General features: G+C 42.3%; 1 protein-coding gene across 1 annotated transcript; it reads right to left on the bottom strand.

Moving 5' to 3' along the window:
* Positions 1-17,898: 17,898 nt before the first annotated feature.
* Positions 17,899-52,796, bottom strand: plppr4b (phospholipid phosphatase related 4b; the record flags this gene model as incomplete). The annotated part of the gene is given in 10 exon segments (XM_084151752.1): positions 17,899-19,002; positions 19,173-19,346; positions 19,540-19,836; positions 20,045-20,218; positions 28,752-28,809; positions 36,415-36,610; positions 36,792-36,921; positions 42,104-42,289; positions 52,615-52,728; positions 52,731-52,796. Coding segments are annotated over 10 exon segments (2,499 nt in total).
* Between the last annotated feature and the right edge of the window lie 2,816 nt (positions 52,797-55,612).

Genomic DNA, 55,612 nt, shown 5'->3' with positions numbered 1-55,612 from the left:
CTCTGTCTCTGTCTCTGTCTCTGTCTCTGTCTCTGTCTCTGTCTGTCTCTGTCTCTCTCTCTCTCTCTCTCTACATTTACATTTACATTTTAGTCATTTAGCAGACCCTCTTATCCTTATCTCTCTCTCTCTCTCTCTCTCAAATTCAAATTCAAGCTGCTTTATTGGCATGAAAAATATTGCGTCAATATTGCCAAAGCAACAATGTATACAATATACATTGTAATAAAATAAGAAATAATTAAAAAATATATATAAAATAGTAGTAAATATGAATACAAAATAACAATAATAATAATAATAATAATAAATAAATAATAACAACAATAAAATGGTAACAGTCAATAGTAGAAATATAATAAATATAAAGGCTAAACATGGAAAATGAAACTATAACTAACTTATAACTAACTAACTGTCTTTCCTCTCCATTACATCAGTACTGCAACTGTCACGCCCTGACCTATAGACTCTAGTTAGTTTGGTCAGGGTGTGAATATATGTGTGTGTTTTCTATGTGGGGATTCTATGTTTCTATTTCTATGTTTGGCCGGGTGTGATTCCCAATCAGAGGCAGCTGTCGCTCGTTGTCTCTGATTGGGGATCATACTTAGGCAGCCAGTTTTCCTGCCTGTGTTGTGGGATCTTGTTTGTGTTCGGTTAGTGTGGCTTGTGTGTGTATAGCCTTCCGACGTCACGTTTCGTTGCCTTTTGTTGTTTTTGTATGTTTATTCGGTTTAATAAACATGGATGCATTTCATGCTGCGCCTTGGTCTGACCCGTCCTTCAACGTTCGTGACAGCAACTACCATCATCATTACTACTACTACCACCACCACCATCATAAAAATGCTATCATTATCATCACCCCTACTCTCCCGAGTGGCGCAGTGGTCTAAGGCACTGCATCGCAGTGCTAGCTGTGCCACTAGAGATCCTGGTTCGAATCCATGCTCTGTTGTAGCCGGCCGCGACCGGGAGACCCATGGGGCGGTGCACAATTGGCCCAGCGTCGTCCAGGGGGGGGAGGGAATGGCCGGCAGGGATGTAGCTCAGTTGGTAGAGCATGGCATTTGCAACGCCAGGGTTGTGGGTTCGATTCCAGTATAAAAAATAAATAAAACATGTATGCACTCACTAACTGTAAGTCGCTCTGGATAAGAGCGTCTGCTAAATGACGTAAATGTAAATGTACCCGTACCACTACTATTTAGAATAATAATAATCACAACAATAATAATACTAACAATAAGTAAGTTACTGTTACTATGCAGATGTTATTATTCAGTGTCCGTCAGGCTATGGCAGGCAAATACATATTTAGCTGCAAAAGGAGCCATTGCTCCTTCGCCCATTAGTATTTTTTTATTTTTCCTCTTGGTTTAATAAGTTAACATTTGGAATAATTGTAGTAATTTCTTTGAATAATGAATCTCTTGGTGAGGAATATTTATCACAGTAAAGGAGAAAGTGCATCTATGTTTCTACCTCCTCTGTGCAGTGACCACATACACACTCCTCTTTGGGTAGCCATGTCTTTTTATGTCTGCCGGTTTCTATTGCCAATTGGTGGTCACTCAGCCTGTACTTGGTAAGGATCTGTCTCTGCTTCGTATCTCTGACAGAGTAGAGATAATCAGACAATTCATGTTCTCTGTTTAGAGCCAGATAGCAATTTAGTCGGCTTTGGGATTTTGTTTCGTTTTTCCAATGTTTTAAATATGAGTCCTTTGATTGGTTCAGGATTTTGTTAATTTGAATGCTTTCTTTTGAAGCAGTGCTGGTGTCAGCTTGGTTGGTTAGGTCCAACACCAGCTGACTGAGAGGGCTCGTTTCTGGGCTCAGCTCTTGGGTTTGAAGTGCTTTAAATTGGAGACTTTAATTTAGGTGTAGCCAAAATTTTAATGATATTTTATGTATTTCTGTCTCTCTCTCTCTCTCTCTCGCTCCTTCTTTTCTCAGAAAACAAACCGAGTCCAGTTGATTTAATGTGAGTTCACTGTAGGCCGCTGCACTGGGTTGATTTAAATGTCACTCCATGCTAATATATCGACAGGAAGGACATAAACGCATCTATTGACTGTTATAAATGTCATTGTGACTGTGTCCCAAATGGCACCCTATTCCCAGATAGTGCACTACTTTTGACTAGAGCCCACTTTAGAGGGAATAGTGTGCCATTTGGGACACAGCCAGTCCCTCACTGCATGACTGGAGTGACCATCACAGCAGTGGTGAGACGTTTTGTGTCTGGGCTGATCTTCCTTGGTTATGGCCAAAGAAAAACATGAAGTGAGACCAGGCAGAAAAGGTCACCATGGATCGCCTGTAATAGAGGATAGAACAACATACCTCTTCCACCACATAGTGTGTGTGTGAGTATAGTTTGTATGTTTGTCTGTATGTACAGTGTGTGTGCGTGTGTGCGTGCTCCTGCGTTTGTGCTCACAGTGTGAGAAAGGTAACTAGCGATTGTTTGTGAGAACTCGTCTCTGAGATTGTGTGTGCATGTGACCCGCAGTACTCAAGTGAGACAGCGTGTGTGTTGTGTGTGTGTGTGTGTGTGTGTGTCTGTGTCTGTGCATGCATATCTATTCTGTTGCCTGCCTGTGTGCTTTCATTGGAATTGACTGTGATTTCCATGGTCCCTAATGTGGAAACATCTAGAGCCATGATGTAATCTGACAGGTCTGGAAGTTCACTCAACTGTGACTTCAACGACGATGAATCTCTCTGGTCTATTCAGCCAATTAAATTTCTCTGTAGATGCAGTTCAATCCACTCCTCTTCCCTATCCAATAAAACATTTATTTGATACAACCGATCTCAAATCTTGTAATATGTCAACTTAGATAACATATAGCACAATTGTGGGGAGGGGTCAACCCACCATTACCGTAGATATGCATATATCCTCCTCTTGGCCCCTCTCTCCATAAAAACCTCTTCCATCGCTCTCCTTCCACCTATTAACATTGCTTCTGGGGTGTGATTCTCCAAAATGCTTACACATCATTTCTGCGAGGCTGTCCCTAGGGGAAAGAAGTTAGCTGAGGCATCTGTTTCTGAAGGCCTGATTTGTGTTCCAAATGGTACCCTACTTCCTATATAGTGTACTGCTTTTAACCAGAGCCCTATGGGCACTGGTCAAAAGTAGTGCACCAAATACTGAATAGGGTGTCATTTGGAAAGTAGCCCTTGTTCCGAGGCACCTGTTTCTGAGGGACTGGTTCTGTTTTTTAGGCCAACAGCAGGTATGCTAACATTCCATATCTTAGCTATGGTGACAGAGGATCCACAATAATATTATGTTTTTGAGTAGAATTTACGATTTAGGATCAGTTTAGCCTTTTAGATCATAAATAATAACATTACATGGACAGATGGCCATGATCCTAGGTCAATAATCCTACTCTAAGATGCTTTAAGAATATGGACCCTGATGTTTTAAGCTATCAGGATTTAGAATAATGTGGAAACTTGACAACAACTCCACATTCCAGGTCCTGTGGCATCAACAACTGTGGCCTATTATGACCTGGAGGTCATTCCCATGATAAAACCACATCTTCATCTCTATAAAGCCTGTGGTTACAGGCTATTTTAGGTGGCTGTGATGTGTGTGGGATCTAATCTAACATAACGTCACACATACCCTAACCTTTAACAAACCCACTTATTCATGACATATTCATGCATGTCTAGAAATCTGAATAGTCATTAGAGTACATGAGTTAAGCAATGGGCAACCATACTGTACAGGTGAATACAGAAGTCAGGTACTGAATATATAAAATAGACTATGACGTTTGTACACTAATGTCTATGTTGAGAAACTGGTTATTTTGGTTGCAGTGCTGGTTGCCAGTGAAAATGGGATTGAGATGCAACCTGAGGCACTAGTGGTCCCTGGGGTGACGTGTATCTTCCACTCATTCATAATAAACTCATCCTCATACTGCTCTCCCATTGGCTGACCTAGTTTTTAGGGAACTGAATGACTTACGGAGCCCCAGTGGATTTGGATTTCTCTCAGACACATGAACATGGCACAGTTTTCATTAACAGTCCATGACCTTTATGACTTTCTGAAGCTTAACAGGGCACACAAGAATCATTCTTGAAAAATCCAGCTCAAGTTGGACTGTCAGAGATGTACCATGGGCATTCTGGACACTGTTTCTTTGTGTTAAAGCACACATGTTAGTTTTTACCCTAAGTCAAGGAGAGTGTGGCATGAGGGTTGTTCTACCAATTCAGTGCCTTTTGAGAAGTGTAACTTTGTAAAAAAAAGGTGAGATTTCACCTGATTTTAACATTCTGTCATAAAGTGCACATGTTTAACGTCATATAAAAACTAGTTTTCCTATCTCAAGAGGTTTTAAATAAAATAAAAAATACTATAGTAAGTGTCTATTAAGTGCTAAATAAACTAACAGGGTTGACCGTAACAGGGTTGACGATTTCATCTTAAATCAGCCATAAATCTGGAAGCTTGTTGTGTGCAACAGGGAGTGGCAAGGTTCACAAAAAAAGTGTAATTGTTAAAACATTTCTAGCCTGTCTATCTATGGCTAACAGGGTTGACGTGTTACGCTCAACTCAGTTTTCCAACACAAAACACCAGAATTGGACAAATGTTTTGAAAGGAATAGTTTCAACATATTAAATCGAGAGTTCAGTACACGTAACAGGGTTGACTTTGATTTTTCTATTAATTGCTCATGATTACCATAGCTTTCAGGCTTATCGCAGAGTTTGCTCTGACACACAGAAATAATTTCAATAGGCAATTGCATGATTCTTCTATAGTTTTAATGAAGTTTTGATTATTTTATTGTATTGTCCCGTTGTTCCCCAGAAGAGCATGGGAGAATGTGTTTGTATGGCGGCTTGTCAGCATGTACCCATGCAGTACAGCCTTCAGTACAGTAGCACAATCTCTCTCTCTCTCTCTCTCTCTCTCTCTCTCTCTCTCTCTCTCTCTCTCTCTCTCTACCTCCCTCTGTTCTTCTCCTCTAAGTGGGCATGCTTATCCTCTAGCAGCATTTATTTGCCTTTGAAGGTGTTGGTCACAAAAGTAAGACACATTTAGCTACTGTATCGCCCAGAGGAGTGAGGAAGAAAGAGATTCCGCAGTTGCTTTGGTTCATTAAACTAAATCACATTTTTGTGTTCATGTCTATTATAAGGACAACTCTAAATAGGCCTATCCTCAAGGTTAGATGCCTATTCAGCATAAGCTACAGTGCATTCGGAAAGTATTCAGACCCCTTGACTTTTTCCACATTTTGTTACTTTACAGCCTTATTCTAGAATGGAGTAAATAATTTTTTCCCCTAATCAATCTACACACAATACCCCATAATGACAAAGCAAAAACAGGTTTTTAGAAATGTCTGCACATTTATTAAAAATACAAAACTGAAATATCACATTTACATAAGAATTCAGACCCTTTAGTCAGTACTTTGTTGAAGCACCTTTGACAGCAATTACAGCCTTGAGTCTTCTTGGGTATGACGCTACGATCTTGGCACACCTGTATTTGGGGAGTTTCTCCCATTCTTCTCTGCAGATCCTCTAAAGCTCTGTCAGGTCTCTTCAGAGATGTTCGATCGGCTTCAAGTCCGGGCTCTGGCTGGCCCACTCAAGGACATTCAGAGACTTGTCCCGAAGCCACTCCTGCGTTGTCTTGGCTGTGTGCTTAGGGTCGTTGTCCTGTTGGAAGGTGAACATTCGGCCCAGTCTGAGGTCCTGAGCGCTGTGGAGCAGGATTTCATCAAGGACCTCTCTGTACTTTGCTCCGTTCATCTTTCCCTTGATCCTGACTAGTCTCCCAGTCCCTGCCGCTGAAAAACATTCCCACATCATGATGCTGCCACCACCATGCTTCACCGTAGGGATGGTGCCAGGTTTCAATCTTGGTTTCATCAGACCAGAGAATCTTGTGTCTCGTGGTCTGAGAGTCCTTTAGATACTTTTGGCAAACTCCAAGCGAGCTGTCATGTGTTTTTTGCTGAGGAGTGGCTTCCGTCTGGCCACTCTACCATAAAAGGGCTGATTGTTGGTGTGCTGCAGAGATGATTGTCCTTCTGGAAGGTTCTCCCATCTCCACAGAGGAACTCTGGAACGCTGTCAGAGTGACCATTGGGTTCTTGGTCACCTCCCTGACCAAGGCCCTTCTCCCCCGTTTGCTCAGTTTGGCCGGGCAGCCAGCTCTAGGAAGAGTCTTGGTGGTTCCAAACTTCTTCCATTTAAGAATGATGGAGGCCACTGTGGAACCCTTCTCCAGATCTGTGCCTTGACACAATCGTGTCTCAGAGCTCTACAGACAATTCCTTCGACCTCATGGCTTGGTTTCTGCTCTGACATGCACTGTCAACTGTGGGACCTTATATAGACAGGTGTGTGCCTTTCCAAATCATGTCCAATCCATTGAATTGACCTCAGGTGAACTCAAATCAAGTTGTAGAAACATCTCAAGGATGATCAATGGAAACAGGACGCACCTGAGCTCAATTTCAAGTCTCACAGCAAAGGTTCTGAATACTTATGTAAATAAGGTTTTTCTGGGATGTTTTTTTGTTGTATACATTTGCAAAATGTTCTAAAAACCTGCTTTCGCTTTGTCAATATGGGTTATTGTGTGTAGATTCATGAGGAAATTTTTTATTTAATCAATTTTAGAATAAGGCTGTAATGTAACAACATTTGGAAAAAGGGAACGGGTCTGAATACTTTCCAAATGCACTGTACATGAATTGGGATACAATAAAAGCTTTAACTTATTATTATTATTATTATTATTATATTATATTATTTAACTAAAAATAGTTTCTGTGCTGTAGTAACTGTAATATTGAAGTCAGCTTCATATTAAAACTCTGAAGCTAATTTCTTCAAATGTTCCGTGTCAGGGTTACATTTCCCAAGGTCAGGGAGCTGAATATAATCTGCGATCCAGTCTAGCGATCCTCAAGGTTGTTCAGGGAGCTGAATATAACCTGATCCAGCCCAGAGATCCTCAAGGTTGGTCAGGGAGCTGAATATAATCTGTGATCCAGCCCAGCTATCCTCAAGGTTGGTAAGGGAGCTAAATATAATCTGTGATCCAGCCCAGCTATCCTCAAGGTTGGTCAGGGAGCTGAATATATAATCTGTGATCCAGCCCAGCTATCCTCAAAGCTTCTGTAGACAGTTTCTTCACAAAGTTGTGACAGCTCCCCTGTTGCTATAGTTACAGTACATCACTGGGCTTTTAAAATGTTTTTGTGAGAAGATAATGGTGATGATTAAAAAAGAACACAAGGATCTTAATTGTGTTCTAGACTAGAACATTTGTGTTTTCACTATCCTATTGGAATCAAAAAGAGGCTCTGGCCTGAAAGCTTTTTCAGTGTCAGTTAAAAACAACATTGACAATTTGCCCGAACACTTGAATCTGAAGAACAAACATCCATATATGTTGACCAGAAAACACAAAGTGAAAGCTACTATAATAAAACAGTAGGTAATCCACGTGGGCCCCGGTGCTCTGCTCTCTGTCCATTCTAATCAGGCTGATCCTCCCCAGTGGGCCTGCAGGAACCCTCCATGATTATCTATGTCTATTATATAATCACTGTCCCTCAAGGCCAAACATTGTGGCATTTCTGTGCTTTTTCTTCTCTTCTATGTCATCCTTTGCATCTGTTTAGCCTAGGAGAAATCTGTTTTAGATTCAGAGCATGTAAGCAGACAATTCTAACGATGGGTGAAATTGTTAAATAGGCTACATCCACAGAGAATTATTGCAACAAACATACAGTTCACTGGACACACTCAAAGACTCTTCAAATGCCTCAGTATTGCCGCTTCTGTGCCACAAAGCCTCTCTATACAATGGCCAGAAGTGTGATGATATAAATTACGTGTAGAGCATATCCTCTCTGAAAACATTTGCGCTTTTGTGAAATTAGCCTGCACTGACGTGCACGTAAAGCAGGCTAGGCTACAGTCAGTGCCTAGGACTCCAGAGAGAGACCTTTAGTCCAACACAGTGTGAAGAAGCCATCTGTGACTGCAGCACTGTGGGACTGACCGGGTACCCTCGGAGCATGATAAACTGGGTTCACTGGTGGAGCATAGGACAACCAATTACATTCCACCGTCATTGGCACGCCGTTTTTCCTTGACTCCTCCACTGTTTACCGGTCCATTTAGCTCAGAGACTCTAGATGTACTTTGGAAGCAAATTGTGCTTTAACCTTTAACCGCAGACAGCAGCCATAGGCAGTTTTGTGGTAAAATATGAGTCCAAAATAAGATGAGTTGTGAGTAGTATTTGACATTATACAGAGATGGTGACACAGTGCAATCAGATGCATCCATTTAATGGCTCAATAAGGCCATTTGATAAGGTTGATGTAAATCCTTTCAGCAAATGTTGCACTTGTGTTGCGTTGTTATGGCAGTAAACTAGCAGGTCTATTAAATAATTCAGAACCAAAGAGATTCTATCATTCCTAGTACCTTCAGAAGAGGTTGCGTAAAGCATATTCTTTATGTCTGCATAAGTCTGTAAGATGGTTTAGCAGACCCAAAACATGCCTTCCAAGTTTAGTATGATAAAAGCAATGTCCTAATACTTAATTCTATCAAAGTAGTTTAATTATATTTTATTGAATAGTTCCTCAGAAATATACATATTTGAATAAGACATCAAACAGCTTTCCAAACTAGACTTATCTTGATGGCAAGTGAACAGTAAATTATTCAAAGAGCTGCGATTCATAATTTAAAAGTACACATTCTAAATACCAACTATCTCATTCATAAAGACGCAAGGTTTGCCAAATTATTTAAGAGTGCATTACTTACTGGCCTATGTTGCGTCCAGAGAGTGGGTGGGTGAACTTGGCTCTGGCTGACATACTGGGCACTATCACACCATTAACCAGAGCATGGAAGGAACTTCAAATACACATCTAAAAGTTATACAGCCAGGAAAAAGAATAGCTTATCTCGAAGGCTTTGTGTCTTTGTGAAACGGCACAAATACAGTACATTGGATTACTGACCAAAGAACTACCACAAACACATCTACGCAGCACTAGCATGGTCAAGGGTTAGGGTTGTCTTTCAGAAGAAACACTGCTCCTGTTTCATTCTAACCCAACACACAGGGATCCTCTTTCCACTTACCATGAATGACCATGACAGCATGCCCAAGGTAGAGAGGTCATTGCATGGCAGGCTGTTTTACATTATCAACTAGTGACTCAATCCTCAGCATTGGATAATACATTTACGACCGTGTGTGTGTGTGTGTGTGTGTGTGGACGTGTTTAACTATACTTGTGGGGACCAGAAATCCCCACAAGAACAGTAAACAAACAAAAAAAAGTAAACAAACAAAACCTTTTTGTTAGTTGCCACAAAGTCAAATGCTATTTCTAGGCGGTTTAGGGTTAAGGTAGAATTAGTGTTAGGGTTAAAATTAGGTTTAAGGTTAGGGTTAGTTTTAGGGTTAATGTTAGGTTTGGGGGTTAGGGTTAGGGTAAGGGTTAGGGTTAGGTTTGGGGGTTAGGGAAAATAGGATTTTGAATGGTTATAAATTGTGTGTCCCCACAAGGTTAAATAAGCAAGACGGTGTGTGTGTATGTGTGTGTGTGTGTGTGTGTGTGTGTGTGTGTGTGTGTCCCTTACAGAAAAAAATCATGTGTTTTTGGAACATTTCAAATGATAATATTTCACATGAAGATTTTCAAATGTGATCACATAACCTTTCACGTGAAATTATGTGAAAAAATATGGTTTTGGAATTTTCAAATGATGCCCTGCAAACAGAAATCAGTCATCAGGATGTCCCCGGAACAGCCGCAGTGTTTTCAACTTACATATTTGATTACATTGTGTATGTTTATACAGTAAATATTATTCAACATGTCCTCACCTGGGATTTGAACTAACAACCTCTTGGTTTACGGCATTCTAATCTTTGTGCTATGCCACCATGTCTGCGGCAACGACTGATTTCACCCGTAGTCCTAGATTTTGGACTTAAGTAAAGTAAGTATATGCTTTGTTAAAAATACACTCACAAAAAACTATTATATTTATCATAGTGTTTGAGGAGTAACATTAAAACAAAACAATATGTCCCACCTACATTAGACAACTATACTGAAAACCCTAAAATTGCTGAACCAGGGAAATTAAATTAAATCAAATTGCACAGACTAACAGTGAAATGATTACTTACGGGCCCTTCCCAACAATGTAGAGAGAGAAATAGAAAAATAATAGCAAAAATAATAACAAATACACAATGAGTAATGATAACTTGGCTATATACACAGGGTACCAGTACCGTAATTGAGGTAGATACTGTATGTACATATACACTACCGGTCAAATGTACTCCATCACTCTCCTTCTTGGTCAAATAGCCCTTACACAGCCTGGAGGTGTGTTGGGTCATTGTCCTGTTGAAAAACAAATGATAGTCTCACTAAGTGCAAACCAGATGGGATGGCGTATCGCTGCAGAATGCTGTGGTAGCCATGCTGGTTAAGTGTGCCTTGAATTCTAAATAAATCACAGACAGTGTCACCAGCGAAGCACCCCTACACCATAACACCTCCTCCTCCATGCTTTACGGTGGGAAATACACATGCAGAGATCATCCGTTCACCCACACCGTGTCTCACAAAGACACAGCGGTTTGAACCATAAATCTCAAATTTGGACTCCAGACCAAAGGACAAATTTCCACCGGTCTAATGTCCATTGCTCGTGTTTCTTGGCCCAAGCAAGTCTCTTCTTCTTATTGGTGTCCTTTAGTAGTGGTATCTTTGCAGCAATTCGACCATGAAGGCCTGATTCACATAGTCTCCTCTGAACAGTTGATGTTGAGATGTGTCTGTTACTTGAACTCTGTGAAGCATTTATTTGGGCTGCAATTTCTGAGGCTGGTAACTCTAATGAACTTATCCTCTGCAGCAGAGGTAACTCTGGTTCTTCCATTCCTGTGGCGGTCCTCATGAGAGCCAGTATCATCATAGTGTTTGATGGTTTTTGCGACTGGACATTTTCCGGATTGACTGAAATTCATGTCTTAAATTAATGATGGACTGTCGTTTCTCTTTGCTTATTTGAGCTGTTCTTGCCAAAATATGGACGTGGTCGTTTACCAAATAGGGCTATCTTCTGTATACCCCCCCACCCCCACCTTGTCACAACACAACTGATTGGCTCAAACGCATTAAGAAGGAAAGAAATTCCACAAATTTAGTTTGAAGAAGGCACACCTGTTAATTGAAATGCATTCCAGGTGACTACCTCATGAAGCTGGTTGAGAGAATGCCAAGAGTGTGCAAAGCTGTCATCAAGGCAAAGGGTGGCTATTTGAAGAATCTCAAATATAACATATATTTTGATTTGTTTAACACCTTTTTGGTTACTACATGTTTCCATATGTGTTATTTCATAGTTTTGATGTCTTCACTATTATACTACAATGTAGAAAATAGTAAAGATAATGAAAAACCCTTGAATGAGTAGGTGTTCTAAAACGTTTGACCCGTGGTGTAGGTAAGAAAGAATAGTCAGATTAACTGATAACTAAAATAGCAGTGCAGATGGCACTCTTTTGTTAAATGCAGAGATGTATTATAGGTCATGAATGTGTAGGGGACTTCTGAAAATGTACAAACTTCATGGGGCAGCAAAAAGATCAGGGCACCCCCAGAGGTTGTGAGGTCAAATCCCAGTTGGGGTCATATGGAAAAGTCAGTACTAAGTGATCATGTCAAATGTAATCCTATTGTCATTGATGAAAGATTTTTACACTATTTTAGCTGAACAGCATACCAATTACCTTAAAACCCATATAGTATGTTCACATGTATTCAATATAGAGTTCACATGTTAACACCACCTTTTCACATGTGAGGAGAATTACATGTTTTCACCTCACATGTGAATTGCAAATTCACGTGGAATTTGCAGTTTCACATGTGAAAAACGTTCACATGTGAAAATGAAATGTACATTTTCACATGAAAAACTTGCACATGTGAAAACCTAACTCTCACATGTGGAAAACTTTCACATGTGAAAATTGAATTTGCACTTTCACATGTGAAAAACTTTCAAATATTGTCACATCTGTAGTTTCATGGTATCACATGTTGAAATTTAGCATCCCCATGTTGTCACATTTATTTAACATAAGATCATGTTTTCGCATGTGCTCAAATGTTTTCACATGTGTAGTTTCATGCTATCACATGTTGCTTTACATGTTGTCACGTTACAGTGGGGAAAAAAAGTATTTAGTCAGCCACCAATTGTGCAAGTTCTCCCACTTAAAAAGATGAGAGAGGCCTGTAATTTTCATCGTAGGTACACGTCAAATATGACAGACAAATTGAAGAAAAAAAATCCAGAAAATCACATTGTAGGATTTTTAATGAATTTATTTGCAAATTATGGTGGAAAATAAGTATTTGGTCAATAACAAAAGTTTCTCAATACTTTGTTATATACCCTTTGTTGGCAATGACACAGGTCAAACGTTTTCTGTAAGTCTTCACAAGGTTTTCACAAACTGTTGCTGGTATTTTGGCCCATTCCTCCATGCATATCTCCTCTAGAGCAGTGATGTTTTGGGGCTGTCACTGGGCAACACGGACTTTCAACTCCCTCCAAAGATTTTCTATGGGGTTGAGATCTGGAGACTGGCTAGGCCACTCCAGGACCTTGAAATGCTTCTTACGAAGCCACTCCTTCGTTGCCTGGGCGGTGTGTTTGGGATCATTGTCATGCTGAAAGACCCAGCCACGTTTTATCTTCAATGCCCTTGCTGATGGAAGGAAGTTTTCACTCAAAATCTCACGATACATGGCCCCATTCATTCTTTCCTTTACACGGATCAGTCGTCCTGGTCCCTTTGCAGAAAAACAGCCCCAAAGCATGATGTTTCCACCCCCATGCTTCACAGTAGGTATGGTGTTCTTTGGATGCAATCAGCATTCTTTGTCCTCCAAACACGACGAGTTGAGTTTTTACCAAAAAGTTCTATTTTGGTTTCATCTGACCATATGACATTCTCCCAATCCTCTTCTGGATCATCCAAATGCACTCTAGCAAACTTCAGACGGGCCTGGACATGTACTGGCTTAAGCAGGGGGACACGTCTGGCACTGCAGGATTTGAGTCCCTGGCGGCGTAGTGTGTTACTGATGGTAGGCTTTGTTACTTTGGTCCCAGCTCTCTGCAGGTCATTCACTAGGTCCCCCCGTGTGGTTCTGGGATTTTTGCTCACCGTTCTTGTGATCATTTTGACCCCACGGGGTGAGATCTTGCGTGGATCCCCAGATCGAGGGAGATTATCAGTGGTCTTGTATGTCTTCCATTTCCTAATAATTGCTCCCACAGTTGATTTCTTCAAACCAAGCTGCTTACCTATTGCAGATTCAGTCTTCCCAGCCTGATGCAGGTCTACAATTTTGTTTCTGGTGTCCTTTGACAGCTCTTTGGTCTTGGCCATAGTGGAGTTTGGAGTGTGACTGTTTGAGGTTGTGGACAGGTGTCTTTTATACTGATAACAAGTTCAAACAGGTGCCACTAATACAGGTAACGAGTGGAGGACAGAGGAGCCTCTTAAAGAAGAAGTTACAGGTCTGTGAGAGCCAGAAATCTTGCTTGTTTGTAGGTGACCAAATACTTATTTTCCACCATAATTTGCAAATAAATTCATTAAAAATCCTACAATGTGATTTTCTGGATTTTTTTTCTCAATTTGTCTGTCATAGTTGACGTGTACCTATGATGAAAATTACAGACCTCTCTCATCTTTTTAAGTGGGAGAACTTGCACAATTGGTGGCTGACTAAATACTTTTTATCCCCACTGTATAACATTAACTTCACATAAGCTCACGTGATCACAAAAGATCACGTGATCACGTGCAATTCATGTGGTTTTTCCGTAAGGGGTGTGTGTGTGCGTGTGCCTGTGTGTGTGTGTCCAAACCCAGTTCACATATACAGTACGTGGTTGTGTTGTAGCCATACTGGTTTTTCCATGCAGCCTCTCTTCTTCTTGAGATCATTCCATTTCCTTCTCCAAGATAAGATTTCCCTGAGAGCGTTCTCCTTTAATGTAGGTCAATTCAATGACCTACATTGGACTCAATGATGATAATTACACTTGGCAATGCTAACCAGGTCCGCTTCTCCTATACACTCAGTGAGATTTGTGTGTGTATGAGAGAGAAAGAGAGCGATAGGGATAGAGAGAGAGAAAGAGAAAGAGAGAAAGAGATGGATAGATAGAAATAGAGTGCATGCGCGAGTGAGCGCGAGTGAGAGTAGCTGAGAAAATATTTTACTTTTTTGTCGATCTGCCTTTAAATAACTGTGAAATGAATGCTCCTTTATTGAAGTTTAATAAAAGGTTTTGTATGTATGAATAGCTTTGGTGTTTATCTCCCCTGCTATCAAGTACAGAAGCAGAAAGGAGAGGAGATCTATGTCTCAAATGACACTCTATTCCTTACACAACTTTTGACTGGATCCATACGGCTCTGGTCAAAAGTGGTACACTATATAGGGAATAGAGTGGCATTTGTGACACGGCCAAGATCTGTCTGTTATCTGACCTAGGTAATCCTGAGACAGGGAAGACTTCAGTACTTCAGGAGGATGCTCAAAGCAGGTCTTTGATAACACTGAATGCTCTGATCAAACGTCACCACCACTAACTCCTCCAGGCAGTGAAGAAGCCAGAGTTTTGTCATCAAGAGCTGCCACCTAAAAAATCTGCCATGTTTAGCAGTAGAAGCTTCTTATTCTACATTGAGACAACATAACTGCAGTAAAGCACTAGATCAGTGATATGCAACTCACAAGATGTACTTTGGGAAGTAACTGGCATCAATATTGCACTTCAAATCAGAGGAGCAAGAATGCTGGGTTCTCTATAGCAAACATTTATTCCAATATTGAGACAACACACAATTGCCATCTACCCTGATACATGTGCACCGAATGTTCAGAAGGATTTGTGGAGATAAACCAACCAAGGACATCCTAGAAAGCATGCAGAAATCATTCATTCTCAATTTGCACCAGTTTTATCTAAATATCTTCTCTTTGACCACAGTGTAATAATAACAACACACTTTATATATACCAAACATTACCTACAATTTCATATATTGATTGAGAACCAGTTCTCATTTTCAGTTACAATCTATCAAATTAAAAAAACAACCTGAAAAATAGGGACCTGATATGATAATATACTGTATATCTTGTTAAAAAGATTGTCAATCAACTTGTTTCTTTTTTTATACGAACAATTGGATAAAGGCATCATTTACAATAATACTCTATGTTCTACAGCATCTCAGAATGACCATGCAGAGGGCTACATTGCTTAAATTAGTAATATAGAATAGGCTTGATATATAAATATGTTTCGTTAAAGATAGCCTTTGGCACAAATAGTTCATTATTCAAAAGTAATAAAAGGAAAGAAAAGCAGTCTAAAAATACCTCATAGATCACAGTCTCATAACATTGGGTCAAATCCTTCTTATAGTAGCTAGAATAAAACCTCAATTAGATATGATTGATATGCACAGTTTAATAATTAATACAGTATTAAGGTCCTTGCAATGGAAAATTATCTGAAATATAAAATGGAATCGTAACCCAAGATAAAATAGAAGTCAAAAGCAGAAGAAAAAGCCTGGAGTAAAAGTACACTCTTGTCATCAATAGATAACATGTACAAGAATCACCACTTTACCTTTACTGTGTCTACTCAACTGTAAAATATACAAGGAGTGAACAGAATACCTCTGTCCTCTGCTACAGTGTAACTTATATCACAGAGAAGCACAGTGTTTTACAGAGACAGTTTCAGTCATGATACCCAGAGCCTATGACTCAAATGCTACTAAGAAAGATTTGTAAAGAAAGTAGAATGAGCATTTTAAACCGGCCTATATATCAGTGTAGTCTGCATGACAGTTTACACACACACACACACACACACACACAGCTTTTTGAGTCCCAAATAGCACCCTATTCCCTACATATATCAGGAATAGTGTGCCATTTCAGCCTAGCCTCAAAGACAAGACGTAACATACTGTAGTAAACATAAACCTGTGACAGTCAAATTAGTACGATATGTTACGTTTGGTATGGTTACATAAGACATAAGGATAACAAATGGAGGGAGGTTGGTCGGGGTGGACGGCTCATCGTATAAGGTGAACGCCTGCAACTGAAAGGTTGCATTGTTTGAATCACTTCATGACCATTTTTGCATTTTCGCTAATTAGCAACTTTGCAAATACTTACTATTTTTTTGCTACTTTGCAACTACTTAAGATGTTAGCTAACCCTTCCACTAACACCTAACACTAACTCCTAACCTTAACCTTAACCCTAACCTTAACCCCTAACCCCTAGCCTAGCTAACGTTAACCACCTAGCCACCTAGCTAGCTAACGTTAGCCACAACAAATTGGAATTCGTAACATATCATACATATTGCAAATTTGTAACATATGGTACGAATTGCAATTCGTAACGTATCATACGAAATGGATGATGGACATACACAAATTAATACATACCATACGATTCGTAACATATCATCACAAATGGAGGGAGACAGATTTACTTTTACTATGTTACGTCTACCCCTGAGTCCAAGTTGGCCATTTGGGATGCAGCCACTATGTAAATCATGTACAGTATGTTGGTAGAATAAATCCAAACAGTGTTATTGTGATAGAACAAACACAACCTGGTCATTGAATATAAAGGTGTAGGAACCACAGTTTTTTTAGTGCAGTTCACAGCATATTGAATTTAGCTACAGTAGGAATGCTAAGCACTTATGGTCATCAACACAGTTGTCTCTAGGGTATGTGGCATCTATACAGCAAATAATACAAAAGGTAGTTCCTAACTATATCAAGTTCCTAATTTTCTGTCTATTTATTTGTACTCTATGCACAGTATTTCATCTAAATCCGGGGTGTCAAACATACGGGGGTCCATTCCGGCCTGTGGGTGGTTTGAGTAAGAACTCAATATACTTAAAAAATACTAAAACTAAATCAAACTGGGTAGAAATGATAATGGTCCTACATTCATACAGTTTCTTGACTGTGTCCAGCTCGCTAATTATCACCAAAATGAAAGCCAGACAGTCAGGGAGCATTGAACATTTCAGAATTGATGGATAGAGGACTATTTCTTGCACACTGATCTAAATAGTGTGGGTGGTTTAGCACCAAGTTCAAAACGATTTACGATGCAGGCAATTAAAGGATTTTCGTTTATATAGTTATGGTGCACAACTTTGGAATATCCCACTAAAACATTACATAGGGGTAGTATGGAACTTTGCGGAAAAAAAGGAAAACAAAAACTTTGATAACCCACTTTTGAAAATATTTCAAATTGGACACAATTCCAGTGTTATTATGCTTCTATTAGAGTACATAAGAACATAGTAAACCACTCTACAACACCAACAAGGTTGTGCTTTTGTGGGAACAATTACAAATATCATGCTGAATAAAGCCTGCTTTGTGACTAATAAAATGTATCTGGATACGTTTGGAGATGGATTGGCTCTTATCACAGATGCAGTGGGAGAGGTCAACATCCCCAACAGTGCAACAATCCCTCCCACTGACACTGTTATTTTCTTGAAAATTCAGTCAACATCCAAGTGAACAAGGGCAGTATGCCAAATGGCACCCTCTTTCCTATATAGTGCACTACTTTTGACCAGATCCCTATGGGTCCTGGTCAAAAGCAGGTACTATATAGGGAATACAGTGCCATTTGGGAGACAGCCAAGTGACCACACTCTTCTCTACAGACCGGGTGTTGATGAAGTCCCCTTGTAGAAAACGTTCCTGGTGTTATCCGGGCTGTTCCCTCGCTCTGGGATCAGGATGATATTCCCTTTCCCTTTCCTCCGGAGCGTGGAGTCCCGGCTGGAGGTCACAGAGTGGGGCTCTGAGGGGACCTCACCCCCCTCTACTGGGGTCACTCTGATGGTGGTGATGCCCTGCTGCAGGTGGAGGGAGTGCTCCCCGCCCCCTGCGTTCTGTGCATTGGTGGCAGCAGTGGGATTCGCCTGTCTCCTCCTGTCTATGGAGCCAATGGAGCCGTCCCTCATGGGCAGGGACTCGCAGCTCTCTGAATCTCTGTTCAGGTCATTCAGCTCGAAGGACTGGCCCTGGCTGCACCCACTGATACCACCACCCCCACACTGGTCCTGGGACCTCCAGGTCTTCCAGGAACCCCCACTGCTAATATCCGTCGAAGGGGCGTGAACCATGGGGTTGTTGTTGTTCTCAGGATGGGCGTCCACCCTCACGATGGCTCCAGTGCTGCCTGAGATGCTGCCCACGGAGCTGCCCAACGTGCTGCATGTCGTGCCCATGGGATTTGGTTCTTTCAGGGCTCTATAGCGGAGGGACCCTCCGGTGTAGCCGTCCATGCAGCCCTCGTCCATGCTCTTGGAATGAGTCTGAAGCAGACCCTGCTGTTTGGACATGGCAATCACCTGCATGATCCGCGGCTGCTGGCTGCCATTGATAGTCATGCATGGGGCATTTGCCTTCTCAGCCGCCTTCACCCAGTTAACATGAGCCCCACTATTGTATATATCACCGCCGCCTACATCTCCCCCACCCATCTTGGGCAAGGGGTTGTTGAGGTTCTCATGGGTCTCCTCTGGGATATGGACCAGCTGTGAAGAACCAGGTCGGGACTGCATAGAGACTCTGGCCCCTCCTGTGATGCCGCTGCAGTCTCTGGGTAGTGTGGTGCTGGCCCCGGTGGCTAGCTTCACATACTGCGTTGGCAGATCGACACCGTTTATCCCCACGGCCGAAGGCTCGGAGCTGTACCTCATGGAGTCCATGCTCCCCCGGTGGTGGGGTGACTGGGCCACCTCGCCCTCCATCACCTAATAAGAAGAAGAAAAAGAAGAAGACGAAAATATATTTATTCAACTTCTATAGCTCTTTTCATTTCAGAAAGAAAGATGCATTTCAATGCGTTTAAAGATGAGAAGAAACAAGCATTATATAAACATATCATTAGTTATAAAATTATAAATTGTATTAATTGTTTAACCTGCAGGGAGTGCTTTCGGCTCTCTTGGTTCTTGCTCTTCCACTGAGAGAGGAGCTGTTTGGAGCGGGAGGAGTCCATGGAGACATGGTGACTATGGTGGATGGTGGTGTTGCGGCGCGTGCCGGTGTCCATCGCTGGGGTGTGGACACGGGGAAGGGTGTGGCTGAACGTCACCTGAGGGTAGCAATTTGTAACCTTATTTATTCAAAATAATTTTTTAAGTTATGTTACAGCAAAATGTTTTTAATAACTATTTTTAGTAACCTGTAAAAATACTGAAAGACCAATAGAGTAAAATAAAGTATGTTGAATATCTGCTGTGGTCTTGCTGAAGCAAGCACACTAATTACATTCAATAAACAGTCACCATGCTCTCCTTTCCCATGGGGCTGCGGGGTGAGGTTATGACCTCCACGTCAGCGCTGGACCTCTTCAGGTTGGTGAGGGAACCAGAGGAGGGGTCTCGGTGGTGGGGGTTATGGTGGAGGATGCCCTCAGAGTGGGAGGTAGAGAGGCCGTCCATATTGCCGCTGCAGCTCTTCACCTGTAAATGGCGCACTGCTTCCTGGCTGATGTGAGGTAAAGGACAGGGAACACAGGGCTGGGGAGGAGGGCAGTTGCAGCTATCCTCATTGGGCTGAAAGTTCCCCACTGCATAAAGACTCTGGAGACAGAGGAGAGACAGAGCTTTAAAATAGGATCTCTCATACACACAATCTCTTCAGTCCAAATCCTTTCAAACAAACAAGTACTGTAGCAACTGTACATCAAATTAGGATTTTTCATCAGTAAAATAGCTATCTGTAACAGTCTATATACCATAAAACACAAACAATAAGAAGTATCTCTAAGAAAGTATCAGCAGAACGTACTAAGTAGACAGCTATTCCCCCGCCCAGCAGAAAGCCCAGGTAGACATCAATAGCATGGTTCTTGTATTGGATGATCCGGGTCAGCCCACAAATGATAGCACAGATGATGAAGGAGAAGACCAGCAGAGGTTTCAGTAGTTTAGAAGACTCAGTCAGTGTGCTGTTGAAGTACATCTACAGATGACCAAGGACACAAAGGCATTGTCATCATCAATATCATCATTATCATTATCGTCATTCATGTCATCATCATCATAATTGTCGTTGTTGAGATCATCATCATCATTATCATCATCATCATCATCATCATTATCATCATCAACAACTGCAATTGACTCAGCTACCTTAGCTTGTGGCTGAAATCCTTATGCAACAATCCACATTGTCTGCGAGATTTTAAACCACAACTAGGCCTACATGAATGAATAACATTGCCATGCCTTTCCATTAAAAAATGTCAACTAAGCACATTAAACCACACAGCTCCATGCAAATCCATTAATTTAGCTCTAGATGCTGCTGCATGTCTCCCCCTATGAGAAAGAACCGAGTGCATCCCAAATGGGATCCTATTACCTATAATTGTGCACTACGTCTGACCAGGGCCCATAGAGCTCTGGTCAAAAGCAGTGCACTATGTAGGGAATATGGTGCCATTTGGGACACATTTTCTGGATTTGTATAGTATGATTGTCTGGTCGTGTTCCAGCAGCTGTGAGTCAGCATCCAGCATCCTCCCCCTCAAAGCGACTTTATTACAGCAGATTTATTACTACCAGCCCCTACTGTGGACACAGCCAGTGCTCGCTACTGTTCAGACCTGGGTTCAAATAGTATTTGTTTTCAAATATTTTCAGCGTTTGATATAGCCTTCCTGGAGTGTCAGATATATATATTTTTTTTTTGTGGCACTTTTGGGACTATTCCTTTGGTTTCCAATGCACAAGGTAAGCTTGATCAAGTGTAGCTAAAGTAGTCAAAATACAACAAATACTATTTGAACCCAGGTCTGCTACTGTCTCTCCTGTGAGTAGTGGCTAATGCGGCCTAGCGGCATGCATCATCTACCCTCAGGCACCTGAGGCTTTGGGTTCTTTAGTGCCTGTCAGCATTTACAGACTCATCTGCTATAGTGGTGCAGGAAAACACTTCTGTTGTTAGTCTAACCTTGAGGATTATGGGAGACGTTTATAGTTATTCGGTCTGACAGTGTGATGTATTGGATGTGCTGTATGTAAAAGCTAAAATACTATATAGACTACATAGTGGACCTAGAGTGCCCAGAAAGTACTGACTTTTTCCACATTTTGTTGTGTTACAGCCTGAATTTAAAATTGATTAAATTGAGATTTTGTTTCATTGATTTACACACAATACTCCATAATGTCAAAGTGGAATTATGTTTTTAGAAATGTTTACAAATTAATTAAAAATCAAAAGCTGAAATGTCTTGAGTCAAGAAGTATTCAACCCTTTTGTTATGGCAAGCCTAAATAAGTTCATGAGTAAGAATGTGCTTAACAAGTCACATAATAAGTTGCATAGACTCACTCTGTGTGCAATAATAGTGTTTAACATGATTTCTTAACAATGACTACCCCATCTCTGTACCCAACAGATACAATTATATGTAAGGTCCCTCAGTCAAGCAGTGAATTTCAGGCACAGATTCAACCGCAAAGACCAGGGAGGTTTCCAATGGTGCGCAAAGGGCACCTATTTCTAGATGGACAAAAATATATATCCATTTGAGCATTGTGCAGTTATTAATTACACTTTGGATGGTGTATCAATACAACCTGTCACTAAAAAGATGCAGGTGCTCAGGGATTTCACCATGAGGCCAATGGTGATTTTAAAACAGTTATAGAGTTTAATGGCTGTGACAGGAGATAACTGAGGATGGATTAACAACATTGTAGTAACTCCACTATACTAACATAAATGACAGAGTGAAAAGAAGGAAGCTTGTACAGAATAAAATAATACTGCAAAAAATGTGCCAAAACATTTTACTTTTTATTTTTATCTGTTTGGGACAGATCAAACACAACACATCACTGAGTACCACTCTTCATATTTTCAAGCATGGGGGTGGCTGCATCATGTTATGGGTATGCTTGTCATCTGCAAGGACTAGGGAGTTTTTTAGGATAAAAATAAACGGAATAGAGCTAAGCACAGGCAAACTCCTAGAGGAAATCTTGGTTCGGTCTGCTTTCCAGCAGGCACTGGGAGACAAATTCACCTTTCAGCAGGACAATTACCAAATATACACTGGAGTTGCTTACCAAGATGACATTACATTTTTCTGTGTGGCCTAGATACAGTATTGAGTTAAATTGGCTTGAAAATCTATGGCAAGACTTTAAAATGTCTGTCTAGCAATGATCAACTGTCACGCCCTGACTCAGAGGACGCTTAAATGTTGAGTCAGGGTGTGTATATTCTTTGTTGTGTGTGTTCTATGTTTCAATCTATTATGTGTAGATCTATGTTGGCCGGTGTGGTTCCCAATCAGAGGCAGCTGTAGCTCGTTGTCTCTGATTTGGGATCATACTTAGGCAGCCTATTGGCACTAGTGGGTTGTGGGATCTTGTTCCGGTTAAGGTATGTTGTGTGTGCTACCTTGGACTTCACGTTTCGTTTCCTTTGTTGTTTTGTCGTGTGTTTATTAAGTTCAATAAACATGTACGCATATCACGCTGCGCCTTGGTCTGACCCGTCATTCAACGAACGTGACAGAAGATCCCACCAAACGAGGACCAAGCAGCGTGCCCAGGCGGAGCGGATGGCCATGTCACAGGTGGCCAAATTGTGGTCATGGGAGAAGATATTTGCGGGGAAAGGACCATGGGCTAAGTTAGATGCCCAGGCAGGAGAGGAGCAACGGCAACACGGAGGAGGCCGGTCGAGGAGGAAGCCCGAGAAGCAGCCCCAATAAAAAACAATTTTTTGGGGGGGCACACAGGGTGGTTGGCGGAGCCTAGGGTTAGAGCAGAGCCAACTCCCCGTACTCACGCAAAGAGGCGTATGACTGGGCAAGCTCCGTGTTATGCGGAGCTACGTACTGTGTCGCCAGTGCGCCGGCACAGTCCTGTACGTTCTGTACTTGCACCACGCACGTGCCATGCGAAGATGGGCATCCAGCCAGGACGGGGTGTGCCGGCTCAACGCTCCTGGTCTCCAGAACGCCTCCTCGGTCCCGCATATCCTGCGCCAGTTCTACGAACTGTATTGCCAGTGCGCGTGCACAGCCCAGTGCGTCCTGTGCCAGCACCCCGTACGTGTAGTTCGAAAGTGGGCAGCCAGCCAGGACGGGTTGTGCCAGCTCTCCACTCTAGACCTCCAGTCCGCCTCCACAGTCCGGCCCGGCCTGTTCCTGCTCCTCGCACCAAGCCAGTGGTGCGCGTCGCCAGCCCGGCCCGGCCTGTTCTTGCTCCTCGCACCAAGCCAGTGGTGCGCGTCGCCAGCCCGGCCCGGCCTGTTCCTGCTCCTCGCACCAAGCCAGTGGTGCGCGTCGCCAGCCCGGCCAGGCCTGTTCCTGCTCCTCGCACCAAGACAGTGGTGCGCGTCTCCAGTCCGGCCCGGCCTGTTCCTGCTCCTCGCATTAGCCAGTGGTGCGCGTCGCCGGCCCGGCCTGTTCCTGCTCCTCGCACCAAGCCAGTGGTGCGCGTCACCAGCCCGGCCCGGCCTGTTCCTGCTCCTCGCACCAAGCCAGTGGTGCGCGTCGCCAGTCCAGTCCGGCCCGGCCTGTTCCTGCTCCTCGCACCAAGCCAGTGGTGCGCGTCGCCAGTCCGGCCCGGCCTGTTCCTGCCCCTCGCACCAAGCCAGTGGTGCGTGTTCCTAGTGCGGTCCGGCCCGTGCCTGCTCCTCGCACCAGACCAGTGGTGCGTTTGTCCAGTCCGGCACGGCCCGTGCCCGTTCCACCGGTGCCTGGTCCGGCACCGGTCAGCTGCTCCACTCCGGAGTCAAAGCAGTCCGCTCCACCGGTGCCTGATCCAGTTCCGGTCAGCTGTTCCACTCCGGAGCCAGAGTAGTCTGCTCCACCGGTGCCTGATCCAGCTCCGGTCAGCTGCTCCACTCCGGAGCCAGAGCAGTCTGCTCCACCGGTGCCTGATCCAGCTCCGGTCAGCTGCGCCACTCCGGAGCCAGAGCAGTCCGCTCCACCGGGGTCTAGTCCAGCTCCGGTCAGCGGCTCCACTCCGGAGCCAGAGCAGTCCGCTCCACCGGTGCCTGATCCAGCTCCGGTCAGCGACTCCACTCCGGTGCCAGAGCAGTCCGCTCCACCGGTGCCCAGTCCAGCTCCGGTCAGTGGCTCCAGTCCAGACCATGACGTCAGCCCCTCTCCAGGCTCGGGGTCTCCCACACCAGGGTCCAGACAGGGCCTGGCGTATCGTGGGAGGAAGGAGAGGGGAAGCAGTGCGCCGAGGTCCAGACCAGACCAGGGGCGCAACAGGGAGGCGGAGAGTGAGAGGTCGTCACGCCCCGAGCCGGATCCGCCTCCGAGGCGGAATGCCCACCCGGCCCCTACCCTGTTATGTTTATGTTGTGCGGTCAGGGGGGGGGGGGGGTACTGTCACGACCTGACTCAGGGGACGCTTAAATGTTGAGTCAGGGTGTGTATATTCTTTGTTGTGTGTGTTCTATGTTTCGATCTATTATGTGTAGATCTATGTTGGCCAGTGTGGTTCCCAATCAGAGGCAGCTGTAGCTCGTTGTCTCTGATTTGGGATCATACTTAGGCAGCCTATTGGCACTAGTGGGTTGTGGGATCTTGTTCCGGTTAAGGTATGTTGTGTGTGTTACCTTGGACTTCACGTTTCGTTTCCTTTGTTGTTTTGTCGTGTGTTTATTAAGTTCAATAAACATGTACGCATATCACGCTGCGCCTTGGTCTGACCCGTCATTCAACGAACGTGACATCAACAACCAACTTGACAGTGCTTGAATAATTTTTTTAAGGATAATGGGCAAATAATGAACAATCCAGGTGCGCAAAGCTTTTAGAGACTTACCCAGAAAGACATAGCTGTAATTGCTACCAAAGGTGATTCTAACATGTATTGACTCAGGGGGTTGAATCCTTATCCAATCAAGATACACTGAACAAAAATATAAACGCAACATGCAACAATTTCAAAGATTTTACTGAGTTAACAGTTCATATAAGGAAATCAGTTAACTGAAATAAATAAATTAGGCCCCAATCTATGAATTTCACATGACTGGAAATACAGATATGCATCTGTTGGTCACAGATACCTTTTTAAAAAAGGTAGGCGCGTGGATCAGAAAACCAGTCAGTATCTGGTGTGACCACCATTTGCCTCATGCAGCGCGACACATCTCCTTCGAATAGAGTTGATCAGGCTGTTGATTGTGGCGTGTAGAATGTTGTCCCACTCCTCTTCAATGGCTACGTGAAGTTGCTGGATATTGGCGGGAATTGGAACACGCTGTCGTATACGTCGATCCAGAGCATCCCACACATACTCAATGGGTGACATGTCTGGTGAGTATGCAGCCATGGAAGAACTGGGACATTTTCAGCTTCCAAGAATTGCATTATCATGCTGAAACGTGAGGTGATGGTGGCAGATGAATGGCACGACAATGGGCCTCAGGATCTCGTCAGGGTATCTCTGTGAATTCAAATTGCCATCAGTAAAATGAAATTCTGTTCGTTGTCCATAACTTATGCCTGCCCATACCATAACCCCACCGCCACCATGGGGCACTCTGTTCACAACGTTGACATCAGCAAACCGCTCGCCCACACGACACCATACATGCTGTTTGCCATCTGCCCGGTACAGTTGAAACCGGGATTCATCCGTGAAGAGCACACTTCTCCATCATGCCAGTGGCCATCGAAGGTGAGCATTTGCCCACTGAAGTCGGTTACGACGCCGAACTGCAGTCAGGTCAAGATTCTGGTGAGGACAACGAGCACGCAGATGAGCTTCCCTGAGATGGTTTCTGACAGTTTGTGGAGAAATTATTTGGTTGTGCAAACCCACAGTTTCATCAGCTATCCGGGTGTCTGGACTCAGACGATCCTGCAGGTGAAGAAGCCGAATGTGGAGGTCCTGGGATGGCGTGGTTACAAGTGGTCTACCGTTGTGAGGCAGATTGGATGCACTGCAAAATTCTCAAAAAACTATATTGGAAGCTGCTTATGGTAGAAAAATTAACATTCAATTCTCTGGCAACAGTTTTGGTGGAAATTCCTGCAGTCAGCATGCCAATTGCATGCTCCCTCAAAACTTGAGACATCTGTGGCATTGTGTTGTGTGACAAAACTGCACATTTTAGAGTGGCTTTTTATTGTCCCCAGCACAAGGTGCATCTGTGTAATCATCATGCTGTTTAATCAGCTTCTTGATATGCCATACCTGTAAAATGGATGGATTATCTTGGCAAAGGAGAAATGCTCACTAACAGGGATGTAAACAAATTTGAGAGAAATAAGCTTTGTGTGTGTACGGAAAATGTCTGGGATCTTTTATTTCAGCTCATGAAACCTTTAAGAGTGTGCTCCTAATCTCAGCTCGTTACCTGTATAAAAGACACCTGGGAGCCAGAAATCTTTCTGATTGAGAGGGGGTCAAATACTCATTTCCCTCATTAAAATGCAAATCAATTTATAACATTTTTGACATGCGTTTTCCTGGATTTTGTTGTTGTTATTCTGTCTCTCACTGTTCAAATAAACCTACCATTAAAATTATAGACTGATCATGTCTTTGTCAGTGGGCAAACGTACAAAATCAGCAGGGGATCAAATACTTTTTTCCCTCACTGTATATTTCAGTCTTCTGAAACTTCTATATAAAGTGTAATATTGTGATGCAAACTCAAAATTGAATAGATTTCAACTCTATAGCTGACATGGTACAGGTGTCTTCTTTTTTCAAGCCCAGAACCATGTGTGTGATGTGTATACTTTTGTTTCAAAGTAGATTTGTTTAAGACTACCAAGAAACACTGTGTGACCCTGATTTAGCCCACAGTAGTAAAAGGTAAAATTTTCTTCCACTTTGACATTACATAGTATTTTCTGTAGATCATTGACAAAAAATGACAATTCAATTCATTTTAATCCCACTTAGTAACACAACAAAATGGGGAAAGGGTTGTAAATACTTTCTGAAGGCACTGTATTCAACTACATAGCACACTCATACAACTACATAGTACACACAAACAACGACATAGTACACGCATACAGCTACATAGTACCCACATATACAACATGCAAATGGCATAATTGATCTGATAAAATATTGGTTTCTAGTCTACATCATTGGGGCCTAGACTACATAAAAAGGTTGGCCTGAATCAGATGTAGGTTCCTCACCCCGACCCCAACCCACCCCTATATATATAGATATAGATAGATAGATAGATAGATAGATAGATAGATAGATAGATAGATAGATAGATAGATAGATAGATAGATAGATAGATAGATAGATAGAGTATACAGTACCAGTCAAAAGTTACATACTCATTCAAGGGTTTTTCTTTATTTGTTTTACAATTTTCTACATTGTAGAATAATACTGAAGACATCAAAACTATGAAATAACACATATGGAATCATGTAGTAAACAAAAAAGTGTTAAACAAATCAAAATATATGTTATATTTTAGATTCTTCAAAGTAGCCACCCTTTGCCTTAATGGCAGCTTTGCACAATCTTGGCATTCTCTCAACCAGCTTCATGAGGTAGTCACCTGGAAAGCATTTCAATTAACAGGTGTGCCTTGTTAAAAGTTCATTTGTGGAATTTCTTTCCTTCTTAATGTGTTTGAGCCAATCAGTTGTGTTGTGACAAGGTAGAGGGGGTATACAGAAGATAGCCCTATTTGGTAAAAGACCAAGTCCGTATTATGGCAACAACAGCTCAAATAAGCAAAGAGAAATAACAGTCCATCATTACTTTAAGACATGAAGGTCTGTCAATCCGGAAAATTTCAAGAAGTTTAAAATTTTCTTCAAGTGCAGTCGCAAAAAACATCAAGCGCTATGATGCAACTGGCTCTCATGAGGATGCCACAGGAATGGAAGACCCAGAGTTACCTCTGCTGCAGAGGATAAGTTCATTAGAGTTACCAGCCTCAGAAATTGCAGTCCAAATAAATGCTTCACAGAGTTAAAGTAACACATCTCAACATCAACTGTTCAGAGGAGACTGCGTGAATCAGGCCTTCATGGTCGAATTGCTGCAAAGATACCACTACTAAAGGACACCAATAAGAAGAAGAGACTTGCTTGGGCCAAGAAACACAAGCAATGGACATTAGACCGGTGGAAATCTGTCCTTTGGTCTGATGAGTCCAAATTTGAGATTTTTGGTTCCAACCGCCGTGTCTTTGTGAGACGCGGTGTGGGTGACCAGATGGTCTCCGCATGTGTGGTTCCCACCGTGAAGCATGGAGGAGGAGGTGTGATTGTGTGGGGATGCTTTGCTGGTGACACTGTCAGTTATTTATTTAGAATTCAAGGCACACTTAACCAGCATGACTACCACAGCATTCTACAGCGATACACCATCCCATCTGGTTTGCGCTTAGTGGGACTATAATTTGTTTTTCAACAGGACATTGACCCAACCCACCTCCAGGCTGTGTAAGGGCTATTTGACCAAGAAGGAGAGCGATACTGTAGAGTGTTTGTGTGAGTGTGATGATTACTCACAGAGATGTAGACGGCGGCAAAGGATGCCAGTGTGGCATGCTGAGACGGAAAAGACTTTCTGGAAAGGAAGAAGGAAAGAGGGGAAGAGGAGAGGATGGAAAGAAATAGATAGATAGTTTAGCGTTTGAGCAAACATTGACTGTACAAATCAGTGGAGGACAGTTTTATGCCACGACCATCAAATTAACTCACAATCTGTGTTCTCTACAAATGTTGTTCATGATTGAAAATTGTTTTACCTACACACTGAAGAAGGCTGTTACGCTGAAACGTCTGTGTTTACTTTCCTGATGCAGTAAAAATAAAAATAAATATGGAAAATGAATTAAGCTTTATGTGACATCATTTTGAGTGCGGATCCATCAAACTTGATTATTTATCTGAATTCACAGCTGTTATGCACCAACCAAACTTCTGGGAGAGTGCAATGGTACTTTTTTTATTTACAATCTTGAAAATATCTTATGTATAGCATAAGGTGAGAGAATTCTGTCGAGCTTACAATAGCAGAAACATTACTAAATGCTGCAGTACATCATGTGAGCATAATAGAACCACATACAGGTATGTTACGTTCTGGTCTTTTTACTGTTCTATCTACCACTGGCTCCAATCCGTTAACCCTTTGGGAAAACACAATACAGTAACATCACTACAAAATGTATACTTTCATAGTTGCACATGAGCTTCTTTCAACATAAAAAAACCCTACTGCCCTCTTTTTGACTTGTGTAACTAATTGAAAAGCACAGGTTAAACCATTGTATACAGTGCCTTCAGAAAGTATTCACACCCCATGACTTTTTCCACATTCTGTTGTGTTACAGCCTAAATTTGAAATTGATTAAATTTAGATTATTTGTCACTGGCCTACACACAATACCCAATAATTAATGTCAAAGTGGAATCATGATTTTTTTTTTTTTTTTTTTAATTAATTACAAATGAAAATCTGAGATGTCTTGAGTCAATAAGTATTCAACACTTTTGTTATAGCAAGCCTAAAAAAGTTCAGGAGTAGAAATGTGCATAACAAGTCACAGAATAAGTTGCATGGACTCACTCTGTGTGCAATAACAGTGTTTAACGTGATTTTTGAATGACTACCTCATCTCTGTACCCCCACACGTACAATTATCTGTAAGGTCCCTCAGTCGAGCAGTGCATTTCAAACACAGATTCAACCACAAGGACCAGGGAGGTTTTCCAATGCCTCGCATACCTATTGGTAGATGGGTAAAAAAAGATAAAGCAGACATTGAATAGCCCTTTGAGCATGGTGAAGTTATTAATTACACTTTGGATGGTGTATCAAAATACATCCAGTCACTACAAAGATACAGGTGTCCTTCCTAACTCAGTTGCTGGAGAAGAAGGAAACCGCTCAGGGATTTCACCATGAGATCAATGGTGACTTTAAAACAGTTACAGAGTTTAATGGCTGTGATAGGAGAAAAGTGAGGATGGATCAGCAACATTGTAGTTACTCCACAATACTAACCTAATTGACAGAGTGAAAGAAGGAAGCCTGTACAGAATAAAATATTCCAAAACATGCATCCTGTTTGCAACAAGGCACTAAAGTAATACTGTCAAAAAATGCTTGTAATCGTTAAGGACTGGGGAGTTTTTCAGGATAAAAAAGAAACGGAATGGAGCTAAGCACAGGCAAAATCCAAGAGGAAAAACTGGTTCAGTCTGCTTTCCACCAGACACTGGGAGATGAATTCACCTTTCAGCAGGACAATAGCCTAAAACACAAGGCCAAATCTACACTGGAGTTGCTTACCGAGAAGACAGTGAATGTTCCTGAGTGGCCGAGTTACAGCTTTGACTTAAATCTACTTGAAAATCTATGGCAAGACCTGAAAATGGTTGTCTAGAAATGATCAACAACCAATTTGACAGAGCTCTCAAAGACTTACCCAGAAAAACTCACATGTAAAAAAGAATAAAAAATTCTAAACATGTTTTCACTTTGTCATTCTGGGGTATTGTGTGTAGATGGGTGAGAAAAAAATAATATTTAATCCATTTTGAATTCAGGCTGTAACACAAAAACATGTGGAATAAGTCAAGGGGCATCAAATCAAATCAAATCAAATGTTATTGGTCGCATACACATATTTAGCAGATGTTATTGCATGTGTAGTGAAATGCTGGTGTTCCTAGCTCCAACAGTGCAGTAATATCTAACAAATCACAACAATACACACAAAACTAAAAGTAAAAGAATGGAATTAAGAAATATATAAATATTAGGACAAGCAATGTCGGAGTCCGGAGTTGCTAGTGATGGCTATTTAACAGTCTGATGGCCTTGAGATATAAGCTGTTTTTCATTCTCTTGGTCCCAGCTTTGATGCACCTGTACTGACCTCACCTTCTGGATGATAGTGGGTGTACAGGCCGTGGCTTGGGTGGTTGATGTCCTTGATGATCTTTTTGGCCTTCCTGTGACATCGGGTGCTTTAGGTGTCCTGGAGGGCAGGCAGTGTGCCCCCGGTGATGCGTTGGGCAGACTGCACCACCCTCTGGAGAGCCAGGGCCCTCACCTCCTCCCTGTAGGCTGTCTCATCATTGTTGGTAATCAGGCCTACTACCGTTGTATCGTCTACAAACTTGATGATTGAGTTTGAGGCATGCGTGGCCACGCAGTCATGGGTGAACAGGGAGTACAGGAGTGGGCTGAGCACGCACCTTTGTGGAGCCCCTGTGTTGAAGATCAGCGCAGTGGAGGTGTTGTTTCCTACGTTCACCACCTGGGGGCGGCCCGTTAGGAAGTCAAAGACCTAGTTGCACAGGGCAGGGTTCAGATCCAGGGCCGCGAGCTTAATGATGAGCTTGGAGGATAGTATGGTGTTGAAGGCTGAGCTGTAGTCAATGAACAGTATTCTTACATAGGTATTCCTCTTGTCCAGATGGGATAGGGCAGTGTGCAGAGCGATCTGTTGGGGCGGTATGCAAATTGAAGTTGGTCTAGGGTGTCAGGTAATGTGGAGGTGATATGATCCTTAACTAGCCTCTCAAAGCACTTCATGATGATAGTCATTTAGTTCAGTTACCTTTACTTTCTTGGGTACAGGAACAATGGTGGACATCTTGAAGCAAGTGGGGACAGCAGACTGGGATAGGGAGAGATTGAATATGTCCGTAAACACTCCAGCCAGCTGGTCTGCGCATGCTCTGAGGACGCGGCTAGGAATGCTGTCTGGGTCGGCAGCCTTGCGAGGGTTAACACACTTAAATGTCTTACTCACATTGGCCACGGAGAACGAAAGCCCACAGTCCTCGGGAGAAGCCTGCGTCGGTGGCACTGTGCTATACTCAAAACGGGTGAAGAAGGTGTTTAGCTTGTCCGGGAGCAAGACGTTGTGTCCACGACGTGGCTGGTTTTCCCTTTGTAATCCGCGATTGTCTGGAGTCCCTGCCACATACATCTCATGTTTGAGCCGTTGAATTGCGACTCCACTTTGTCTCTGTACTGACATTTTGCCTCTTTGATTGCCTTACGGAGGGCATAACTGCACTGTTTGTATTTGACCATATTCCCAGTCACCTTTCCATGGGTAAATGTGGTGGTTCGCACTTTCAGTTTTGCGCAAATGCTGCCATCTATCCACAGTTTTTGGTTTGGGTAGGTTTTAATAGTCACAGTAGGGAACAACATCCCCTATACTCTTCCTGATGAACTCAGTCACCATGTCAGTGTATACGTCAATGTTATTCTCAGAGGCAACCCGGAACATATCCCAGTCCGCATGATCAAAATAATCTAGAAGCATGAATTCCAATTGGTCAGACCAGCGATGAATGGACCTTAGCACTTCCTGTTTGAGTTTCTGCCTATAGGAAGGGAGAAGTAGAATGGAGTCAGGATCTGATTTGCCAAAGGGAGGGCAGGGGATGGCCTTGTAGCCATCCCGGAAGGGAGAGTAACAGAGAGAGTTTTTGAAGCACGAGTACTACAGGCAATGTGTTGATAGAACTTTGGTAGTGTTATCCTTAGATTTGGTTTGTTAAAGTTCCCGGCTAAAATGAATGCGGCCTCAGGATATGTGGTTTCCAGTTTGCACAAAGTCCAGTGTAGTTCCTTGAGGGCCGTCGTGGTATCGGCTTGAGAGGGAATATACACGGCTTTGACTATAAACGAAGATAATTCTCTTTGGAGGTAATATGGTCGGCATTTGATTGTGAGGTATTCTAGGTTGGGTGAACAAAAGGACTTGAGTTCCTGTATGTTATCCCAATCACACCATTAGTAGTTAATCATGAAACATACACCTCCGCCTTTCTTCTTCCCAGAGAGTTCTTTATTCCTGTCTGCACGATGTACTGAGAACCCAGCTGGCTGTATGGACGGGGACAGTATATCCAGAGAGAGCCATGATTCTGTGAAACAGAGTACAGTACCCGTCAAAAAGTTTGGACACACCTACTCATTCAAGGGTTTTTCTTTATTTTTACTATTTTCTACATTGTAGAATAACAGTGAAGACATCAAAACTATGAAATAACACATATGGAACCATGTAGTAACCAAAAAAGTGTTAAACAAATCAAATATATTTTATATTTGAGATTCCTTAAATAGCCACCCTTTGCCTTTATGACAGCTTTGTACACTCTTGGCATTCTCTCAACAGCGGCGGCGTCTTGGAGCAGCCTCTGGAATAAGTTAAATTGCTTTGGGGGGTACGAACAAGGCATCCAATTTGGGAAAGTTGTATTTCTGGTCAGAATGCTGGTGAGTTACCGTCGCTCTGATATCCAAAAGTTATGTCCGGCTGTATATATTAACACAAAAAACGTTCTGGGCTAAAAATGTAAGAAATAACACAAAAAAGCTGCCATGTCTATCGGTGACATCTTCAGATCATCAGATGAATACTAAAGAGGAGAAAAACATTGAACTGTTGTACCAATCTCTTCTAAGGGTCTTTATATAGTTCATTAGATTTAGACTGTTAAACTGCGAGCTTGGCTCTCACAGAGAGGAACAGACACTGTTTATGCCCTGAGCCACTGTCAGTTTTGAGCTTTTAATGGTGCAGGCTGAATTTAATGGTCCGTTTCATCTGTCTGTTTACAGGATGAATAAGACCATAAAGGCTATACATTAGTCTTAGAATGACTAAGAGGGGCACGACAATATTAGACACAGATACACAGATTAATCTCCCATAGGTAATGGCACTGTCTGTCTTCAGCTCTACAGGAAAATGGGATGTCTTTTTAGATAAACCTCAATAATTCAATTCAGGAGAGACAGTATGATAGTATCTCAAATGTTATCATTTTATGTCTGCTGCTCTATACTGGATGGAAAGCTATATGTCCAGGAGAATGCAAAAAGTTTTCTTTAATGGTAGCTTTTCAGACTGTAACGATTTACACTGTGGTGTTCCTCAAGACAGCTGCTTAGGCCCACTCCTCTACACTGTCTTGACTAATGATTTGCCCTCAGTAATGAATAGCATCAGCATATAATGAGCTAACAGATGTACTGAGCAAAGAACTAAGAACTCTGTCTGAGTGGCATAACACATTTCTAAAACAAAATGTTTTGTGCTTGGTCCAATATAACATTGTAATTAAAATGGGTAAGGGCATTGCTATAACAAGAGTATGTAACATCCAACACTCTGAATCAGGTGATTCAGTCTTTGATTTTATCACACCTAGAGTACTGACCTGCCATATGGTTATCTGCAGCAAAAAACAATCTAAAAAATCTCTAACTTGCTCAGAACAGGGCTGCCATTTTTCTATCTGTATGAATGTCAACTGAATGCATAATAATCTCTCATGCCGTCCCATTGAAAGCAAATTACTATCCAGTCTTCTGATTTTCATTGGAAATGTACTATTTTTCAAGAAACAGCAATTAGTGTATACTAGCAACAAACATAACCACGAAATCACACAAGAAAATTCAGGTCATCTGATACCCCCGAGGATAAACAGTTATATACAGTTATATACAGAGCCATCAATGAATGGAATTATTTACCCATTTCTCAGGCAAAAAGTAAATCCACCTTCAAGAAAACAATAAAAGAATATCTAATGCGATCAACCATATGACTGGATGGATACTAATCCCAGAGAGCATCTTCTGAATGTTAAATGTATTACCGGTCAGGTATTTTAATTGTCTGTAATGTCCACTTGTTAAATGTTTGTAATGTCTTCATGTAAATTGTAATTGTTTGTAATGTCTTTTTAGTTCTGTGTTGGACCCCAGGAAGATTAGTTGACATTACGGCGTCAGCTAATGGGGATCCTAATAATAATAATAATAATTCAAATCTCACCCTGTGCTTTGCTTTCTCCACCCACTCCAGACGGAAAACTCCATACATCTATTTTTCCTGAATCCACACGAGCTATTTGCTGATGTGCAAAAGAGTCAATTTTCCAACCTCATTAGTGAGAACATCAAAAAGGTTCTCTTTCCTCTACAGCCATGATAACCATAATTAGAAACCAAAATAGCTTTGCTGCTACTTGTCTTGTCTGGGTCCTTGTGCTTATACATCCAAACAGAACTGAACAACTCAAACTCTGCGTAATCCCAGGAAAAATAACCAATTGAACTGTGCTAATGACTCAAGTCTTGATCTGCGGCTACTGAATAATTGGAGGTATTAGATTAATTTACACATCAATACAACTTCCAGACAAAATGTGCTTTGATTGACAGTGTAGATATTTGTGATATTTGAGGATGATAATATCGTCAGAAGAAAGCTGAGACTTCTGAATGAGCTTTAGCTCTGTTTTCCATAGACTACAATGGAGCCCTAACCCTAACCTTTACCCTAACCCTTGCTTCACATCCACATCCTGGTTCAATGCTAACCCTAGCCTCAACCCTAACTCTAACCCAAGCATAATGTTGTGAGATTGTGATTTGAAGGAGTCAGGCGCAGGAGGGTAAATCACAGAATACAGAGTTTATTCCATAGTACACGGTTACGCTAGATAGCGTCAACAGTCCAGTGCGCAACACAGGCGCACTGGAACAAATATAGGAACACTAGGAAAATATACCCCGGCAATACAAAGTACAGGTAGCTCCACCGAGCTACACTCATCTCACCCACAAGGACAAGGGGGCAGAGGGAACACTTAAACACATACTAATGAGGGGAATACGAACCAGGTGTGTGTAATTGAGAAGACAAGACAAATGGAATGATGAGATATGGAGCGGCAGTGGCTAGAAGGCCGGTGACGACGAACGCCGTAGCCTGCCCGAACAAGGAGGGGAGGCAGCTTCGGAGGAAGTCGTGACAAATGTCCACACACTGGGTCAACCTTAACCTTAGCCATAACACTAACCCTAACCCTAGCTTCATGTCCTCATGTCTAACCATAGTTGCAACCCTAACCTTAACCCTAACCCTAACTTCATGTCCACACCCCGGCTCAACCCTAACCCTCAACCCTAACTCAAGCTTCATGTCCACATCCCGGTTCAAAGCTAACCCTAGCCTCAACCACAACTCTATCCCTAACCGTAACCCTATCTTCATGTCCTCATCCTGGATCAACCCTAACCCTAGCCATAACCCTGACCCCTTAACGTCAGGTTGGTGGAGCAGAAATACATTGACAGCTCTTTAGAGGTCAAAGGTGAAAGGTGAATGTGACAAACCTGCCCTGGTTGATGGTTGCGGTTTCGGACCCGGAGCAGATATCCTGCAGGATGTAGGTGTTCTCGTCGCAAGTTGTGTTGAGCGTGGTGTAGTTGGGTTTACACACAGTCAGAAAGTAAGGTGCGTGGTAGCCCGTCGCTAGCTGGAGGATGTCCGTGATGAGAGCCGTGGCACACAGGCCAAACACATGGACCCCTGGGTGGCAGAGACACACACATGCACGTGCGGCACATGCACACACACACATGCACACACACCCAGTTAGCATAGATTTCTATTTATACTTGGGCCTTGTCATGTCATTTTTTCATTATTCATAAAAATACATACTTAAAGGGCTGAGACAGTCTCATCAAGTAAACCAAATTAAACTTACCAATAAACCTGACAGCTCTGCGGATGAAGGAGTTAAAGTTACAGCCTGCTGCATTAATGTCTGCCTCTGCCCCGACACCCTTCCTTTTTCTGGACAGACAGCAGAACAGGATCCCCTCTCCGATCATTATCTGTGGACAGAGACATGGCCATCGGTGTGTCAGAGACACTGTGGACACATACACTTACATCACAAACACACACACATGCACACGCACACACACACACACACACACACACACACACACACACACACACACACACACACACAGTAGGATTAAGAGATCACCTTTCCCTTGAACTCTGTCTACCTCTGTTTCAAATGACTGCCTCTCCTCTCAGCACTCTGTTTTTGGGTTAAAGTAAAGCTCCCTGTCTTTGGCATAGCCCCAGACGAAAGGTTAGGGGAAGGCCAAGGCACACTTTCCCTGCAGTGTGGAGTACTATGGCCTACCATTCCCATGTACAACTCTCAGCACTAACCAGCTGTGGTAATCAAGATTGTATAACCTGACTGACCTATATCACAATACCTTCCAATTAGGCTTGGGCGATATACCGTTTACCGAGGTATTTCGAAATACCAACGGTATGATTTTCAATACCGTAAAAATATATATAATAATAATAATTAGCCCTCACGGGGGTGAGTGCTACACCACTGTTTATAACTATAAGAAATCTAAGATGTGTCAAATAAATTATATCCAGCTCAGGGCTCCAGCTATGCATTTGGTTTGCTAACTTGCTAGCTTGATTACAGCAGAGACATTCATTTTTTTGTTGTTGAAATAGAGGCCCTTGTGTGCAGATTTGGTAATACCATATACAGAAACTGTATGACGGTTTGAAAATCTGGATACCGCCCAACCCTACTTCCAATATAGAACATTAATAACTTCAGCCAACCTAGGTGTACAGTAAGTCTCTCCCTTGTGTCTGGAACTTTGACAAACAGGACCACAGGACACCTGGCTGTCGTCTGTGTCTGAATAAACCCCTCCACCCTGACCTTCAAACACAATCCAATCCCCTCTGCTCTGTTCAGGGGAGCTGAAACAATCAACACACACACTCACACACACACACACACACACACACACACACACACACACACACACACACACACACACACACACACACACACACACACACCACCACGCCTGTCAATCAATCAGAATCCTACTCTGTTACCCGATCCATAATCTCAGAACTCCAGCCAGCTACCACAAGAGACTACCCACGCCTTGACAACTTGAATAAAGCATGAATCCCAATGGTACATCCTCTCCCACAGCTCTGATACAGTCATTACTAGTCTATAATAACCCCTCTTCAGTCTGTCAGTGTGAATGCATGAAGAGTTTATATCTCAGTGGGGCTGTGTGTTTGATGTCAGCGGTGATCCACACCCTGTCCTGGCCTGGCACAGGCAGGGTGTTGTGAGAAGTAAGGGCTAAACCCCAGGGTGCTGTGGGTACTGTAGTATAGTCTAACTAAGCCTTTGGCGTAGGGTCTGCTGTCACGCTGTGACATGAATGAGTGGCCAGGTATCATGCGGCTATCGCCATGGCAGCACACTCTGCCCATCTGACAGGTTGAGAGGTTCCAGAGATAGAGAAAGAGGTGGGAGTGTGTGTGTCTGTGTGTGTGTTTGTATGTGTGTGTATGTGTGTGTGTATGTGTGCGTGTGTGTGTGTGCGTGTATCTGTGTGCATGTGCGTGTGCGTGTGCGTGTGTGTGAGAGAGAGAGAGAGAGAGAAAGAGAGAGAAGGCAACAGAACACTGAGCTATGACAACTGGCCGAACCACAGGATCCTGCACTACCTGCAGGTACTTCCTTTCTAATGATAAATCTGCTCTATAATAAACCAATACTCAGCACTGATAGAGATGGTGGAAAAGGCTAGGTCATCTGAACTAATAGAATGTTGTAACATTATCGTACTTACTGTATGTAGGTTAATTGTTGTTTGATGAGGTATTGAACTGATCTTTCATTTTACATGTTGTTATTGTGATACGCTACACAGTGTTAGCTGATGTTTGGGAACTGCATCTGAATGGATTGCAGATGGAATATAGAAGGATTTAAAGTGCTAGCATTCTGAACCTTAGATATACAGTACACTCCCATATGTCCTGAGTTATATTTCTGTCTCAGTGCCGTGATGAAGTATTTATAATCAGCTAGTTCATCTCATTAAATGTAACTGTTTGAACAGTGCTGCTAATGGACTGGGAATGTGTTTGGTACAGTATGTACATATTCCAAAGCACCAGACCAGTAGTAAACAACTAGAGAAATTGAGTAATCTTTACCTTTCAGAGAAGGGTGAGGGGTACAGTAGTTAAGTATGTACTCTGATGTGCAGTCACAGTCAAAAACACATATTTTGACCAATGGGTAAAATAATGTTAATTGTGTAGATAATCTTCTAAGAAAACCAATGGTCCAAACCTCATGTCTCCGTCATAATCCGTTCAAAATGTATTGGAGTTTTTACTCTTGTAGGATGGTCAAAATTAGGGTGACTAAATTAATAGCGGCCAGAGAAAAAAAGTGGTAAAAAATCTGGCAAATAATTAAGGTTACCTGACAGGCTTCCCACTGAACTCGTCATCTTTGTTCTCAAATCCGGAGGACATAAAACAATATGGAGGTAAGATAGATATTGATTTTGAGACATTACATATTAATGTGAAGTTCCAGTTCTTTTTCAAAGACTTCTCACAAAAACAAGCGTATCTCTGTGAAATGTCAAGGGAGCACTGAGCATACCGCAGGCTTTTTATTTTCAAAGCCTTTTACATTAGATTCAGCTTGTGTCATGCTAATTTTGATATTTGCGACCCACAACTTGGAAGACAACAACCACAAAATGTAAAATCCTCAAAAGTTTTAGCGGGAAAGCTGCCCCGCTCTGTCAACAGAGCTTGGTGCTTATTATTGGATGTATTCGGTTACGAAATCTGACTTTTTGGATATAATATTAATGTGTTAATGATATGTTGGAGAAAGACCCCACTGAACGATTCAGAACATGAAGAATCATATTTGTCTTGGTAACATTTATTTTATAACATAAGGAAGTGAAATGTCATCACCCAAGTGCGTTTTCACTTACTCTAGACAGAGTGGGTGGACACCTTACAGTCAGCCTGAGAAGATGCTTAGAAAGGCACCTTAGTCAACACCATTGTGAGGGGACGTTTTAAAGAAGAAGAGAGAATGGTTCACACTTGAGAACAGTTTAGTCTTCCTGTCAAACACAGCAATATGCCTCCAGGACTCTCAGGAAGTCGAGTGTGAACTAATCAACGCGTTTCTGCATGAGCAGCCTGCTTGAAAACACCACAAAACACTGCAACACCCACTCATTCATAACCCTCACTTAAACCACAGAACAAAAAAAGAGGACCCCAAACCGTAGTTTCAAACTGTCAGTTCACCTGGGGACATATAGGTTGAGATAGCTTCATAGCCAGTGACAAAAACACATTGACTGAGTCAGGATAGGTCTTGGGGAGGTTGCTAGCTACAGCGACTACTCTGGGGTGGCTGGCAGTCAAATGCTGGCTGACAGTAGCAGCCACAGTATAAACACCTGAGAGAACAGTCAGCCACAGTGTATACACCTGAGAGAGAGTCTGACAGAGGACTGGAAACACAAGATCTGCTTGCTACAGTACTGAGTGTTGCTAGGAGATCTCTGTGAAAGTAATGCGTCATCACACTACTAAAGTCAGTAGAATTCCACTAATACACTACATGACCAAAAGTATGTGGACTCCTGCTTGTCGAACATCTCATTCCAAAATCATGGAGTTGGTCCCCACTTTGCTGCTATAACAGCCTCCACTCTTTTGGGAAGGCTTTCCACTAGATGATGGAACATTGCTGCGAGGAATTGCTTTCATTCAGCCACAAGAGGATTAGTGAGGTCAGGCACTGATGTTGGGCGATTAGGCCTGGTTCGCAGTCGGTGTTCCAATTCATCCCAAAGGTGTTCGATGGGGTTGAGGTCAGGGCTCTGTGCAGGCCAGTCAAGTTCTTCCACACCGATCTCGACAAACCATTTCTATATGGACCTTGCTTTGTGCACGGGGCATTGTCATGCTGAAACAGGAAAGGGCCTTCCCCAAACTGTTACAAGAAAGTTGGAAGCACAGAATCGTCTAGAATGTCATTGTATGCTGTAGCGTTAAGAATTCCGTTCACTGGAACTAAGGGGCCTAGCCCGAACCATGAAAAACAGCCCCTCCTCCACCAAACTTTACAGTTGGCACTATGCATTCGGGGAAGATGCGTTCTCCTGGCATCCGCCAAACCCAGATTCGTCCATTGGACTGCCAGATGGTGAAGCGTGATTGATCACTCCAGAGAATGCGTTTCTACTGCTCCAGAGTCCAATGGTGGCGAGCTTTACACCACTCCAGCCGACGTTTGCCATTGTGCATGGTGATCTTAGGCTTGTGTGCGGCTGCTCGGCCATGGAAACCCATTTCATGAAGCTCCCGACGAACAGTTCTTGTGCTGACGTTGCTTCCAAAGCAGTTTGGAACTCAGTAGTGAATGCCAATGTTTGTCTATGGAGATTGCATGGCTGTGTGATCGATTTTATACACCTGTCAGCAACGGGTGTGGCTGAAATAGCCAAATCCACTAATTTGAAGCTACTTTGTATATATAGTGTAGTTGAAGATGCTATTTGGGATAAGTTCCTTTTCTTTTTATAAGTGCCTCAGATCAATACAGGAGAGGATTCTGGTAGCAAACAGGGATTGCTGGCGGATAGAGACATTTTTTGACGTGAGTTAGAGTTTTGTTTCGAATAGTCAAACTTCTCAAACACATCATTAGTCATACTTAGGACAAGATCTTCAGAATCCTCAGCTGACGGTAGTCACAATATTTTAGCTAGTGGGGAAGAGGCATCAACAGAGACATCAGAGGAAATTGAATGTCAGATCACTGTACCCTTCATCTTACCCTGTAAAGATCTGCAGCTTTGGGTCAACTTAGTGTTACCATACTGACCAATGCTCTCTTCCTCCTAAGAGGCCTATCTTACACTAGGATCTTCTGACATTCTACCATATCTAAAAACATGGCCTGCCTATTTCTGTTGGAAGAACAACCAAGTAGGCCTACAGGCAGCACTCAACTAAAATGCCAAGTGTGACAAGTCAGGATGACATAGATAATGCCACTGACATGTGTGACTGTGTGTGCATATGAGTGAATGTGTGAATGTATGTGTGCGCGTGTGGGCGTGCGAGCATGCCTGTGTGTGTGTGTGTGTTACTGACCGTGATGGCAGGTCCAGCGAAGGCCAGGCTGAGCAGCATGAGCAGGGGGATAATCTCATGGGTGGGCTCTATGTAGGGCAGGCTGAGGCTGCGGTCGTGGCAGCTGTACCCCGAGCGGACTGGCTTGAACATGTCTGTCAGCTCCAGGAAGTACAGACTCACCACCGACGACACCAGGATGGGGAGCTGCCCACGGGTGAACAAACAAACAAACAAGCACATAAACAGAGAGGCAAAACAACAAACATGATATGTCAGAATCATTGTGTGGTTCGATTCACTCGTTACTCTGATTCCACTGGAGACGATGGATTCTGAGTCAATATCTCAGTTTCAGAGACCTGATGAAGGGGAAGTTGTCAAATCATAACTATGGGATGTCAACCAACTTTCAACACAATGAAAGTGTGAAAAACACTAAATTAATGTTAATGAATCCTAGTTAGAAAGCTAATTCATAATTTGGAAAACAACAACATTGATTGCTGTCACAAGTCAGACATTCAAATGTTGGGAATTACACAGGTTGCTCTAGTGAACTCTTAGTGGTTGGTTCCTAGTCTCTAGTATTAGACAGATGGGTTACCTCCCACAGTGTCCCAATGGTCTGGGATTTCAAAGACTAGTTGATTCTAGGAACTACTGGAGCAAAATTGGCACCAGTAGAACATGCATTAAAAGAGCTAGCTCTTCGATGTGGTGTAGTCTTGCAGGCTATGATAGGATGCATCACTGAACTGATTTCACATCGACTTGTCACAGTTTAGTTCTGTCCCTTATCTTCAGCCAAGTAATTATGTCTTAAGTGCTCAGGGAGCATGGGCTCCCAAAGACGAAAGTCCCCTTTTTACACAATATTACATTCCACACCAACTCCTACAGCAGAAAGGAAATAGGTTTGCGACCTACTAGGAGAAAATCTCATGAGGAAAAAGGTATCACCTGATAAAGCCAAATAAATGACGATGATAAATCCAATTGGGATCTAATAGTGTACCCACAGAGATGTTAGGTCTGAGATGGGTTGATATTAGCCTCGTACAAACCCAAGCTTACATTCTACTTTGCTAACGAGAACGCAGCTGTCAGGATGGATCAGGCTAGGTTGATATACAGTTGAAGTCGGAAGTTTACATACACCTTAGCCAAATACATTTAAACTCAGTTTTTCACAATTCCTGACATTTAATCTTAGCAAAAATTCCCTGTTTTAGGTCAGTTAGGATCACCACTTTATTTGAAGAATGTAAAATGTCAGAATAATACTAGAGAGAATGATTTATTTCAGCTTTTATTTATTTCATCTCATTCCCAGAGGGTCAGAAGTTTACATACACTCAATTAGTATTTGGTAGCATTGCCTTTAAATTGTTTAACTTGGGTCAAACGTTTCGGGTAGCCTTCCACAAGCTTCCCACAATAAGTTGGGTGAATTTTGGCCCATTCCTCCTGACAGAGCTGGTGTAACTGAGTCAGGTTTGTAGGCCTCCTTGCTCGCACACACTTTTTCAGATCTGCCCACACATTTTCTATAGGATTGAGGTCAGGGCTTTGTGATCGCCACTCCAATACCTTGACTTTGTTGTCCTTAAGCCATTTTGCCACAATTTTGGAAGTATGCTTGGGGTCATTGTCCATTTGGAAGACCCATTTGCGACCAAGCTTTAACTTCCTGACTGATGTCTTGAGGTGTTGCTTCAATATATCCACATAATTTTCCTTCCTCATGATGCCATCTATTTTGTGAAGTGCACCAGTCCCTCCTGCAGCAAAGCACCCCCACAGCATGATGCTGCCACCCCCGTGCTTCACGGTTGGGATGGTGTTCTTCGGCTTGCAAGCAACCCACTTTTTCCTCCAAACATAACGATGGTCATTATGGCCAGAGGATATTTCTCCAAAAAGTACGATCTTTGTCCCCATATGCAGTTGCAAACCGTAGTCTGGCTTTTTTATGGCGGTTTTGGATCAGTGGCTTCTTCCTTGCTGAGCGGCCTTTCAGGTTATGTCGATATAGGACTCGTTTTACTGTGGATTTAGATACTTTTGTACCTGTTTCCTCCAGCATCTTCACAAGGTCCTTTGCTGTTGTTCTGGGATTGATTTGCACTTTTCGCACCAAAGTACGTTCATCTCTAGGAGACAGAACGCGTCTCCTTCCTGAGCAGTATGACAGCTGCGTGGTCCCATGGTGTTTATACTTGCGTACTATTGTTTGTACAGATGAATGTAGTACCTTCAGGCATTTGGTAATTGCTCCCAAGGATGAACCAGACTTGTGGAGGTCTACCATTTTTTTTCTGAGGTCTTGGCTGATTTCTTTTGATTTTCCCATGTGTCAAGCAAAGAGGCACTGAGTTTGAAGGTAGGCCTTGAAATACATCCACAGGTACACCTCCAATTGACTCAAATGATGTCAATTAGCCTATCAGAAGCTTCTAAAGCCATGACATAATTTTCTGGAATTTTCCAAGCTGTTTAAAGGCACAGTCAACTTAGTGTATGTAAACTTCTGACCCACTGGAATTGTGATACAGTGAATTATAAGTGAAATAATATGTCTGTAAACAATTATTGGAAAAATTACTTATGTCATGCACAAAGTAGATGTCCTAACCGACTTGCCAAAACTATAGTTCATTAACAAGAAATTTGTGGAGTGGTTGAAAAATGAGTTTTAATGACTCCAACCTAAGTGTATGTAAACTTCCGACTTCAACTGTACCTAGTTGGTAGCACTGCAGTGTAATGTTGGCTGGACATCCAATGCAATTAATATACAGAGTGGGCCATGAATGTAATTTTAGCATGTACATGTCAATGTGTACCATTGAAAGACTGTAAGACTTTCAGTCCAGTAAATAAGTTTCATGCGAAGCCAGATACATGTGTAATTGAATGTAAAGTTGGTAGCTCTCTGGGATGCAGTGCTGTACAGCATGTGGTCTGTGTTTGGCCTTGGGCATCCATGCTGATGCAGTAATTCCACATTCAGCTCTTAAACAGCCAGCTAGTGTTAAAAGGAGGCTGTGACAGAGTACCCCGCTGCTAGAGGAACAGAAGGACGTCTTCTTGATGTCGGCGTGTTAAAGTGACTTCACAAAATTACAGGCCTCTCTCATCTTTTTAAGTGGGAGAACTTGCACAATTGGTGGCTGACTAAATACTTTTTTCCCCACTGTATCTATCTATCTATCTATCTATCTATCTATCTATCTATCTATCTATCTATCTATCTATCTATCTATCTATCTATCTATCTATCTATCTATCTATCTATCTATCTATCTATCTATCTATCTATCTATCTATCTATCTATCTATCTATCTATCTATCTATCTATCTATCTATCTATCTATCTATCTATCTATCTATCTATCTATCTATCTATCTATCTATCTATGGGGAAAAAAAGTATTTAGTCAGCCACCAATTGTGCATGTTCTCCCACTTAAAAAGATGAGAGAGGCCTGTAATTTTCATCATAGGTACACGTCAACTATGACAGACAAAATGAGGAAAAAAAATCCAGAAAATCACATTGTAGGATTTTTAATGAATTTATTTGCAAATTATGGTGGAAAATAAGTATTTGGTCAATAACAAAAGTTTCTCAATACTTTGTTATATACCCTTTGTTGGCAATGACACAGGTCAAACGTTTTCTGTAAGTCTTCACAAGGTTTTCACACACTGTTGCTGGTATTTTGGCCCATTCCTCCATGCAGATCTCCTCTAGAGCAGTGATGTTTTGGGGCTGTCGCTGGGCAACACAGACTTTCAACTCCCTCCAAAGATGTTCTATGGGGTTGAGATCTGGAGACTGGCTAGGCCACTCCAGGACCTTGAAATGCTTCTTACGAAGCCACTCCTTCGTTGCCCGGGCGGTGTGTTTGGGATCATTGTCATGCTGAAAGACCCAGCCACGTTTCATCTTCAATGCCCTTGCTGATGGAAGGAGGTTTTCACTCAAAATCTCACGATACATGCCCCCATTCATTCTTTCCTTTACACGGATCAGTCGTCCTGGTCCCTTTGCAGAAAAACAGCCCCAAAGCATGATGTTTCCACCCCCATGCTTCACAGTAGGTATGGTGTTCTTTGGATGCAACTCAGCATTCTTTGTCCTCCAAACACGACGAGTTGAGTTTTTACCAAAAAGTTCTATTTTGGTTTCATCTGACCATATGACATTCTCCCAATCCTCTTCTGGATCATCCAAATGCACTCTAGCAAACTTCAGACGGGCCTGGACATGTACTGGCTTAAGCAGGGGGACACGTCTGGCACTGCAGGATTTGAGTCCCTGGCGGCGTAGTGTGTTACTGATGGTAGGCTTTGTTACTTTGGTCCCAGCTCTCTGCAGGTCATTCACTAGGTCCCCCCGTGTGGTTCTGGGATTTTTGCTCACCGTTCTTGTGATCATTTTGACCCCACGGGGTGAGATCTTGCGTGGAGCCCCAGATCGAGGGAGATTATCAGTGGTCTTGTATGTCTTCCATTTCCTAATAATTGCTCCCACAGTTGATTTCTTCAAACCAAGCTGCTTACCTATTGCAGATTCAGTCTTCCCAGCCTGGTGCAGGTCTACGATTTTGTTTCTGGTGTCCTTTGACAGCTCTTTGGTCTTGGCCATAGTGGAGTTTGGAGTGTGACTGTTTGAGGTTGTGGACAGGTGTCTTTTATACTGATAACAAGTTCAAACAGGTGCCATTAATACAGGTAACGAGTGGAGGACAGAGGAGCCTCTTAAAGAAGAAGTTACAGGTCTGTGAGAGCCAGAAATCTTGCTTGTTTGTAGGTGACCAAATACTTATTTTCCACCATAATTTGCAAATAAATTCATTAAAAATCCTACAATGTGATTTTCTGGATTTTTTTCTCTCAATTTGTCTGTCATAGTTGACGTGTACCTATGATGAAAATTACAGGCCTCTCTCATCTTTTTAAGTGGGAGAACTTGCACAATTGGTGGCTGACTAAATACTTTTTTCCCCACTCTATCTATCTATCTATCTATCTATCTATCTATCTATCTATCTATCTATCTATCTATCTATCTATCTATCTATCTATCTATCTATCTATCTATCTATCTATCTATCTATCTATCTATCTATCTATCTATCTATCTATCTGTCTGTCTGTCTGTCTGTCTGTCTGTCTGTCTGTCTGTCTGTCTGTCTGTCTGTCTGTCTGTCTGTCTGTCTGTCTGTCTGTCTGTCTGTCTGTCTGTCTGTCTGTCTGTCTGTCTGTCTGTCTGTCTGTCTGTCTGTCTGTCTGTCACATCTGCAGTGCCTTCCATACATTAAAAACTGTCCAGCCAGTATTTTTCACTTGACCAGCAATCTTTAAATATTTATGTCAGGGATATGTAATGACTGAGCTTGTTAGCCCATTACAAGACATTGATAGGGAAGGAAATCTTTCAACCATTTTAATTGGAAAACATGAGTTTGAATAAGGGAACTGGAGGTATGATGACCTCAGCATAGTCAACCCTGGCCAAACACACATTAATGCACGCACGCACACGCTCACACACACACACACACACACACTGCTCCCTTGTGCTGCCATGTTCAGCTAGGATAAATATAGGTCAGTGGTACCGTGCCACCTCTCTCTCCAAAAGAGAAACTATGCAGAATCTGTCAGGAGGCAGAAGCTCACTTCAGTTCATCTCTAGCCATTGCCAGTTTGATATTTACTGTACTAAGGCACATCCCAAAAGGCACTGTATTCCATATAAAGTGCATTACTTTTGACCAGAGCCCATATGGCAATTTACACAGAGGACATAAGTAAATCGTCTCCCGAGTGGCGCAGTGGTCTAAGGCACTGCATCACAGTGCTAGCTGTGCCACTAGAGATCCTGGTTCATATCCAGGCTCTGTCGTAGCCGGCCGCGACCGGGAGACCCATGGGGCGGCGCACAATTGGCCCAGGGTAGGGGAGGGATTGGCCGGCAGGGATATAGCTCAGTTGGTAGAGCATGGCGTTTGCAACGCCAGGGTTGTGGGTTCGATTCACACGGGGGGCCAGTATGAAAAATGAAAAATAATGTATGCACTCACTAACTGTAAGTCGCTCTGGATAAGAGCGTCTGCTAAATGACTAAAAATGTTAAAAAAAAAAAAAAAAAAGTACATTGTTAGAAAAGTGTGCAAAATGTCCTTTACAATTTCACAAGCTTAATCATCTAGCATCGTTTCCAAGGTTTGTATCAGTTCCCATTTGACTAGAGCTAGCTGATTATCATGTAGAGTTTAGGCCTACACTTTCTCTTCCAATTATAAAAACGATCTACCAAATATTTTCATTTTAAAATGTTGATTACTTCTCCTTGCCATTATCATTCACCTGATGATGAGACAAGATGTGAAATATGGTCTTTGGGTTGTCGGTTTGCATGGGAGGCGGTCCCTGGTGTAAAAGCATATGCTATCTTGCTGACTAGCGTCGCTAGCATGACTAGCTAGCTAGCTTTAATGATGATACCAGTTAGTTGTGGATGCGCAAAATCAAGCTAATCCTACTGAACTCATGTAGTGGCTTTTGATGTTTTTGTTGTTTGTTTTTTGCTTAATGACATTGCAAATATCATCTGTTTGCATTTCACTATGTGGTAATCTGGTTTTAGCATGAGAATAATGACTGAAGTCCCAAATTCCCGTGAGATACTGCAAGAATTTGTGGACTCACGGATACGGATCCTCAGAACTAAAAGATCCGGTCCTGGATTAGGAGCCACTTCCTAATCTAAACGAGCAAAGTAGTACATCTTTAGTAGAAGGGCCTAGAGGAGAACCCTCGAAAACTCTCACATGGGATTTATTCATGTGCATTAGTCTTTCTAAAAACATACATAATTAGACTGCAACATTTACAATTTATAAACACCAGGTGCATGCAGTCTAATGAACATGAATATGCTGGTAACACAAACAGTCCTATTTCTGTCCATTATCTTGCCACTGCCAGACAAGACTGTACCTCTAATCTCACTCTGCTTAAACCCAGATCCAGTGATTACAGAAATGAAAGGCAGGGAAGTGACAGATGAAGTTTAATAATGGATGGCTAGAAATGGAAAGTGGACTGGTTGGTTGGTTGGTTGGCTGGTGTGCTATTTATAGCATGTAGCAGCAGGGGTTGGACCCAAAATTATTTTTAAATCGTTTAGTTCTGAACAGAACCATTATTTTTTTTCATTCTGTTACACTGTTCCGACCTGCAAAATAATGTTCTGAACCAAAAAAAGTACTGATTTATATCGTTCCTTTCTGTTCCTTTTAAACCTCTGATTTATTTATATTTTTTTACATTTAGCTTGACATTAAATTAGAGCGGCTAGAGCAGCTCTGACCGGGCAAGCTATAGTTGTTTGTATGCGCGGTGTAGGGTGTGAGATGTGACTGAAATTTGCGGGTGGGGAAAGAGCGAGAGAGGGTGGAGGAGGGGACTTGGCTTGAAGCGCTGGGCATATTGTTATGACATGCATTATACTTAATTAGGCCCACAGAATTATACCTACGGAGGAGTTGCTTCTATGGAGGAACTTTGAATGTCTTTGAACTTCCGAGAGTTGGCTTAATGTCGGACCAGAGCTAGCTAGCTAACAAGCTTGTGTGTGCAGAGCGACAACAGAATAAAAACCACGTCTTAGCTTTTAGTAATTAATAAATCCAATGTGAAACGTGATAACTATAGTAGCCTTAACTAGCACTGAAAAAGTTTATCCATTCTTATCTAATTAAAAATCTCTCCCTAATTTCTGAATCACTTGTGTAACGTCAGTAGGCTACAGTAGCCTATGCTTTGGAGGGGTAGGGGCAGATAGTCTACACACGCACACACACACTGGAAAAAATATTTTCTGCTGGTAGGCTGACACTGGAATAAGTTTCCAAGTGACTGAGTGAGGGCTTTTCATAGGCGCTTTGTTGCGTTTTTTTTGTGGGACTGAAAAAAATGCCCGGAACGTAAAATAACATTATTAACCGGTTCCCATGCTTTTAAAATAACGGTTCTGTTGCGGAACAGTATAGATCACGTTCATTCCCGGTTCTGATTCTGTTCCTTGAAGAATTTTGCTATTTTGCTATTTTTGGTTCTGTTCCCTGAACCTGTTCCAAACCCTGTGTAGCAGCACAGACTAAAGGCATCATCTCACAAGGCAGCGAAGGTGTCTTTCTGAGGATGATGGAGGCTTGATGAGTGTCTTACTGTACACATACAGTACATACAGCCCTATAAGACTGTTATAAGACTGTAATTCAACCAAGCATGGGTGTCTTGCACACACACATTTAAGTCTTACACATATAGCCCTATACGCGTGTCATTACAGCCCTATAAGACTGTCATTACAAAAATAATAATAATAATCAAACCATAGGAACCAGTTGAGAGGAAACAGGTGTTCTGTTCCAAAAAAACAAATAAGCATACCACTCAGAATGTATATCCAATCCATGACTTCATACTGAGTGGTATGGTGTGTATGTTTGTGTGGACATTGGAAACAAAGCCAGTGAATCAGAGACATGAGGTGGTCAATATTGCCTGCATGTGAGATGTGTGTTGTGGTGCAGCCATGTGGTTTCTCCTTCTCCAGTAGTGCTGTAAAGTTAGCTGTCAGGGGCAGTGGGATGGTTTCTCCACGTGCGCTTTAAGGGCATTAACCAAAAAGAAGATCTTATGAATGAATGAATTAACAAACGGATAAACAAATGAATAAGAGAATGAACAAATATGACACTTCTTTGCAACTCACTCTGTGCATGCATTGCAACATCAACATGTAGCCTAGGTATGCCTAATGCCCTGCTCATGATCTATATTTCAAGAGCTATGTATTCCCCAGCATGAGCCCCACTGGCTCCATTCTGCACTGTAGCGGGTGATGCCCCTGCCCCATTGGCCTATATATGTTCCAGTTTCCTGCTAGACCAAAGGGGAGAAGTAAACTGGCTTTCCAGTCAGAGAACATTGGTAAGGGTCCAAAAGATGACAGATTTTTACTACAGTACATACAGTACAAAACAGAACAGTGCAGTGCAAAATAGAATAGTGCAGTACAGTGCAGTGCATAACAGTGCAGTACAGTACAGTACAGTACAGTACAGTACAGTGCAGTACAGTGCAGTACAGTGCAGTATAGAACAGAACAGTGCAGTACAGTGCAGTCCAGAACAGTGCAGAACAGTGTCGAACAGTGCAGTACAGTGCATAATAGTGCAGAACAGTGCAGTACAGTACACTCCATGTGTTTGATCCATCCTTTGAACATAACTTTTTCCCCTGTTTTATCTCGGGTTTTCACTACACTGTGTGCTCAAATTGGTTCCACTAGAGACACAAGCCTCAGGCAAGACAAACTCTACAAGGCCACTTTAACACAGAACCAATGGTTCTTAATATAATCAAGAAGCAAGGTTCTTTAAAAGTAAAGCCATGGTTAAGATACAGGACGCTCCTCATAAGAACTACTCCCTTAAAACGGCCTATTGGCTGTTCTGGCTCGGACAAGGGTTACTTGTCCAAGGCCTACTTACTGCCCCTGACATGGTGATGTAGGTTGTGTAGTTTAAATATCCAGAGACATCACATGAAAGATGCATGTCCCGTTGGTGTGGAGAAGAGATGCTGAACTGGCTGAACTGTGATGGAAGACTGTGTAAAAAAATCCTAGATATACAGTAATATGGTATTTGGCAGCCAGGCTTCATAGGAGATATGATTCGGTTGAATTGAGCTGAGCTGACTCCTGAGTCCTTAATGTTCAGTGTCTGATAGAGTCATATATGCTACTTAATGCCTACCACAGATTTCAAGATTTCCACACACACACACACACACACACACACATACGCACGCACACACACATGAACGCACACACACATACACACACACACACATACACACATAAACACACACACGCGCGCACACACACACAAACACACATAAACACACACACACACACACACACACACATAAACACACACAAGCACATGCGCATACGCGCACACACATACACACACACGCGCGCACACACACACACACACACATGCACACAGTAAATGTGCATGCTTGTGAGTGATATCTCTGTTTCAACATATTGTGCATAGTGAATCTTGTGGTGCTTGCATCCAGAGAACATCAACAACGTGTTCGATCATGTGTATTGAAACCAAACATTAATACCAATCAATATATGTAATTCATACAAATCATGTATATAACTTGAAATTGAACTGCTTGCATTTATTTTTCCACGACTGCAATAGCCTATTATCATTATTCATATGATTTACCTATTTCTTTGTTTCTTATTGTTTGATATTTCGTTGCAGCCCTCCCATTTATGCAACATACTTTTTTTTGTGTGTGTATGAAAATATGTGAAAAAAATGTTTTACAGGTGTTTATAGTCATGATTAATGTCACTATCCTCTTATTCTCTGAGTCAGCCCAGACAGTCTTCAAAAAGAGAGAATCAACCTACCTCAACGAAATAGAAGCAGGGCAGCAAGCTGACGCTGTCCTTCGTCATATTTCCTTTTTCTCTTTCACTTGAAGACATGATTGGTCCCCCGGTTCTCGATAAAATTATGAAATAATAGCGGTAACCTGCTGTAAGATAGTCAAATGTCCAATACTGCTGTCACGCCTGCGTGCCAATATCATACGCGCACGACAGCCACTCGCTCCATTCCGAAGTATACGGTGGATGAAGAGTGCGGGTTGCCGCCACAGTCGGCATGCGCCTCACAAGACTCTCTGAAAAAGACACAGAATCTCCTAACCTGATTTTGAGAAAGTATCCTCGTTGCTAAGATCAAAAGCACATCCTTTGCATCTCTTGATAAGGACTTCGCATACACTTGGGCCGCACGAGCAGTCAACGAGTAAAGTCCTTGGCAGGCTGCTATGACATCAGCAGTGCTCTCCTGTTTTACACTCTGGCGCTTGAGGGAAATGCGCAGGCGCACTTCGGAACGCATGCATTCACAAACATGAACAGACAGCATTTTAATTAGCTCAGCAGTAAAACAGTTAGAGTATACAGTAGATTTCGACCTGTCTGTCTATTCGGCTTATGTATCCAGTAGCTTCCAAATGTCAACATGAATCAATCAATTTCTACTGCAAATGTCTTCTAGCAATATCAATCGACAGGGCCATTGCTAGCCTTTTGGGGGCCCTAAGCGAGATTTGGTTGCCCCCCATTTTAGTGGCCCCCTCTCTTTAAGGCAGAGAGAAGAATTTACTTTTAAAGTGAAATTCCTGCAATTCTGTACATTTTTCCATGGGGCGGAGAAACATTTAAACAGTTTTATGGCAAAAGATTCCATGGAATTCTACTAATTTTGCCATGGGGCAGAGATACATTTTTTGCAGTTTTACAGCTAATTTCCCGCAATTCTACACATTTTGCCATGACTTTTGGCATGATATGTGAGAATGAGAGTGACTAACAAAATCAATGGAGGCCTGCTGGAGTTCAGGGTCCCTGGGCACGTGCCCTGCATGCCTGGTCGGTATTCGGCCATGATAACTATAAGTTTAGGTAGCTGGCTAGACTAATTTACCTATTTAAACATTTTTATGTAATCTGTAGCCTAATAAACTGCATGGTTTCCCGAGTCGTAGTGGAAGGACCACACACCATATTATCGTGTGATTCCAAGTTTACTTCGATATAATGGTTATCATATCAATATTTGTGCATAAAGTCATTTCCACTGCTATTTCTCACATAATTAATTTTACAGACAGAAAAAGATCCCACCATGTCGAACGGACCACTTATTTGTCTGCATTTATACAATTGTACCAAAACTTACTTATTCCATCACAGCAGTCGTCTTATTTTTTTTTTTATACGGAATGACTTTACTGGCATAAAAACTGTGGATGGAAACGTGGTTAGTGACTGACAAGAGACAAATTGCTGATGCACAACCAAATTTCGAACTTGTACCTTGTGTATTCTACTATTCTAACTCTCAACAGTAAGTTGAGACCCCAACTGAGTTCCAAAAAATGAAAAGGGGGTTGGGGGCCCCCTAGCGGCCTGGGGTCCTAAGGTACCACTTATGTTGCTTATGCCTGGAGCCAGCCCTGCCTATTGATCCTGGCTGGATAGATAGCTGCTTGATGTGACTGTGGTTCAAGTGTAGCAATATTGGGCAGCACAAAGGGTGTAAAAACGTTATAGTCTCATCGAAGATATAGGCTATCTATTACTGGCATTGATACAGAGTGGGTGTAATTAATAAGATTCCCATTGGTGAGTTAAATATGGTTACCACCGTGTGTCTTCATAGCACTCAGGGAGGAGAGGCCAAAAATAATTAATTAACAAAATCTTCCTCTTTTCAACTATCTTCTGACCCTTTTCACATCCTCTGTTTGCTTTTTTCATTTTTCAAATATCCATTAATTGGGCCTACAGTCAGAAGATAAGAACGATCAAAATCTGTTTAAATAGACCTACATTTAGAAAACAAGACACTTGCGGTAATTCAGCACCATTAATGTGGACAGCGACAGAGTCGGAATTACGAAGTTCAGAACCACATGACAGTGGACAGCGACCATCTAAGGCGCAGAGACTCCCCATTATTATAGCCTATGTTTACATATTAGTCACTCTAAATGTAGGCTACCTGGAAGCTTATGTCACTCTAGTATCTGACTAGTAAACGGACGCCATGCCTAGTGAGGAACCTATATTCCTGAATAGGACACATTTTACTAGGAGAAAGAGTTAGAAGTGTTGGGGGATGAGACGATAGCAACAGTGGTGTAAACTAGCCTTCACCTCCATGACATTACAGCAAAAAGACTGACCTGAGTTGCACATGCGCACTAGCGCATCAGCTGCATCTACCAAGGTAATTGACAACATACCGGAGACACTGAAAGTATTGAAATGAATTAGTTATTTTCACCAGAAGGGACCTCGGAAATTCGTAGAACACTTAATGTACATTCAAGAAGCAAACGTCCGTAGAGATACAAACATATGAATCACGTCTGTCTGTTTATTTATCACGTTCAGACTTCTGAAGCTGTTGAGTCGCTAAAACTCCTTGAGCTGTCCAAGGTAGGACTTTTCCCATTTATCCCGTCAGCACTGCAGAGACTGTCACAGTTGTCGCAGGGTAGATGTTCAGTCGTAACTGCTCTGCATTTTGTTAGGCTACCGTTCGTGCAGAGAATGAGAAAATACAGCAATGCACCACGTATGATAGCCTATGGCTCTATGCTTCCTAAGGACGTGTGGTGGTGTGCATCGAGGAGGAAAGCTAAGAAAACGTTCGAATAAGTTAGCTGTCAAAACATCTATATCAGTAGAGTCTCAGAGTATTGCCATTTAGAAATTAGGCTCAATGTACTACATACGTTGTTACAGTGTTATGACTATCCGTCTTGTTATAGTTTCAGGTACTCTGATCATTATTGTGTTGTAGGCTAGGCTACTGTACCCATGGATC

This window comes from Coregonus lavaretus (genome assembly GCF_964263955.1).
Source record: "Coregonus lavaretus genome assembly, chromosome: 34".
Taxonomy (NCBI): Eukaryota; Metazoa; Chordata; class Actinopteri; order Salmoniformes; family Salmonidae; genus Coregonus; species Coregonus lavaretus.
This window is presented reverse-complemented; position numbering and strand designations above follow the sequence as displayed.